Genomic DNA, 72089 nt, shown 5'->3' on the forward strand with positions numbered 1-72089 from the left:
TGAAGTAATTGACTAGAATCTAGACCACCTTCACCAGGACCCCCACCACACCCATTAGTTTTCCTTCCAAATATTTCTTGAACCTCCCTCACACTCTACATGAACTCTGGCTCTTTAACACTTCTTTTCTGTAATTGTCCAAACAGACATATGCACAGATCTCAGATCTGCTGGGACAGGAACCTTAGCCCATAGGGATCAAGCTCATGAGCCAGTAGTGCCTGCTCACGAGGAATTCCCAGTACTACTTTGCATGGTGAAGATCCCTTGCTAAGATGGAACTTGGCAAACAAGAAAGAGGCAAGTTACCAAAACCTCCAATCTGAAACAAAAAGATTGACTAGAACCCATGATCCACCCCTGCTTAAAACCCTAGAGGGGTCAGGCATGAGCTCCATTTTCTTCCTATTCTGCAAAGACCTCTGTGATGATTATGTACCCAATACAGCCGTCTCCTTGCTGCTTGGTCCTGTACTGACTCTGAACTGGAAGCTCCCAGCAGACATTACAATGTGTCATATCCCTCTATGGTTTGTTTATCCTTAGTTGTCTGCCTAGAATTCTCTCTTCCTCTCAATTGCCCATTGGAAACTTTGTAATAAATAGAATCACTGTGGGCATCGAAAAGCTCCAAGCCCCACCTTTCACAAGTCTCTGCCAGTTTAGGTGCCTACACTCTGAGCAATACCGAGCTGTGACTCATCATCACTGTTTTATAACTCCAGGGGTCCTTCTCCGCACTAAGGGCGTATATACACTGACAGCTTGAGTTTAATCTATCTTTGTATCTGTGGTCCCTGGCAGATGTACACACTCAGAACATATGTGCTGGATAGAGGCACAAATGATGGGTAAACACAAGTGAGAAAGCACTCTGCAGATGAACAAGGGAGTGCCTCTTTTTTTTTTTTTTTTTTTTATTCTCACACTTCAGCTTGTCCTGGGCTAGACACTGCTAGGGCTCTCAAACTGCTGCTTTGTCTCAGGTCCCTAGAAAACCCTTTCTCCACCCATACAAAATGCCGTATGATCCTATGTGATGCCAAAGGCACCTGAATTGCTCCAGAGTCACAACAATGAGCATCCATTATCCCAATAGTAGCAAAGAACAGATGCAAAAGTTAATAGGGTTTTCTGGATGACAGAGTGCTAGGTAAATGAATCCATGCTTCATTATATAGAGAGAGATTTCAAAATGTGGAGAGATGAGGAGAGGTCTGAACTAAGCTGTGGCAGTCAGAATCTGGGGAGCTGCCATCAGGGCCATCCTCCCTGAACACAGGAATCAGAACTCACTGCTTAGCAGTGACACTCATTCCAAATTGAGAAACCAAGAGATGGCCATACAAATACTCAATTAGCATTCCAGAACACACTCAGGGTGTTTCAAAGAGCCCGGCACTGTCACACCATTACAAGGGGAGAAATCTTGTCCCAGCCAGCTTCTTTCATTATCTAGTGCTGTGTAATACCTTGCATGAGGTGCTGGCAAATGCTCGACCTTCCTGTGCACCAGAGTCTGTTTTCTGCCTAGAATTACCCAGTGCTCCTCTGCTTTCTGTTTTAAAACTCTCATTCTAGAAATATTTGCCCTTTTTCATGTATGAGAGGTAGTTTTTATTATACAATTTATTTATATTTTAGTAAAAAAGTTGGTTTGATTGCTACGTCTGCACACAGCTGTATTGGACTTAAAAAGGGTTAGGACATGTCTGCAGGTTCTATGCAAATCTATGAATGAAATACTAGCCCAGCAATGCAGCCTTACCACAAGCCCACAGAGTATCCACTGTTACAGACAAAGAGAACCCACCTGCATATTTCTCACTCACTATGGCTATTTAGATTTGGATAATAGGTATCCAGGCAGTCGATTCACAAACAAAGTCACATAGCAATACTATTGAACAGTATATCTAGCTCCTTTAAATACATTTGAACCTTTTGGAATTAAGTTTAAAATTGGAAGAAAAACTGTGTGTGTGTGTGTGTGTGTGTGTGTGTGTGTGTGTGTGTGTTTTCATAAGTTTTCAAATACCAAGAACCATGATCATGCACGTTCACAGTAGCCAGTGTGAACAATGTCCTTCAGGTGGCTTTAATTTGCTTTGTAAATACAAATGTAATTGGCATTTAAGGGACTATTCTAAATCACCAACACCCTCCTCTGCCTGAGCATGAGTAATCTAATTTCTACAGAGCACATTTGGTTTTGACAGACAAATCTCTGAAGACTGTCTTGTGTGTCAGCATCGGTGAAAATGAGTTCTGAAGTAGAGTCACACCCCCACGCATGCGTGGAATCCCAATAAACCACATCTCATACATCCATTTGCCTGTGTCTTGCTGCTAATGGCTAATATATTCTTTTGCTTCTGGCTAAAAAAAAAAATGGTGAGAAACCGCTGGTGCATATTGATAGCATGAGTCCTCAAGGAACCATAATTGGGAGAAGAGTCACACAGCTCGTGAACATGCCAGGGGACCTCAAACTGCTGTCGCCCTTCAATCTGCAGCCAACTGGAAACAATGGATCCCCAAACTGTCAAGGGATTGAAACATTCTCTCATTTTAGGAGTGGAAAATTAAAATTTAACTCCTTGACAAAAAGAGAATTTGCCTGCTAGTGCCACTAAGTATTTTAGCTGAGCACTAAATAGTATCTGATTAAAACAATTCACTAGGGGAATGTGTGAGCCTCTCTCTCTGTCTATTCCTATTGTGTTGTACATAATTTGTGATACATGGCTATCTTTCTATATTTAAATATCTAACTGAGTGTGAAAAAGTGAAGTCCTATGGTGAGACTACAATGTTTACTGGGTGGGATGAGCCTATTTGGGGAGGCACAAGTCACCAGTAAGCCAACTCCCTGGCAAAAGCGTGGTGAATTCTCAGACTCATCTCATTCCCAGCTGATGAACTGTTTGAAGGGAGGAATATATTCCTGGGAACTTCAGCAACTATTTACTTTCATCATTGATTTGCCCTTTCTTACTAAGCCATGGTTGCACATTTAATAGTGTGCTATGCATGCTATAATAAAAGACCAATTGCTTTACTCATACAATACAAATTATGATGATAAAATGTTTTGACTTGAGTTCATTGATTTAGATTTCCTGCTACTTAGAAGAGTTTGTGTTGGTGACAGCTTTATTTATATGTACAAGGATGATTTTTGTGGACAGTTCTAGCATCTGGACAATCTGGGAATGAATGTTCATCTATATGAAATGCATCCTGGTACCTATTTTCTCTGATCTCCCCATACCTTCTAGTGTAAGATGCCCAATCACCTTTGGAAATGCTGAATGAATTGAGTTAGGCAAAGAACATGACTCAGTGTATCGGCTGCCTTAGAATAGCCTGCATCCACATGATGGCATTACAGTATGCTAGGCACTGACATTCAATTCTGTAAAGAGATCTCACACTCTGTTCCACACCCTCAAATGCCAAACAGCATGCCTGCCAACTGTCAAGTGCTTGCCAAAGGAAGAGAAGCATCCAAGGCCTTTGCTAGTTTTGATAGGGGTCAAATGTGTCTGTTAGTCATGCCGCATGTCTGTTTCTGAGGGACACACACATCAGCAACACCTATGCATTTTATAACCCTGTAAGAACAGAATGTGGAGAAAGAGAGCATGCTGGAGAAACAGTGTGCACACCAAAAATACTGTGCCTCAGCAAGAAGGGAGCATATGAAAGGCCCATCCAGGACACAGAAGGACCAGGGTCTCAGGGTGGCTATGCTGCCATCTGTTACAATCTGCCTAGTTCACTCAGAGCTTGGTGCTCCCCTCCTTCTGTCCTCTCCTGCACTCTTCAGACACAACCCTGGAACAAGGAGCTATCACAGCATCAAAAACAGTGAATTGTGGCTGTGACTCTGTCAAGGTGAGTGTAGTACTTGCCCTGCAGGGTCTGCTCTCAGGATACCTCTACATATCCATCTCAGAGGCCAACCTCATAATCTTTCACAAATCTTTGTCCTCAACTCCACCGTTATGTATACAAAGTGTCTGTGTATCTCCATGGTGAACATGCATTAGCTTTAATTAGCCAGCTGTACAAAGGGCAGCTAGATAACTAATAACTTGTACGAATACAATTGACTTTTCTACAAAACTTCCCTTTACTGATCATTTCCCACGTGGAAATCTCTTCGTCTTCTAATTCAAGGCTGAAGAGATGCGATTCTGGTTAGCTTTTCTGTTGCTGGGGTAAAACTATAAACAAAACCAACTTAAGGGGGAAAGAGTTTCTTTCCTCTGACAACTCCCAAATCACAGCTCATCACTGAAGGAAGTCAGGGAAGGAATACTAAGCAGGAGCTGTAGTCTTGATTACTTTACAGAACTTCATAGCAAGACCAATATTGCTGAAGACCTTAGATACCTGAGACATAGAATATGGAGAAACCAAACTGATACTGGTCTCGAAGTTTTTTCCATACTGGCTAGCTTTCACAGAACCCAAAGATACTTTGTAACCTACTGGAAGAGGAAAAAAAAAACCCTCAATCATGACCAACCTGTCAAGACATGCTTACTGATGCAGTGGTGGCGTGGAAGTCACAGGCATAACCAATCACTTTATGGTCATATTTATGGCCTGCTCCACAAGATACAGCTCATATCTACTACCTTATCAGAGCAAATAACCTGTGGCTAGATATGTCATAGGTCAGAGTGAAGAATTTACCACGATTGTGCTGCTAAATAGTCATAATACTAAACCATGGCCTAATAACTTGTGGTTATATTAATAAATTACTGCATCTATCAATCCTCCTCAATGAAGCTTTCCCTTGAAATAGGCATTGATTAGCACAGAAGCTAACACATAATCAAGGTACAGATAGTGAGAAATTGTAGGGTTCTCAGCTCTATATGAGGGTTCTCAAATGAAACATCCTTCTCCTAAGGCTTAGGGGTCATTGTCGAAGAGAGTAGAGAAAGATTTGAAGAGCCAGGATCTGGGGATGATGCCAAGGAAACTGTCTGGACAGTTACACAAAACTCATATAGAGGTTGTGACAGCATGCACAAGACCTATCTAAGATTAAGCCAGACAATATCCAAGCATGAAGAAGGGAAGCCCTTATGTTTCTAACAAACTGTTGTAAATTGGTAGCTACTCTGAGTTGGAGAGACATTTTAATAAGGATGTCATCCCTGGTAGGTCTACAATGTCCAGTGAATTGCCATACAGTCAAGATTACATGGGCAGCCAAAATAAATTTTGTGGATTAAAAAGTACCCAAAATTGGGTGGGTTTGGATCGGGGTCTGAAGAAAAGATGAATCTGATCAAAATACATAGTATGTCATTTGCAAGAAATTCTCTTCTTAAGTTAGATTAACTTGAATATGAGAGTGGTCCCTGCTTTAGTTCCTGCTTCCAGGTTCATTTATTGAACTCCTAACTCTGGCTTCCTTAGATGATTGACTAGCCTGTGAGCAGAAATAAACATGTTCATCTCCTAAGATGCTTGTGGTAATGGTGTTTATTACAGCAAGAGGAAGAATTGGACACCTACCATTGTAGACCATGTCTATGAAATTCTAAGACACAATAAAGTAAACCCCTTACCCTTCTCACTCAGTTGCTTCTTGTCATGTATATGAACACAGTGATGAGGAATATATATATGGAAAAATTTCCCGTGCTCATGGATTGGCAGGATTAATATAGTTAAAATGACCATTTTGCCAAAAGCAATATACAGATTCAATGCAATTCCCATCAAAATCCCAACTCAGTTCTTCATAGAGTTAGAAAGAGCAATTCTCAAATTCATCTGGAATAACAAAAAACCCAGGATAGCTAAAACTATTCTCAACAACAAAAGAAATTCTGGGGAAATCAGTATCCCTGACCTCAAGCAATACTACAGAGCAATAGTGTTAAAAAACTGCATGGTATTGGTACAGTGACACACAGGCGGATCAATGGAATAGGATTGAAGATCCAGAAATGAACCCACACACCTATGGCCACTTGATCCTCAACAAAGTGGCTGAAAACATCCAGTGGCAAAAAGATAGCCTTTGCAACAAATGGTACTGGTTCAACTGGAGGTCAGCATGCAGAAGAATGTGAACTGATCCTTCCTTATCTCCTTGTACTAAGCTCAATTCCAAATGGATCAAGGACCTCCACATAAAGCCAGACATTCTGAAGCTAATAGAAAAGAAACTGGGGAAGACCATTGAGGACATTGGTACAAGGGAAAGTTCCTGAACAGAGCACCAATAGCTTATGCTCTAAGAATAGCTTATGCTCTAAGAATAGCTTATGCTCTAAGAATTGACAAATGGGACCTCATAAAATTACAAATTTTCTGTAAGGCAAAGGACACCATCAAAAGGACAAATCGGCAACCAACAAATTGGGAAAAGATCTTTACCAACCCTACATCTGACAAAGAGCTAATATCCAATATATACAAAGAACTCAAGAAGACCCCAGAAAACCAAATAACCCTATTAACAAATGGGGTACAGAGCTAAACAAAAAATTTTCACTCGAAGTACTTTGGATGGCTGAGAAGCATCTTAAAAAAATCCTCAACATCATTACTCATTAGGGAAATGCAAATCAAAACAACCCTGAGATTTTACCTTACACCAGTCAGAATGGCTAAGATTAAAAACTCAGGAGACAGCAGGTGTTGGGCAGGATGTGGAGAAAGAGGAACACTCCTCTACTGTTGGTGGGGTTACAAATTGGTACAACCACTCTGGAAATCAGTCTGGTGGTTCCTCAGAAAACTGGGCACATCACTTCAGGAGGATCCTGCTATACCACTCCTGGGCATTTACCCAGAGGATTCCCCAGCATGTAATAAGGATATGTGCTCCACTATGTTCATAGCAGCCCTATTTATAATAGCCAGAAGCTGGAAAGAACCCAAGTATCCCTCAATGGAGGACTGGATACAAATAATGTGGTATATATACACAATGGAGTACTATTCAGCCATTAGAAACAATGAATTCATGAAAGTCTTAGACAAATGGCTGGAGCTGGAGAACATCATACTAAGTGAGGTAACCCAGTCTCAAAAGATCAATCACGGTCTGCACTCACTAATAAGTGGATATTAGCCTAGAAAATTGGAATACCCAAAACATAATCCACTCATCAAATGATGTCCAAGAAGAACAGAGAAGTGGCCCGTGGTTATGGAAAGTCTCAATGTAGCAGTATAGGGCAATACCACAACAGGTAAGTGGGAAGAGGTGGATGGGGGAATAGGAGGAGGGAATAGGGCTTATGGGACTTTCGGAGAGTGGGAAGCCAGAAAGGGGGAAAATATTTGAAATGAAAATAAAAAATATATCAAATAAAAAAAAAGAAACAGGAAAAAAATAAACAATGAATTTATGAAATTCTTTGACAAATGGATGGAGCTAGAGAACATCATACCAAGTGAGGTAACCCAGTCTCAAAAGATCAATCATGGTATGAACTCATTGATAAGTGGATATTAGCCTAGAAACTTGGAATACCCAAAACATAATCCACATATCAAATGATGTCCAAGGAGAACTGAGGAGTAGCCCCTGGTTCTGGAAAGACTCAGTGCAGCAGTGTAAGGCAATACCAGAACAGGGAAGTGGGAAGGGGTGGATGGGGGAACAGGGGGAGGGAAGAGGGATTATGGGACTTTCGGGGAGTGGGGAGCAAGAAAAGGGGAAATCATTTGAAATGTAAAGTAAAATATATCAAATAAATAAATAAATAAATATCAATGTGAAAATACTTAATAAAATTCTTGCAAATTGAATTCAAGAACACATCAAAACCACCATTAACAATGATCAAGTAGTCTTCAACCCAGGGATGCAAGGTTGGTTTAATATACAAAAATCCATAAACTAAATCCACAATATAAACAAACTCAAAGAAAAAAATATCACATGATCATGTCCTTAGATGCAAAAAAAACATTTGACAAAATACAACAGCCCTTCATATTAGGCTGTTCAGGATCAGGAATTCAAGGCCCATATCTAAACATAATAAAAGCAATTTACTGCAAATCAACAGCCAATATCAAATTAAATGGAGACATACTTGAAGCAATCCCACTGAAGTCAAGAACAAATCAAGGATGCCCACTCTCCCCATATCTATTCAATATAGTACTCAAAGTGTTTTATATATATATAAATATATATATTTATATATATATAAAACACTTTGAGTTTTATATATACTCATATATATACTCATATATATTATATATACACTCATATATATACTCCTATATATTATATATATTATATATATTATATATATACTCATATCTATTCAATATGGTACTCTAAACAATAAGACAACAAAAAGAGATCAAGGGGAGAAAAATTGACAAAGAAATAAAGGTATCACTATTTACAGATGATAAGATAGTATATACAAGCGACCCCAAAAATTCTACCAGAGAACTTCTCCAGCTGAAAAACAACTTCAGCAAAGTAGCCGGATATAAAATTAACTCAAATAAATCAGTAGCTTTCCTTTATATAAGTGATAAACAGGCTGAGAAAGATATTAGGTAAACAACTACCTTCACAATAGCCACAAATAATATAAAATAAGTTGGGGTAACTTTAACCAAACAAGTGAAAAACCTCTATGACAATAACTTTAAGACTCTCAAGAAAGAAATAGAAGAAAATCTCAGAAAATGGAGAGATTTCCCCATGCTCATGGATTGGTGGAATTAACATAGTAAAGATGGCCATCCTACCAAAGGCAATCTACAGGTTCAACAAAATCCACATAAAATTCCAACACAATTCTTCAAAGACATGGAAAGAACAGGTCTCAAATTCATCTGGAAAGGCAAAAACAAAAAACAAAACAAAAACAAAACAAAAAAAACCAGAATAGCAAAAACAATTCTTAATAATAAAAGAATGGCTGGGGGAATCACCATCCCTGACCACAAGTTTTACTCCAGAGCAATAGTGATAAAAACTGCATGGTATTGGTACAAAGACAGACAAGTTGACCAATGGAATAGAATTGAAGATCCAGAAATAAAACCATACATTCACAGACACTTGATCTTTGACAAAGAACCCAAAAATATACAATGGAAAAAAGAAAGCATCTTCAATAAATGGTGCTGGTCTAATTGGCTGTCTGTATGTAGAAAAATGAAAATAGACCTTTATTTGTCACCTTGTACAAAGCTCAGGTCCAAGTGGATCAAGGACCTCAATATAAAACCACATACACTGAAACTAATAGAAGAGAAAGTGAAAAAGAGTCTTGAACTCATTAGTACAGGGGGAAATTTCCTAAACAGAACTCCAATGGCTCAGGTTCTAAGATCAAGAATTGATAAATCAGACCTCATGAAACTGGAAAGCTTCTGTAAGTCAAAGGACATAGTCAATAAGACAAATTGGCAACCTACGATTGGAAAAGAAATCTTCACTAACCCCACATCTGATAGAGGGCTAATATACAAAATTTATAAAGAACTCAAGAAGCTAATTACCAAAAAAACCAAACAACCCAATCAAAAACTGAGGTATAGAACTAAACTGTGATTTCACAACTGAGAAATTTCAAATAGCTGAGAAGCACCTAAAGAAATGTTCAAAGGACTTGGTGATCAGAAAAATGCAAATCAAAATGACCCTGAGATTCCACCTTAACACCAATTAGAATGGCTAAGATCAAAACCTCAGGTGACAACACATGTTGGAGAGGATGTGGAGAAAGAGGAACACTCCTCCATTGCTGGTGTGATTGCAAACTGGTGCAACCACTCTGGAAATCAATCTGGAGGTTCCTCAGAAAATTGGAAATAGATCTACCTGAATACCCAGAAATACCACTCTTGGGAATATACTCAAAAGATGCCCCACCATGCCATAGGGGCACGTGCTCTACTATGTTCATAGGGGCCATATATGCCATGGCCAGAAGCCTGAAACAACCTAGATGTCCCATGACAGAAGAATAGATACAGAAAATGTGGTTCATTTACACAATGGAATACTACTCAGCTTTTAAGAACAAGGACATCCTTAGCTTTGAAGGCAAAAGGATGGAACTAGAAAATATCATCCTGAGTGAGGTCACTCAGATCCAAAAGGACAAGCATGGTATATACTCATTAATAAATGGATAATAGCCACAGAACTCAAAAAGGTCAACAAACTGAAGTGCCCAAGTGAGGACACCTCAGTCCCACTTGGGAGGGAAAAGAAATCAATCACAAGTGGGTATAGAGAGAGGGACCTGGGAGGGAAATTGGAAGAGGGGTGAGTGAGGGGAGAGGGTGGGGAACCTGATTGGGTGAGGGTAAAGTACTGAAGCCCTGAGGGCCAGCAAAGAAGGAAAACAGGCAACCTCAGGAGATAAGAAGTTGGGGGGACCCTACAGAATGAACCAGAGACCTGGGAGGTGAGAGACTCTCAGAACTCAAAGGGAGGGGCCTTAGATGAAATGCCCAACAGTAGGGAGAGGGATCTTAAAGAGCCCACCTCCAACAGGAAGACAGGGCATCAAATGAGGGAGGGGGGACCATCCAACAGTCACAACCCTGACCCATAATTGTTCCATAATTGTTCCTGTTTGAAAGAATTACAGGGATGGAAATGGAGAGGAGCCTATGGAAAAGAAGGTCCAGTGACAGGCATAAAGTGGGATCCAGCTCAAGGGGAAGTCCCAAGGCCTGACACTACTACTGAGGCTATGGAGTGCTCTCAAAAAGGAACCGGTTGGGTCCGGGAGACCCAAAAACAGCTGAAAGTGTCAGATGCAGATATTTGCACGCAACCAGTGAACAGAAGCAGCTGACCCCTGTTGTTGAAATAGGGAAGGCTGAACAAAGCTGAGGAGAAGGGCGACCCTGTAGGTGGACCAGCAGTCTCAATTAATCTGGACCCCCGAGATCTCTCAAACACTGGACCACCAAACAGGCAGCATATACCAGCTGACACGAGGTCCCCATCACACATATAGTAGAGGACTTCCAGGTCTGTGTTCATTCAGAGGTGATGTACCTAACCCTCAGGAGACTGGAGGCCCCAGAAAGTTTAGAGGAGAGGTTGGGTGGTGGGTGGGGTGGGTCACCATCCAAGTGGTGACAGCGGGATGTGGAGGAGGTATGGGATGTGGAACAGTCGGAAGGTGGAGAGGGGATAAAATATGGAACGTAAAAAAATAATAAATTTTAAAAAAGTAAACCCTAGAATCACCTATAATAGGATGACTCAAATTCCATGACTTTAATAGAGTTGAGTGGTGAGTCAAAATTTTGCCATTCAAAGTCACGCAGTGATTTTGTTTGTCCTGCCATCTTTAAAAAAATCACCACTGGCTAATTCAGAAACGAAAGTTAGATAATAAAGTAGATAGCATATATATACATATATATGTGTGTGTGTGTGTGTGTGTGTGTGTATGTATATATGTATATATGAGTGTATGTGTATATATACATATATAGTCAGGGGTTGGCTCTCTCACATGGGATGGGTCTCAGTTTCGGTCAGTCACCGGGTGGCTGTTTCCTCCATCTCTGCTCCCTTTTAACCCCTGCTCATCTGTAGGAGGGACAAATTTGGGGCCAAAGGTTTTGTAGGAGGGATGATGTCCCTCTCCCTCTCGTGGAAGTCTCACCTGGCCCCAGGAGGAGGCCACTTCAGTCTCCACATCCCTTGCTGGTAGGAGTCTCAGCTAGGTTCACCTCATAGATTCCCAGGAGCCTCCCAAGTCATATCTTTGATATTCACTGGTGTTCATGCGCATCACACTCATTAATTTTATCAGGTCTATTGTGCTTATTTTATTTATGGATTGATTATCTCCCAACTCTCCTGCTGTAAGGTCTGTCAGTGAGCCCTCTAGTAATGAAAGCTGCTGTGATCTTCATTGCATTTCTAGTTTTACAAATGAGACTCTCTCTGTGTTATGTGTATCTAGAAGTAGGAATATTGGGACCTGAGGAACATGGCCCTTCACTTGACTCTGTTACACAACATGATGCTACATGTCTGAAGTTTGAATGCACACAGATCAATATTGTATATTAATTTCAGATATATTTTTATGCAATACAAAATAAAAGGAATGAGAAAAATAACCCATCAATTGTAGTTAGCTTTTCCAAGAATAGTTTTGAGAATGGAATACATGAAATTTCAGTTTATGGGAGATACAGGTTGTCACGGGAATACGCCAATATGCTGGTACCAATTTGTTTTAGGGTTTCTATTCCTGCACAAATATCATGACCAAGAAACAAGTTGGGGAGGAAAGGGTTTATTTAGCTTACATTTCCACATTGCTGTTCATCACCAAAGGAAGTCAGGACTGGAACTCAAGCAGGTCAGGAAACAGGAGCTGATGCAGAAGCCATGGAGGGATGCTGCTTACTGGCTTGGTTCCCCTGGCTTGCTCAGCTTGCTTTCTTATAGAACCCAAGACTACCAGCCCAAAGACGGCACCACCCACAAGGAGCCCTCCCCCTTGATCACTAACTGAGAAAATGCCTTACAGCTGGATCTCATGGAGGCATTTTCTCAACTGAAGCTGCTTTCTCTGTGTTAACTCCAGCTTGTGTCAAGTTGACACAAAACCACCCAGTGCGTAGGTATTTTCAAACTTTTATCTTTAGCACTTTGTATAACTGAACTATTTCCTAGAAAGGGATAAAATAAATATTGAAAAACTCAGACATGCTTCAAAGAATTCAAAATCAAAATGGGGTCAGCATTTAGGTAGTTAAGCAGCAACATCTACATGGTTAGCAAATGTGAAAATATAATAATTTGTAGAGCTGTAAACTGATACAATTGAGATTATATACCTCTCACTAGATAGCACCCTGAGAGGAAGAAGTCACTTTCAAGCAAATAGCCCTCATGCTGTTTGCAGCCATCTGTGTCACCAATGCCTTCTTTGAACATCAAAACAAAGGCCATTAGGATCTAGTACAATAGGAAGAAAAAAAGCGATTACATTCTGCATTTATCTCAAGGTAAAGGATCAGTCCGGAGAAGGCTAGGGCAGGGTGTGCCCCTTAGTTCACAGAACACTGATGGCACTGATGGCGCTGTATATGGACACCAGCATCTGATCCTCTACCCTTGGGAACCACTGGAGACTAAATAAAAACCTTATGACAAAGCCTAAACATAGGCTGAGCAAGGACAATACCCACGCTAACATGGACAGGAAATCTCCATGAGGCCTCAACCCTGCGCAAGGAACTAAAGGCAACTAAGGACTGCAGAGAGTGGGAGAAATGGCTCTTCTAGTGGAAGAGCACAACAACTGGTTATTCAATACCACATGAGCCCTCAAAACACATATACAAATAACAGTATACGGATAGAGCATGGTATATTTATGTATTTAGGAATATGTATGAATATACATATACATCTACATAGGTAACAGCAACTAATGAAAAGCAGTCCATCCATAAATTTGAAAGAGAGCAATGAGGAGACTATGAGAGGGTCTGGGAAGAGGAAATGGAGAGAGGGAATTATAAAATCATGTTATAATCTCAAAATAAAGGAAATCATCTTTTTCAAATAAGTAAACTGCCTTAGTCAGGGTTTCTATTCCTGCACAAACATCAGGACCACAAATCAAGTTGGGGAGGAAAAGGTTTATTCCACTTACACTTCCAAGCTGCTGTTCATCACTAAAGAAAGTCAGGACTGGAACTCAAGCAGGTCAGGAAGCAGGAGCTGATGCAGAGGCCATGGAGGGATGCTTCTTACTGGCTTGCTTCCCCTGACTTGCCCAGCCTGCTCTCTTATAGAACCCAAGACTACCAGCCCAGGGATGGTACCATCCACAAGGGGTCCTCCCCCCTTGATCACTAATTGAGAAAATGCCCTACAGTTGGATCTCAGGATCTCACGTCCTGAACTGAAGCTCCTTTCTCTGTGATAACTCCAGCCTGTGTCAAGTTAGCACCAAAAACCAGCCAGTACATAACCCGAGCTGGTGACACAGCTTACTGATAGAAAGCTTACTTAGCATTAGCAGGGCACAGAACTTCATTCCCAGTGCTGAAGAATAAATGTAACCCATTATATGCTAAGCAGTTAGAGTGCTTTATAACATCCATATGTAGAAGAACTAACCAAGAACTTCCCTGTCTTCTACATGCCCCAACGATGTAGCCGTGTTGGCACTGGCGACAGTCCGCTCACCCCAGAGACAGGTGGAATACTTCTTGCTACATCTCCACAGTCAACTCAGGAAGGAGTCAAGCAGTCACTGTCTTCCAAAGAATCGTTTTATATGAAATTTGTTTAAAACAGTGGTTCTCAACTTCCTGGCACTGTGACACTTTACTACAGATCCTCATGTTACAGTGACTCTTAACCATAAAATTATTTCATTGCTACTTAGAACTATAACTTTACTACTGTTATAATTTATAATGTAAATATATGACATGTAGGATATCTGATATGTGACCACCCCCAAAGAGTCTGACAGGTTCTTCTCAGAGGACTGGACTGATGCCAAGGCAGGAGACGAAAAGATTTCGGTGGCAAGCCCTAAGTTGGATCAGCTACACATCTTTCTAATAAATATGCAGGACTGGATCCAAAGCAGACACATGTTCTAAGCCCACTCCTGCCCTATCAGGAGCAACAAAATTATCAATAAAGCCTGAGCCTGGATTCTGAACTGCTGACATTTTTAATCTTGGAGGGAGGCTGGGTACTTAAAACTGTCCTCTGAGGAAAAGTGTTAGAGCCTGCAAGAGAGTAAGAGAATCTTCAGCTCATAAGCTGTGTAGACCCTCCTTCAACAAATCTGGGAAGCAGAGAACGCAGACATCAGAGAGCCATGAACAGGCAGATACATAGATGAAGAACGATTCACAGCACCCCAAAATTCAAGTGTGTGACATCTTATCATACTCTGGACCTGGCACAAGATCATTAAGTTCACACTGGTTTCTATTATTTCATGTCCCCGCTCTCATCCTAGCTGTCCCTCTGCAAGAGATCAGCCTGATGAAGTCTCTCAAAGAGGGTGTCACCCTCTTTGGTCTATCCATCCTTTGTCAGGCACTAGAACAAAAGGAAAGGAACAGTTATAGATCCCACAAAATAAGACCTAAATCTTCCAAGACACATGTCACTCCAGCTGTGGGTATGAGGAGCACCCCTGCAAACAGACAGGAGCAACCACACAGCATACCCAGGTGACATGCTACATTCCTTGGACCCAGAATGCACTGAACATGAAACTAAACTATAGTGCATGACCATTCCTTCATGCCCCCTTGGCTGCTTCTAAGCATGGAAGCCTCAAGTGTAGTTCAAATGATTCGGTCTAACCAGACATAAAAACCAACTTTTCCAGACCCCATATTTAACTCTGAGTAAAGTAAATGGTATATTTACTTCATTTCTGGCTCTAAACCCAGAATACTTAGTGACCCTGTGTTCTACATGGCCATTTTTGGTGCAAGTCAATAACGAGAAGAAATGTTGAGTTTCTTTAAGAGAAACTATAGAGATTACCAAATGCTAAAGAACTAAAGGAACTCAGAGTATTATGAACGCTGTTCATTTTTTCTCAGTTTATACTGATTTTCATGAGAATCCTGTTTTAAGGAAATCTTAATGCACTAATTGTAGATCAATGCTACAAAAATCAAACAGTCATGATCAAAGAGGGACACAAAGGGAGAGGGGTGTTAGGTACCGCAACTTGAGCTAAAGGGAATCTATGGGGTGATGCTTTCATGCATCTCTGATTTAATTTCTGTCCTCATGAAAAAAGGTAAACTATATATTGTTCCAGGGCAACAGGAACACAAAAGTGTGGATCACAACATACTTAGTTGTTTTTGCATACATTAAGGGTATGATTGCAATTTGATGATGGCATTAATCCTCATTCTCTGAAGCAGTGTGAAGAGACAGCAGGGAAGGATTAACATGGAGGTATGCTGAGGTGCAGAGTCTTCACTCCAGGGCCTATTTAAAATGTAACAGGTGAGGAGAGAGGTAAAGCTTGGTAAATGCTATAGGAGGCGCTACAGCATCTCTGTGGGGTATCTCAGTGGATTTTAGAGCCACCCACATCTCCCCATAGAAAACTTGTGCTGAAAAGAGACATAATCAAAACAAATAGAAAAGGTGATAAACAATAGTGGGAATGTCATTCACTAGACTTGAGTGAGGTGTAGAAATTTAGGGAGGTGTCCATTTAGCATGCTTACTACATGTAGGGAACTTCATTAAAAATCAAGACGAAGGACCACACAGCCATAGGAAAACTCTATGCACCTGACAACTCTGATATGTGTGCCCATCCCAAAAGCCAGTAGAAATTGTTGAGATTTCTTACTGTTGACTCTAATTTTCTACACATTTGAAAAATAACATTTCCATAAGTCAACCCAGAAAAGCTATAACTTATTTATTGTAAAGATTTTTTAGGACAGTCTCTGAAGAAACACATCACAAGTTATTCTGTGTTATCTACCCTCTACATCCCTGAAAACAAAATATTTCTCAAAATTCAACAAAACATCTATAACCTATAAATACCTCATTTATATTCAAAATCATTTCACTACTGTTGTTCATTTTGTTGGCTTGACACTAAGGAGTGTCACCCGGGTAGAGGAAACTTCAGCTGAGGAATTTCTTCCATTAGACTGTGTCTGCAATGTGGGTGTTTCTATAGGGCATTTTCTTAATTGGTAATTGATAAAGCAGGGGTGGTCTGGGGCAGCTACTACACTGTGGGCTGTACCATCCCTGGGTAGGTGGTCCTGGGATATTTAAGAAAAAGCAGCTAAGCAAGCTAGAGGATGCACATGAGTAAACAGTGTTCTCTGTGGTTCCTGCCTCCATTCCTGCCTCCAGATTCCTGCCTTGAGTTCCTGTCTTGGTATCCCTCTGTGCTAGACTTCAACCTATAAGCTGAAATAAACCATTCTGTCCCCGAAAGTCATTCTGGTCAGCGCTTTATCACAGCAACAGAAACCAAACTAGGACACAGGTATCCCTTATAAACTTTGGTTGGACATAGTAAATTCCTGAGAAACTTTGTTTCCAGCTTCCACTTTCTACCACTGTGGGGAGTGTTTCGTTGCCACTTGACAAAGCAATAAATGTCCTCCTCCCCCAGGTTCACCCTAACCCCACTTAATTTGGACAGGATTTCCTGCCATCCAAGAGACATTTGATGTGCCCCCTTGTCAAGATAACCAGCTTGGTTTTCCATTTAACTAGAAGTCACCAGAGAAAATCCTGCCTGTGTCTAAGCGTGCCAGTGACTTAACATTAACCCGTCCCACGGGTCAGTTATTCCAGGGTTCCGAAGGGGCGCTACCTGCGGGTCAAGAAGGGGGGGAGAAGGAGGGAGGCCAAGCACCAAGAAAGACAGAGTCACTCTGGGTTTTGTCAAAGCCTCGTTTAATGTTCTGGGGTACACAGGTTTTAAGGCTTTCAGGAGGGGCGTACCCCAAGGCAAGGACAAAGGAAGGAAGGGCAATCCTAGCAGTTTAGCAGGAAGAGATAAGGGTCCTCAGGTGGAGACTACAGGTGTTTGCACAGGCTGGAGCCTGTAGCAGTTATCTCAGGACTTCCTTCCACCTCAATTACCGGAGTCAGCAAGTGATGATGCAGGCAGGATCATTCTGCAGTTATCTCGAGACAATGGCTAAACCAATGCCCACGGGAGAGGCTCCAGTTAATTGTTCTTGTATTTTAGCAGCTACCACCTTAGGGCCATGAGTAAGCAATAGTCCGAATAGCTCAGGATGGCTTCCCACATCACATGATGTACCCTACTCCCCAGTTCCACTAGTCATATCAGCCTACTTAGCAGCCTCCTCTAACATCCTAACTGCTCCGTAAAAATTTTCAGAGTACATTCCCAGTGAAGTACTGACACCTAGAACTTACATGAAAGCACAGAACTCAACAAAAAATGGAGAAGAACAACCCATCCCAAAGTGTTCCCATAAAACCCTTTGGTGAATACCATGTGACAGCCCCATGATGCTATCTAAACCAGGCTGTCTTCAAAGTTTATGCCTCTAAGTAGTAGCAACATATGCATTTAATAAAGGGAAATGTTCAACTAATAGCACTCTGCTCTTGCCCAGGCCCAAGCCATGACCTTCTATCATGTCCCTTGCAAGTCGTATGTCACTGCAGCATCAAGTGTAATACTTAAGGTCCAAAGTCTGCTTAAATATCACCCAATCAAACATGTGTTAAAATTAAGGTGTGATAAATCCCAAGGCAAAATTCGTCTCTAGCTATAACCCTGTACAATGAATCTACATGTAAGGATAGGGGAAAAAAAAACATAGACTAGACACTGTCATACCCAAAGGGATGAACAATAAAGGGTGAAAGGTGACAGACACTAAACCAACCAAAAGTATGTCAAGACAAATCTATGATATTCATAGATGCACTGCAATGCCTATCACTCCCATGTTTGGAAAGGAGCCTGCTTGTCTGAAGCTCTGCTGAGGTGGGTCAGAATCCCACTACTTGATTGTCTTGCAGACAGAACCTATGCATTCTGGGTCTGTTTTTGTGACAGCACTGCTGATCTCAAAAAATAATCTCAAATATTTTTACAGGGTATCAGATGTCAAAAACAAAATGTCTCGGTGTTCCTATTTATTCCATTTCTGTCTTTCTGTCCCTCTGTTGTAACAAGCAATAGTTTCTTTTAATGGCACAACGCCGCCTCTGCTCTTTGCTGATTAAGTTCACATATGCCCTTGGGACAGCTTTATGAATAGGAATGCTCAGTGATGCCCTTAGAGTGATCCTCAAAATAAACTTTGTCATTGCAACATGTTGAGGCTGAGAGTTTTTCAAATCTTCAAGTTTCAGTTGAGGTGGCTCAGCCTCCCATTTTCAATTATGTTTTAGTGTAAACATCCACAGGGGACTAAGCAAACCTCCCTTCAGTGTTTTGTTCAGACAGCTTTTTAGCTGATGAGTCAGAGGGTGAAGCACTTACTGTCCAAGTGTGAGGCCTTGAGTCTGGATCACAGAACCCACATAAAAAGCAGGCATATGTTTTCCATGGCTGTGACCAGCACTCTTGCAGAGAGGTGGGAGGGGGAGACAAGAGCATCTTCAAAAGTTCATGGGACAGCTGGCCTATAGTATGTGGTTGTGTACCGCAAAAGAGAGAACCTGTTTAAAACAGGGTAAAAGGTGATGCATTTCATCTTGGGTTATCCCTTGACTGCCACACAGTAAACATATAACACTCACACTGACCCATTTTTATAATATCTCCTTCCCTTCAGTCTCTCGCCTCCTTCTGAGACTTGCCCAGTGATCTTACCATCCATAAATCTATACACATTTTATTTATAACTAACTCTATAGTTTTCAAGAAGGTAATACTTTCTTGAAACCATCCCTAATTTTCTCTGAGACTTTGCCAAAATCACCTTTTTAACACCTCCATGGCATTTCAATGCTTTCCTTGCGTGCACCTCAAAATGCTTGTAGTCTCTACCCAATTCCCAGCTCTTTCTCTGCCTTCATGTATTGAGCATTGGTTGCAGCTTCATCCGACTCAGTACCATTTGCTTCCATCACATTTTATTCTTAAAATAGACAGATACTCTGGGCTGACATTTCCTCACTTTGCATATAATGCATCGATTCCAACTACCATCTGTGAACTTGCTACCTGATCTGTCACCATCATATTCCAATGTAGGATTATTCTAATCAAGACGATCACTTCCTAGCAAAAGAAATGCAGTGATAGGCTCATGCTTACAGATTCCACAGACCTCTCTATGTTTCACACCACCCCCAAGTCACTTGCTTGATGCAGTGTTAGAATGGCCATTGAAGACTCAATTACAGTAGCATATGGGCATCAGTAACTAGCACACCTAGGGCCATGTTCTCAGAAGTTTTATGAGCCAGCACTTAGAATAACTGTTTTTTCCCAGAGCTGAGTCCAAAATAGCAGTATGGAAATAGGAATATTCTGATCAATTTTACCTTAAAACTGCTAGCAAAAACTCTGTTTCCTCTACAGTTGAGAGGTCTTAACTCCAAAGGAGGAATGCAGTCCATGGTCGAATGAACTGAAGGTTAACATAAAGGACTTTCAGGGAATGGGGAGCCAAGAAAGGGGAAATCATTTGAAATATAAATTAAAATATATGTCGAATAAAAAAAAGTTGGGCCATGTTTGACTCTTCATGCTTCTGACTGGTCAAGAAAAGCAGATAATTATTGCACAAGGTCAAGTGATCAACCCTGACTGCCAAAGGGAAACTGGACTGCTCACCCACAGTGGAAGTACAAAGAATGTATCTGAAATGTAGAAGATCTCCTAGCAATTCTAATGTTAGTAGTATATCCTGTAAATAAATACCATAGACAGCAGAGCTATACAATGCAGTCAAGATTATTAATGGCCTGGATAAGTCAGTTCTGAAGGTTTAGGTCATTTTATCAAGCAAACAACTGTGACTAGTTGGCATGCTTACTATAGACAACTGCAAAGAGATGGGTAGTGATAACTATGACTATGTGTCTCAGCAAGGGTTGTACTGCTGTGAACAGACACCATGACCAAAGCAACTGTTATAAGGACCACATTTAATTGGGACTGGCTTACAGATTCAGAGGTCTAGTCCAGTATTAGCAAGGCAAAAACATGGCAGCATCCAGGCAGATGTGGGACTGGAGGAGCTGAGTGCTCTCCTTCATGTTCTGAATACAGCTGCCTTCCAAGCAGCAAGAATAAGGATCTTAAAGCCCACACCCAGAATAACACACCTACTCCAACAAGGCCATGCCTCCTAATAGTGCTACTCCCTGGGCCAGGCATATAAAAACCACCACACTATGTCACTAGCTATATGACTAGTCACAAAATAACTTGTAACCTGTCTTTTACTTTGTGGGTTCTTCTTTCTCCTGCCCTTTATCAACCCCCCACCTGCATTCAGGCCCTATCACTTGACAAAAGAGAAAGAGGATAGGATAGCATAGGAGAGAGAGAGAGACAGAGACAGAGACAGAGACAGACAGAGAAGGAGAGAGAGAGAGAAACCCTGAATCTAATTTCTTTCCTTACGTTTCTTCTCTGAGCATGTCTACTAACAAACCACAAACAACCCCCCCACACACACACACACTTAACAACAACAGCCAACCCTGCCTATTAGGGCTCTAGATTTATATGCCATCTAAAAAGTTACCAGAATTTCAAATGTTATACAAAACATAGGAATTATCTGCAACTGGCAAAATCAAGCTTCTGCTAGAGCATGAGGCAAAACATAGTCAGCTGCTGAGACAGTACAAAGCAGCCCACAGCACAACATCTGGGATTAAAATAAAAAACACATTGTTACATTTCTGGGTTTTTTTTTCTTTCAAGAAACCAAAATTCCAGAACTGTCACTACAATAGCTGTCAAGAGTGTTACTCCGCATGTGATTATGTACACATTTGTGTAATAGACACACACACACACACACACACACACACACACACACGCCAAAATATGTATTTTCTTTTTCTTTTTTTAAACTTTTTTATTCGATATAATTTATTTACATTTCAAATGATTTCCCCTTTTCTAGCCCCCCCACTCCCCGAAAGTCCTGTAAGCCCCCTTCTCTTCCCCTGTCCTCCCACCCACCCCTTCCCACTTCCCCGTTCTGGTTTTGCCGAATACTGCTTCACTGAGTCTTTCCAGAACCAGGGGCCACTCCTCCTTTCTTCCTGTACCTCATTTGATGTGTGGATTATGTTTTGGGTATTCCAGTTTTCTAGGTTAATATCCACTTATTAGTGAGTGCATACCATGATTCACCTTTTGAGTCTGGGTTACCTCACTTAGTATGATATTCTCTAGCTCCATCCATTTGCCTAAGAATTTCATGAATTCATTGTTTCTAATGGCTGAATAGTACTCCATTGTGTAGATATACCACATTTTTTGCATCCACTCTTCTGTTGAGGGATACCTGGGTTCTTTCCAACTTCTGGCAATTATAAATAGGGCTGCTATGAACATAGTAGAACATGTATCCTTATTACATGCTGGGGAATCTTTTAGGTATATGCCTAGGAGTGGTATAGCAGGATCTTCTGGAAGTGAGGTGCCCAGTTTTCAGAGGAACTGCCAGACTGATTTCCAGAGTGGTTGTACCAATTTGCAACCCCACCAGCAGTGGAGGATGCTTCTCCGCCATCCGAAGTTCTTCAGGTGAGAATTCTTTGTTTAACTCTGTACCCCATTTTTTAATAGGGTTGTTTGGTTTTCTGGAGTCTAACTTCTTGAGTTCTTTATATATATTGGATATTAGCCCTCTATCTGATGTAGGATTGGTGAAGATCTTTTCCCAATTTGTTGGTTGCCGATTTGTCCTCTAGATGGTGTCCTTTGCCTTACAGAAACTTTGTAATTTTATGAGGTCCCATTTGTCAATTCTTGCTCTTAGAGCATACGCTATTGGTGTTCTGTTCAGAAACTTTCTCCCTGTACCGATGTCCTCAAGGGTCTTCCCCAGTTTCTTTTCTATTAGCTTCAGAGTGTCTGGCTTTATGTGGAGGTCCTTGATCCATTTGGATTTGAGCTTAGTACAAGGAGACAAGGATGGATCAATTCGCATTCTTCTGCATGCTGACCTCCAGTTGAACCAGCACCATTTATTGAAAAGGCTATCTTGTTTTCATTGGATGTTTTCAGCCTCTTTGTCGAGGATCAAGTGGTCATAGGTGTGTGGGTTCATTTCTGGATCTTCAATCCTGTTCCATTGATCCTCCTGCCTGTCACTGTACCAATACCATGCAGTTTTTAACACTATTGCTCTGTAGTATTGCTTGAGGTCAGGGATACTGATTCCCCCAGATTTTCTTTTTTTGCTGAGAATAGTTTTAGCTATCCTGGGTTTTTTGTTGTTCCAGATGAATTTGATAATTGCTCTTTCTAACTCTGTGAAGAATTGAGTTGGGATATTGGTGGGTATTGCATTGAATCTGTATATTGCTTTTGGCAAAATGGCCATTTTAACTATATTGATTCAGCCGATCCATGATCATGAGAGGTTTTCCCTTTTTTGAGGTCTTCTTCCATTTCCTTCTTCAGAGTCTTGAAGTTCTTGTCATACAGATCTTTCACATGTTTGGTAAGAGTCACCCCAAGATACTTTATACTGTTTGTGGCTAGTGTGAAGGGGGTCATTTCCCTAATTTCTTTCTCAGCCTGCTTATCCTTTGAGTATAGGAAGGCCACTGATTTGCTTGAGTTGATTTTATAACCTGCCACTTTGCTGAAGTTGTTTATCAGCTGTAGAAGCTCTCTAGTGGAGTTTTTTGGGTCACTTAGGTAGACTATCATGTCGTCTGCAAATAATGATAGTTTGACTTCTTCCTTTCCAATTTGTATCCCTTTGACCTCCTTATGTTGTCGAATTGCCCGAGCTAGTACCTCAAGTACAATATTGAAAAGATAAGGAGAAAGGAGGCAGCCTTGTCTGGTCCCTGATTTCAGTGGGATTGCTTCAAGTTTCTCTCCATTTAGTTTGATGCTGGCTACCGGTTTGCTGTATATTGCTTTTACTATGTTTAGGCATGGGCCTTGAATTCCTGTTCTCTCCAAGACTTTAAGCATGAAAGGATGCTGAATTTTGTCAAATGCTTTTTCAGCATCCAATGAAATGACCATGTGGTTTTGTTCTTTGAGTTTGTTTATGTAGTGGATTGCACTGATGGATTTCCGTATATTGAACCAACCCTGCATTCCCGGGATAAAGCCTACTTGATCATGGTGGATGATCGTTTTGATGTGTTCTTGGATTCGGTTGGCAAGAATTTTATTGAGTATTTTTGCATCGATGTTCATAAGAGAAATTGGTCTGAAGTTCTCTTTCTTTGTTGGATCTTTGTGTGGCTTTGGTATCAGCATAATTGTGGCTTCATAGAAGGAATTGGGTAGTGTTCCTTCTGTTTCTATTTTGTGGAATAGTTTGAAGAGTATTGGTGTTAACTCTTCTTTGAAGGTCTGATAGAATTCTGCACTGAAACCATCTGGTCCTGTGCTTTTTTTGGTTGGAAGGTAGTGTTTGTCTTTGACCCTTAGGTGTGTTTCCTGTAAGCAGCAAAATGTAGGGTCCTGTTTACGTATCCAGTCAGTTAGTCTATGTCTTTTTATTGGGGCATTGAGTCCATTGATGTTAAATGATATTAAGGAATAGTGATTGTTACTTCCTGTCATTTTTGACATTATTTTTTAAATTTGATTGCTTAACTTCTTTTGGGTTTGATGAAAGGTTACTATCTTGCTTTTTCCAGGGTGAAGTTTCCCTCCTTGTAGTGGTGTTTTCCTCCTATTATCCTTTGTAGGGCTGGCTTTGTGAATAGATATTGGGTAAACTTGGTTTTGTCATGAAATATCGTAGTTTCTCCATCTACAGTGATTGAGAGTTTTGCTGGATATAGTAGTTTTGGTTGGCATTTGTGTTCTCTTAGAGTCTGCATGAGATCTGCCCAGGACCTTCTAGCATTCATAGTCTCAGGTGAAAAGTCTGCTGTGATTCTGATAGGTCTTCCTTTATATGTTACTTGGCCTTTTTCTCTTACTGCCTTTAATATTCTTTCTTGGTTTAGAACATTTGGTGTTTTGATTATTATGTGACAGGAAGTATTTCTGTTCTGGTCCAGTCTGTTTGGAGTTCTGTAGGCTTCTTGTATATTCATGGGCATCTCTCTCTTTACGTTAGGGAAGTTTTCTTCCATAATTTTATTGAAGATGTTTGCTGGCCCTTTAAGTTGTAAGTCTTCACTCTCATCTATGCCTATAATCCTTAGGTTTGGTCCTCTCATTGTGTCCTGGATTTCCTGGATATTTTGGGTTACAAGCTTTTTGCATTTTGCATTTTCTTTAACTATTGAGTCCATGGTTTCTATGGAATCTTCAGCATCTGAGATTCTTTCTTCTATCTCTTGTATTCTGTTGTTGATATTTGCATCTCTGTCCCCTGATTTCTTCCCAAGGCTTTCTATCTCCAAAGTTGTCTCCCTTTGAGTTTTCTTAGTTGTTTCTACTTCTGATTTTAGATCCTGGATAGTTTTGCTTAGCTCCTTCACTTGCTTGTTTGTGCTTTCCTGTAATTCTTTAAGAGATTTTTGTGTTTCCTCTTTCATGACCTCAGCCTGTTGACCAAAGTTCTCCTGTATTTCTTTAAGTGTTTTTTGTGTTTCCTCATTGTTGGCTTTTGTATTCTCCTGGATTTCTTTCAATGATTTTTGTGTTTCCCTTGCAAGGGCTTCTAACTTTTGATCCATTTTCTCCTGAATTTCTTTAAGTATGTCCTTCATGTGTTCCTGTACCAGCATCATGACCAGTGATTTTAGATCCAAATCTTGTTTTACTGGTGTGATGGGGTATCCAGGACATTTTGGTAGAGGAGAATTGGGTTCAGATGTTGCCATATTGCCTTGATTTCTGTTAGTGACGTTCCTGTGTTTGCCTTTTGCCATCTAGTTCTCACTGGTGTTAGTTTGTCTTGTCAGTGCTAGACTCACCAGTGCAAGCTGCCCCTTCCCAGTTGTCCTGTGGTGCACAGCTTACCTCCTGCACTGCCTGTAAACAGGGTGCTGCTGCCCAGGCTGTTCAGATCCCGAAGCAGGCACCCGAAGGCTCCCGCTGGGGCCCGCTTGATTCACCGGAGCACACCGACTTCTCCCAGCTGGCCGCCTGGAAGCCCCTCTAGCCTCTTGCAGGACATGGAGATGTGGTGCCGCCGCCCAGGCTGATCTGGATCCGGAAGCAGAGAGAGTTGAGCTGAGGGCTCCTGCCTGAGGCCTTGCCCCAGATTGTGTCTGTGGACCAGGTGGAGCCCGTGTGCTCCCCCAGGGAGCACTGATGATGTATGCTGCCGGGACCTCCCCTGTGTTCTGATCACTCCGCTGGGCAGCCGATCCCCCAGCCAGGCTGGCGCACACAAAGTTAGCCTGGCCCCCCAGGCCCTGAGTCCAGGCAAAAGCCTGGGAGGCCAAGGTCGGAGCAAAGTTCCCCTAGGGCTATGACTGTTAATTGGGTCCGCCAGGTGACCAGGATGGCGGGTGTACGTGCTCACGCTCCCCAAAAGTGCTGGGAGAGTGTGCTGTGCTAACAACCTCCTGGGCGGGTTGACACAGAGATGGCCCACCAAGCCGCCCCTTTCTTGGGGTCAGTCCTGGGCCTTTTGGGGCCTCGACCCCCTGCTTTGTTAGCCTCAGGCTATGCTTGTTAGCCGTCTCTGCCCTCTGGAGCACTCTGGGTCCTGTAGGCAAAATGGCGGTGCGCGCTCGCGCCAGCCAGGACAAAAAACCTCCTGGCTGGGTTGGTGCCCCAATGCCCCCCCCCCCAACAGCCCAGGGCCTGGGTGCAGGCCAATGCCTGTTGGGCTCAGCCCCCCTCGGTGTTGGCCTCGGATTATGTTTGTGTACCTCAGTCTGTCCGATCTCTCTGGAGCCCCAAACCAAGATTGAGGTGAGCCTCTCCTGACTGGCGGAGGCCGAGTTCTGAAGTGGCTTCCGTGCAGGGAAAGGCGCCGCAAATCTGCAGCTGCTTGTAGCCCGGCTGGTCAGCGAAGGTCAGTGGTCGTGGGCGCAGGGCCTAACTTGACCCTGTGTCGCCTTGGTTCCACTGCTGATGGCCCTTCAGCTGTACCAGCCACTGCTGCACTGCTGCCCGTATTTTATTTTTCTTACCACCAGTATTTGCCTGACATGCAGAATTAAACTTATTGACTCACAATTGAGCTGGTACTAATTCTACATCACACTATTTCACTGCCCAGTGTGGGGGTACCTTAGACCTTATCCAATCCATTGGAAGTATAAATAAAATTTAAATTTTTTGTGAAAAATGATTGAATTTTTCTCTTTTTGGCTGTGTATGAACTAATATATGCATTTTTATAACACTAAAACTGGAATTCTAGAGCTAGTTTTTTTCATCCTCTAGTATATTGACTCAGAAAATAAATGGAAGAGTCTCTTCTGCAGCACCACCTAAAAGATAGCAGATTGTGTATCTTCTTGGCCCCAATTAATCACATAAAGCAGTTCTATTTGTCTCTCTGTCTCTGTTCTGTTCTCTCTTTCTCTTCTCCCCCATCACTCTCTATCCCCCTCTCTTTCTCTCTCTTTGTGTGCAAGCAAGCAACTTTCCTATCTCTCTCTTTGTAAAATCCTGTTTGAGCTATTCCTTGGATGTGACGGTTAGTTTTAATTATGAATTTGATACATTGCAGAATCACCTGGGAAGATAGTCTCAGCAAGGGATAATCTATATCAGGTTGGTCCATGTCTGTGGGGTATTTCTTGTTTATGTTAACTGAGGTGAAAAGAATGACCCACTGTGGGCAGTACCACTCTCTAAGCAGTGACTCCTGAAATGCAGAAATATAGAGAAACTGAGTTTAGCACAATCATGCATGCATTCATTCTCTCTCTGCTTCTGACTACAGATGCAATTAGCTGTTTTAATGTCTTTCCACTTTTAGTTCCCCATAATGATTAACAGTAACTTGGAATTGAGAGCTAAATTGACCTTTATTCCTTAACTTTCTTTTGTCAGTACATTCTATCAAAGGAATAAGAAACAGATCTAAGACATTGGGGAAACTTTGCTTACTACAGACAATACAATTATTACTTTCCACTAAGAAGATATTTCAGTAATCATGTTGTTAATAGAGCATTTTTAAATGTACTTATTCAGCACAGTTAACAAAATTGCAAATCCTTAACAAAACAGAATCTTCTTTGTCATCCTTTTTCTGAAAGGCAGATGGCCAGTGTCCTCATCTGTATGTACTGCAGCAACAGTACTGTGTGAAGAGCAAGGGTCCTACCAAATAAATGATTGACCAATGAGGGGTATAAGCTCCAACATCACATTCAGTATAAATGCTCAAGTGTATCAGATTCTGGCGCAGAAAGTGAATGGTGCCTAGAAGTGTTTGTGTTGATTACTGTGGTGGGCCACCAAGCCAGACTCAAGTCACATGATGATATATTGATGTATTTATAAATGTGATATATGTTTATCTCATGTATGAATGTGTTATGTATGAGTGTGTTATGTACGTGTTGGTATATGCATTCCCTATTTCCCAGGTGGAGGTCATAATATAACTTCAGGTGTTGATCCTTGACACAGGGAAACCTACTTGTATACTCCAGGCCCAAGGGCTTCTGTGATTCTTCTGTCTCCGTCTCCTATATCATTGTAGAAGCTCTGTAATTACAGATGTGTGCTACTGCATCCAGTTTTATATGAGTTCTGGGAACTTGAACTCAAGTCTTCACACTTGCACCCCAAGCACTCTATCCACTGAGCCATCCCCCCCCCCCCCAGCCAACTTAGTGATATTTTAAAACACAAGCAGCCAGTGAATGTGCACAAATTTGAGACTGGATTTTCTAAGAGGCATTACTGGTTTTCTACAATTGGTTTACTCTACGACACTGTCATATGACCAAATAAAAAAATTTATAGTAGAACAACATGAAGTAAATTATGATCTATAATGTAATTGCTAGGTAAATGGGATAAATCCAAGAAAGTGAGCATGGGTGTGGTAAAAAAATACAAACAAACAAGCAAACAAAAAACATGAGAAGGTCCAGTCAAGAAGCTAAGGCCAATACAAATATTTCAGATTCAAGTCAACTCTCAACAAGGTCATATTGTAGAGATTGTACTGTACTATAAAGATTGTATTGTAGAGGTTATACAGGCAACCTATAGCAAGCAAAGAGTCAGTCTGTCAAGAACTATCTGAGTATTAAGCTAAGAAGAGTTCCCAGGGATCTATGTGTTCACATGTAAATGGGTAGGGTTATCAGTAGCAGGAGTATAAGAGAGTCCTGTTCAAAACAACAAACCCAACCCTCATTCTTGAAAATACTTTGCAGGAAGGACACAATCAGCAAAAAACAAGGCCAGAGTTCAAAAAGTTAATGAATAATCATGAGCCTAAAAGCAAATTCTATACCCATAAACAGAAAAACATAGTTTCAACTACAAAGGAAGAACAGGAGCACAGCATCCATCTATCCATCCATCCATCCATCCATCCATCCATCCATCCATCCATCCAGTCATCAGCCTCAGGTAGTTGCTAGCAGAAGTCAGAGTTGGCAGGGAGATGCAAACTATCATGCTGTTCTGACTAGTCTTAGTCCACCTGACCTGAGTTAAGGTAGTCAGAGAGAATCCCTTTATCAGCTGAAAGTGGTCAGTCCCAAGTTTCTGCTGCATTTAGTCATTGGCCAGACTTTAGCCTAGAGAACATGATCTCATTCAAGGCCACAGATCCTGATAAGTTGCAGATGCCAAATAGCTCACTCCTTGCAGCTGGAGAGCGAGTTCCTAAAGAAAGTGGTAAGCAACCCCTGTTCCTAATATGATAAAGAAACATGTGATATTCAGAAAAGCTATCTAGTATGGAGGCAGTGTTTTACCCCTATATACACACAGAATATATCTACTGGCATAACACAGCTTTGAGGTCACAGGCTAAAGTTAGTTTAGAGGGAGAACAGGGCCAAGAACTGAGCTTCATACAGCAAAAGCAGGATGTTCAAGTAAAGAACCAGTCAAATGGGTTAGTCCATTTTCCTTAACTATGACAAAGAAATAAGAAATCAACTGAAAAAGATAGCAGTGGGACTGGAAATATGGTTCAGGAGGGAGTAGCCTCAGGTCTTGCTGCATAAGCATGAGGTCCTGAGTTCATATATGCAGCGCCCACACCCACATTAAAGCTATATCTGTAATCCCAGTGTTTGATGGAAAGGGTTGAAATAGGCAGATCCCAGGGGCTCCCTGGCCAGCCAGTCTAGTTCAAATGCTAAGCTAGCGCCAGTTTTAGGGAGAGGCTGTGTCTCAAAAAACCATGTGGAGAAAGTTTAGTTGTGACATAAGAGTGTCAATTATATACCAAATATGGGCAAGCTCATCTAAACATACATGTATACACATGCATATATGAGAGGGGGGGAGAGGGGGAGGGAAGGAGGGAGGGAGGGAGAGAGAGAGAGAGAGAGAGAGAGAGAGAGAGAGAGAGAGAGGTAACAAAGTATAAAGGAGGACAGGAGAAATAAGAAAAAGAAGAGGAGGAAGGGGACGAAGAAGAGGAGGAGAAATAGGAGGGAGAAGGAGAAGGAAGTGTAGGAAGAAGAAGAAAGGAAGAGAATGAAGGAAGAGGAAGAGGAGGAAGCAACTTTTTGGCTTATAACTGTTTGTGTTCCTTGGCTTAGGCCTGTGGTGATGCATAACACCCTGGCAGGGAATTCATAACATGGGAACATTACCTCATGGCTTTCAGAAACCTAGAGAGAGGAGTAGGAGACCTCAGGCTCCCAATATCCTGTGTTCCCTTCTACTTCTCCCCATCCCCTAAAGTTTCTATAACATGTAGCACCTCAAGCTGGGGATCACACCTTCAACTCTCGGGCCTTTAGAGAACATCCAGCATGTTCTATAGCATCTATAGCAGAGATGGAAGAAGCGTGATTTGTGACCTAGATGGTGGGGCAAGGCAAGAGATGTTTTGAACAGATGTGAGCACAGTGTAGCAAGTGATGCTTATGGTCAACTGAGATGAGAACTGAGCCCAGTCATGGGATGCAGCAACAGGAAATGACCTTAATAAAAGACATTCAAGTATGGCAAGCACAGCTGTAGAGAAGATGAGAGACTGGAAGTTGGAGACTGACCATAAGACAGCTGTCTGGAGGAATTCTGCCTCAACCTGTATCAGAGAAGAGTGAGTCAGTTAAATGAGGAAATGGGCTGAGAGAAACTGATCAGGTTTCCTTGCCTTCAAGGTGTGTTTTACAGGTAGAAGGTTGGGGATTTCCTGTTCGGTGAATAGATCCTGATTTTAGTTATCAAAACTGGCTTGTGAGTGTGACCCAAAGGGTAGCACTGTGCTTAAACCTCTGGAGAAAACCTCAGGACTCATGTCATGTATATTTAACAAGAACTATTAGAACCCATTTTCATAGCCACATCCAGGCTAGCCATGCAATCGGCCACACTCCAGGGGTAACTACACTGTTCTTACACTATATTTGGCCTCTTGGCTTCTCCATTCTGAGAATGACACCAGGAACCAAGGAACACTGTAACACTCCATACTGTACAATTCCAATCAGATCTGAGTGATACCACACACTAGTTTAAGCACCACTTGGCACTGTGAATATCTGGTAAATGAAAGACAGAGGAGGATTACACCTGGTGGTATGGAAAATGAAAGAAAAAACTCCCTTGATTAAAATTCAGCACCTTTAACCTTCCACTGAGCTGTTAAATACCAGCAGGTTTCAGCCCATTATGGAAATGAAGCCCCCTTCAAACAGAGTCATTTTAACTGGGTGTTAGAAAGAATATTATCCATTCAAGAAGCTGAGCATGGGTTGCCAAGAATAAAATATGAACAGTGGGGTGACTTCAGAGGGCTCTGGGACCCATGGAGAAGACTGCAGATGTTGGTCAGTGAGGCTGTATAGAAGCTAGTAGGGGTGTTATCATAACCCCAGAGGTTTCGCACATCTTTAATGAACAAAATGTATTATACCCGGGAGCCCCAAATCAATTACTTATCTATCCATTTCTCAAGTTGACTCTTCCAAATATTTCCCTGTTGCAGAAATACCTAAATCTGTTAAAAGCCTGGTTAACACCTGTGAACAGCTGGGAGGTGGGGGCGTTGCGGGGATGCATTGATACAAACCAATAAGAGAAGAAAAACATTATGTATTTCTTTTCTCCTCTAAGCCTGGTCCTCTCTATGGCTCCAAGTTCTAACCTTGAAAGATCATGTGCATTTCTCCCCCTCTTCCACTCTGCCCTCCATAAATCTAAGTATTCATATACATTATACTTCCTGAGTCAGAAAGGACAAAATCTGACACTTATGCCATCTCTCCTTTCTTGACTCCTGCACCACAAGCACTTGCAAACACAGACCTCAGACACCAGTAATTAGTACTCATATTCTTGGAAATTATCTTGCCTAGAGCACTCCTAATAGGAAATTACAATATCTGCAGTATCATCCATCCTTCCTTCCCATCCCTGCATAGGTCAGCAAAAACCCCTATACAGACATACATGCACATACTCACGGATACATGCAGACACACACTCACATACACAAAGACAGACAGACAGACGGACACATGCACTCTCACAAACACTTACACAAGTACTCATACACAGAAACACACACATATATGCACACATACCCTCCCTCTTACATACACACTCACCCCCACACACTCACACATACAGACACATATCTATGCACACACATTACACACACATACACCACACTCCCATACACGCTCACACACACTCTCCTACTCACACATTACACACACACATACATGCACACACTCTAACACATATTTATACAAACTCACACACATACATGCACACACAGAGATACACACTCTAACACATATTCACACATAAAAACACACATACTCAGGCACACACTTTTACACACATATGCACACGTAGTCACACATGCACACAGATGCATAGATACACGAATATACACACACAGAGAGACAGACACAAATCTACACTCCCACATTATACATACATACACACACTCAGCCACATACATGCACACATATAGATACACACTAACACACATACTTGCACATACACACAGATACACACAAACTCATATTCACATACATAAATACACTCAGAAACACAAACTCATTTTCACATACATAAATACACACACAAACACACAAACTCACATTCACATACATAAATATACACACACAAACACACAAACTCACATTCACATACATAAATACACACACACACACACACACACTGAGATACTTTACTTTGACTTCAGTTTATACCTTATGACTTTGACAGCATTCCATTCAAAACTAAATGCCACTCAGTCACTTTCCTATGTACCATCATCCTTCCTGCTGTTCCATAGTATCAAGCTGAAGGTCCTCAGAAGTAGCCTGCAGAGTCCTCCGTGTCAGTCGCCAGTAACTACAACTGCAGTACTGCAGGGAGTTGCTCCTTGTCTCTGTCCTCACATACTGTTCTCACCTCCACGCTGTTACCAGTGACTCACTTCCCCTTCTGTCTGCTTTCAACCCCTCTATGTAGGTCATCCTGATTGAAGTTTCCTCACCTCAGAGACAAAATGACACTGAAATCCTGAATGTCTGCTAACATCACACCCACCAGATTGTATCTTCATCTTACTCACACCTCTCCTTTAGTGCATGGCATCCATGGTAACTCCTTACATTTATCATTCAAGTTTCTGTGTCAGCACTTGACTTATTGTAGAAAACTGATATTAGTAATAACAGTAGGAGATTAAGGCTTACATCAACCCTACAAAATATGTACTTTTATACTTACTATTCTTATAAAAGGACAAATCGAGTTCCTAAGAATCTAATGATTGGCTTGGCATGGTGACATATGCATAAAATCCTGGTAGGTAAGAAGATGTTGAGTATGAGGCCAGAGAGGCTACACAGCAAGAACTGTATCAAAGTAAATAGTAAAGTTAGTATTTTGCACATAGTCAAAACAGTTATTAGAGCTATCACAGTTTGACTCCAGAAAACAAATATTAAAATGTTTCAAAGTAATTATAATAGGGTCGGTGTGGCTGGGAGAAATATACATGCTTGCAATCCTAGAATTTGTTTGATTGAGGGGGGAAAGATTTTGAGTTTGAGGCCAGCCTGTGATATATACTGGATTTTAGGTCAATATGGTCTACATGATACCCTGTAAAAAAATCATCCTAAGTCCTAAGTGAGGTAACCCAATTACAAAAGAATATACATGGAATGCAATCACTGATAAGTGGATATTAACTAGCCCAGAAGCTATGAATACACAAGACACAAGTAGCATATCAAATGACTCCCATGAAGAAGTAAGGAGAGGGCCCTGATCCTGGAAAGGTCTGATCCAGCATTGTAGGGGAGTACCAGGACAGAGGAAAAAGGAGGGAGGTGATTGGAGAATGGGTGTAGAGAAGGCTTATGGGACATACGGGGTAGGGGGAACTGGGAAAGGGGAAAGTGTTTGGAATGTAAACAAAGAATTTAGAAAATAAAAAAAATGAATAAGTTAAAAAAAGTAAAAAAAATCATCTATAAAAATTGATCATAGAAATGACAGAGCAAGAACTAAAATAAACTTCAGAGGCCCTCAGAAGACACTTTGCACCATACTTTCTGACTTCAACAAGTTCTTATGTAATGTCTCACTAAACCTGGGAAAGCCAAAGCACCACAGGCCTTCTGCACCCCTTTCCTGTGCTTGGAATCATAGCTTACTGTTGAAATTAGGACATAGTCTCTGAGCATCAATATTCCTTGCTTTCCTACTTGGGAAAGATGGATTTAGATGATCAATTCCTACATAACTTGATAACTTGACAATGGATGTTTACTGTAAGGGTCTGGAATGTCCCCAAAGGTTCATACTAATGCATAGTCCCCAACCTGATCCTACTTGGAAGTGGTAGAGCTTCTAGGGGTAAAACCCTAATGAGAGGTCCTTGCAAAAGGGATCATGGGACTCGTTCCCTTTGGCCTTATTTGTCTTGTTTGCCAACTTTCAAGTTAACAGTTTTGCTTTGCCAAATGCATCAGCCATGATGAGATGTCTCTCCATAGCAATAACATATGAACTTCTAGAGCTATAACCCCCAAATACATGTTTTCTCTTTATAAGTTGGTTATAGAAAGGGTTTAGCTGTAATTTGAATATGAAATGTTGCTCCTAGGTTCACCTATTTGAACCCATGGCCCTCAGTTGAAGATGCTGTTCTGGAAGGGAATGAGATTATGACTTGGAATAAGGATGACTCTGGAAATAGGTTGTGAAGCTTTATAACCTGGCCTCTATTTCCTCTTCTTTGTCAACCTCCTGGATGCTGATGCAATGTGATCAGCCCACTTCCTGATCTTGCTGCTGTGTCTTTCCCATCTGTTGCCATGTCTTCTTCTCCATAATGACCTATATCCCACTGGAAGCATCAGCCAAAGTAAACCTTTGCCCTTCACACTGTATGGGAGTATTTTTTAGAGACACAGAGATGAATGCAGTGTTGGACAGTGCATCCCTGAGTTTCTACAGTACTTTGGATCTCAGATGAGTACCAGTCTCAAAGGATCAGGTAATTTTGACCATGTTTCACAGAAGTCACTTTAGATGCCAAGGACTCTGGAGTTCACACAATAAGGATATAACTTCACTGTCTCTTCTGCTGTAAATTCTGTTTGTTAAACAATAAGACTGTGCTAAGTATTGCCACTAAACCAAAAGGGAGCTGATGGTAAAAGACAATATAGAAAAATCTCATGAGAACTTCTAAAATATACTTAGCTGGCATCTTAAGGTCCTTATACAGTACTCCAAAAATATTAGCTGACATAATGGATCAAATGACAAATTGTCCTACTTTCATTTCTGTTGTTGTGATAAATACTCTGATAAAAATTAATGTAAAGGAAGGTAAAGTGATTTATCCTGCATACAATTTCAGATTACAGTCCATTATTTCAGGAAAGTCGAGGCAAGAATTTAAAGTGTCACATCTACAACAGTGAAAATATAAATACCAGAATCTTTGCTTGCTTGCTGCTTAGTTAATTTTCTTCACTCTTAATCAGTTCAGGGTCCAGTCTGGGGAACAGTGTCACCTACAGTGACCTGGGTCAATTAGAAGATGACACCCTACCAACATGCCCTCAGGCCAACATCATCTAGATAATTCTTCATAAGACTCTCTTGTCAGGTGATTATAGACTAGGTCAAGTTGACAGTTTAATCTAACCAACAACACATAGTTATCCTGTTTATTATTAATACTTACAAGCATAGATGATTAACATTTACTTACTAAATCTAAACAGGCAAATGGGTATTCTCAGTGAAGAATTATTGAAAGGTAATGGGTGCTGGAGGCAGATACTCATGTTTCTTCAGTGTTGAATAAGTTTCCCAGGATTCAGGAAACACCATAAACATGTTCACACAAGCAACTCTAATTGATCTCAGTGGGTCATTTTAAAAATACATAAAAGTAGGAAGAGGACTTATTGAAAGAATTTAGAGGGACTGGGAAGGAAATACTTGAAGGTGCTATGAATAACTGATAAAAGTACATTATATACAAAGATTAAATTATCAAAGAATAAATACCTTTGAAATAACAATAAAGCAGAAAGCATATGAAGAATTTGCCACTAATGGGAGACTCTAGACTCCTGGATCAACTCTCCATGACCACCAGATGAATTGTGGAATGGTTACTAGTCCCTACAATCATCTGCAGATTACCTGTACTCATAATCAAACTCATTCATGTTTCAGCTTTTGTCATACTAATCTCATTTCAATTCAATGAGCACTCATAGTTCTAGTCTCCTAAGTTCTTAAAAAGTTTTGAGGTCCTTTGTGAATTCTATCATCTTAATAACTGAAGGCAAATTAGAGTTTCCATCCCTGTTTTTCTTCTGAATTACTTCATATTTTAAATTCAAATAGTTTAGAATTCTAATACGTAGAATCAGATAAAATGGGGGAAACATCACAGATAATAATGTGTTTTAGAAGATAAAATGTTTAAGAATAGCTCAAAAAATATACCAAGGAGCTGGGAAGATTGCTTATTGTGTAAAATACTTACTCTGCAATTGTGAGGACTTAAATTCACATCCCCAGACCCATATCAAAGGCTGTCTCCACTGAGGCTCTACCTCTAGCAGACCTCTATATTCTAACTTCCCAAATAGTGACAGCAATGGGAGATCAAGCATTCAAATACATGAGCTTGCAGGGGGGAAATTAAAGCACCACAAAAACAATAGAAATAATAAATATTCTCTTAGCAATTTAAACTTGGAATATCTGCATAAGTGTGAAACATCAAGTCTTCCACTGCTGACCCAATTCCCACCTGGCCTGTCACTGCAACAATAAAGAAGAGCCTTGTCCTAATTCCAGCATATAAACAGTCACTCACATTTATACCAATGCCAATGTGATTTTCTTGCGCAGGATGTATCTTATCCAGTGAAACTATCTGTTGTAATTATTTTAGCAACAAATTGCCCAATTTTAATACAGGATGTGCATGGCATTACATCACAGAGTACACATATGTCATTCAGCAGACATCATGCAAAAAAGACTTCTTTATTAAAACATAAATCAGAAGCTTTTTTGGAAGGAGTATGTTTGGAATACCTGAAAACCTTAAACTCAAGAACAAGAATTACAAAATTCAAGTCTCATGAAATGATGATGGCTTTATCTACCAGCAAAACTGGATGGCTGCCATATTAAAAATGACACGTTATATAAAGGAAATGGGGAAAACAATGGAAATACATCTCTTTTTTCTCTATATATCCTTGAAAACATGAAACTTCCAGCATCTACATAAAGTTTTTTTAAATGCTTGATTAATAATAATATGATATTCCAAGAAGCTTCATAAAGATAAAGAAAAATCATGGACTCAAAAGAATGCAAGTCAGTACTTTAATAGAAGGTTTAGAATGTTATAAAAATTTCAAGCATAAATCTCAGGAATGTAGAGAAGGCCCTGTGGGTAAAGTGATTGCACGAAAGCATGATGAATCTGAGTATAGATCCCCAATACCTATATGAAAGCAGGTATAGCAGTGCATGCTTATTACACAGCACTAGGGGAGGGGGGGACAAAGACAAATGCATGCTGGGGGATTGCTGACTTGAAAGAAAAAGTTCTAAGTTCTATGAGAAACTGTCTCCACCAGTGATGGGGAGGACTACAAATTCTATGGTGGTGTTTCTAAGACTTCCATTGTCAATGCAATTAATCTGATTCTCTTTACCTGAGCCTCAGGCAGACTCTTTAGACAAGGGCAAAACGTACCCACACTCATCACCTAAATACCTCAAAAGCAGTCTTTATGACACATACTGTAATTCTTCTCCCTTGAAACATCTTGGACCAGGTCAGCATAGTTCAAATCACTCTCTGCAACAATGTCTTCCACATTCCTAACTGGATGTCCCATTAAGCCCCATTTAAAGCATTCCACTGTGTTACAAATCTAAAGACCCAACATCTACATTATTTCAAACATGGTCAGGCCTATCACAACAATACCCAACTTCTGGTACCAATTTCTTTCTTAGTTAAGGTTTTACTGCTGTGAACAGATACCATGACCAAGGCAACTCTTATAAGGCCAACATTTAATTGGGGATAGCTTACAGTCCATAATCATCAAGGCAGTCCACAATCATCATGGTTCAGGAGGAGCTAAGTATTGGCTTTCAGACAGCTAAGATGAGGGTCTTATAGCCCACACCCACAGTGTTACCTACTCTAGTAGGGCTACACCTTCTAATTGTGCCACTCCCTTGTCCAAGCACATATAAATTATCACATTATTCCAAACCATGAGAACATTTGCCCAGCTTTGTTTATTGTGGCTTTACTCATATTCCAGAAACTCAAACATCTTAGATATTCCCTAATAATAAAATGGATAAAGAAAATGTGGCACATTTACACAATGGAATATTAATAAGCTGTTTAAAATAATAACATCCTTAAATTTGCAAGAAAATGAATATGACTAGAAAAAAAAATCATGCTGAGAGATGTCACCCAGAACCAGAAAGAAAAAATCTGATAAGTATTCATTTAAAATTTGAAATTGACCATTAACTAAATAGTAACCAAGCAACAATCTATAGATCAAGAGACACTAAGTAAAGAGAAGGGGTAAGGGTGGAATAGGATGCATGGGTTTTTGAATAGGTTTATAGTAAAAGCCATGAATTTCCTCCTATGAAATGGGCCTAAATAGAAAGGAAGTACTTGGTTGTCCCCTAATAGTGGGAAAGTAGCAAGCAGTTAGTGTCCCCTAATGTATTTATTGTACCAGTGGGCCTGTCCTGTCCAGAAGGTCTGTATTTTAGAATGTAGGAACCATATTTGAGTTAGACCTTTAATCTTTTGTCCCCCAGTTGCCTGTGTATCACCTAGTACTGTGAACACTCACCAAGAAAGAAGACATTTTCATTCAGTTCAAGCTTGATTTCTCTGTGTTCCATAGATTTAAAATGTGTTGAGTCTTTAGTAAGAAGTCTTCCTTACTAAATCAAAAGCAGCAGAGGTGCTTCTTATACGGTGCTTTATTTTATTTTGAGACCTATGGCTTCTAGGGTCAGTGTTATATAATCACAGAGTTCCTTCATTCAAGCTTTCTGAGTTTTTCTTTAATGCAAATCATTTTTAACAGTTTTTAAAGAAGTGCATTTTCATTTTTTCATGTATAGTTTTGGTTAGCCTTCCCTCACCTCTCTCTCATACTTTCCCCAGTTGCTTTTTAACCAGTTGTATTTGTGACCCCACTTTCATAGCCCATATACCTTACTCAATACCCTCCCTAAGGCTTCCATTACCTCTCCAGCTCCCTAACAACTATTACTAAATGTGTCCAATATCCTTAATCCCTATGGAAATTTAAATTTAAAACACTTTTGAGATTCTCTTTCATCCCACTCAGAACGACTGCGATCAAGAAAACAAATGACAGCTAATGCTGGCAAGGCCGTGGAGAAAGATAAACTGGTGCAAACACTGTGGAAATCAGTGTGGAGGTAAGACTGGACTAACCATATCACCCAGGTAAAGCACTCCTGAAAGACTGTATCCTAAGACAAAGATCCCTGTACATCCGTGCCATTGCCTATTTAGTCAAAATAGCTAGGAAATGGTCAGCCTAGATATCCATCAGTGGCTGAATGGATTTTGAAAATGTGGTACATGTGTACAACAGGATTCTACCCCACTATAAAGAAAAGAGAAATTATGAAATTTGCATTAAAATGAATGGAATTGGAAAATATTATACTGAGCAAGGGAGGCCAGGCCCAGAAAGACAAACACCATATGTTTGTTCTCATGTGTAGATGCTAGCTTTGAATTTTTAGATTTATGTGTTTGAGTAAGAGTGTGAGTCTGTAAAGGCCAGGAAGCAAGAAAGGAACAGATGTACTTTCAAAGAGCATATTCCCTCAGCTACCCCTCTTCTCCCTGACCTCACTGCCCCCCTTCGCTTCGTGTTTCCTCTCAACCTTGCTCTCGTCTGCGAGAATCCACACAACTGTTCTCTACAGAGCTATTTTAAATAGCAACGTGTGTTGTGTGTCTTCTAATTACACTATGTCCTCCAACACTTGGCGTACCCAGTTGTAATGGTACTCACTCTCTTCTATGTTTAATATTATCTTGCATTTTAATTTGTATTTTCTAAGAATTAATGGCTCTGAGAAGCTTTAGAGCTGTTTTCTTTCCCTTCCTATATCTGCTTTGGTGAAGCGTCTGCCTGAATGTTTCATTAATGTTTTCGGTTTTCCTATTGGATTTTTAAGATTCTTTAGCTATTCTGGATACTAGTCTTTTAGGAGATTGGTACTTTTCAAATATCTTCCCCAGTCTGTGACTCATCTTCTCACCATCTCAGCAGAGACACTTAAAGATAAGAACCTTATCATTGTGGTTTATTTTATCTTTTAATGATGTCAAATATATCTTTTTTTTCCAGATCATGTTTTTGTGATCTTTTAAAAGAAAATGTTGTCTACTTCAAAGCCCCTAAATATTCACTCCTTTATTTTAGAAATGTTATTGTTTGCCTTTTTTACGGAGCAGAGTGAATTTAGTACAGGAAGCATTTTCAAATAACACGGGAAAAAAAACTAGATCTGCAAGATGTTCAAGCTGTGTCGGGCAACTGCTCTACCACTCCAGAGTTCACTTTCATATGTGATGGTGATATTCCATTTGAGGCCATGATGGTTAAACTTCATTGTTAGTTTGACTAGATTGGAAAAACACCTTAGTGTTTCACAGAAGTTTAATTCAGCAGGGAAGACCTATTCTGAAGATGGTGGGTAATATCATGCCAATACAGCAAGAGGAGGAAATCATCTAAGCTCCAACATTTCATCTCTCTCTTCTTCCTGATTTTGGATGCAATATGAGCATACCCCTCATACTTTCTTGACATGATTTCCTTCCCCACCATTATAGACTGTACCACCCCAAATCATGAGCCAAATAAACATATCTTTCCATGCTGATTGTCATTTACTTTACCACAGCAATGGGAAAACATAAACAATACATCAGTATTCTGTATTTTTCTGCTACTGTGAAAGAAGTTCCTTTGAAGTTTCCATTTTCATTAATTTGGTGCTTGCTTTTAGAAATACAATTTTATTTCATACCAATGAACTGTATGTCCTCATACAATTCATTTATTACTATGAGTAGGTTTTTGGAGATTCCAAAGTTTTACATAGACAACTGTTTGGCTTGCATATTAAACATCCTCAGCTAGTAACACTCGTTGGGAATGTTCTTGAAATTTTAGGAGGTGGAGCCTAATCGAAGGAAGTAGGTCACTGGGCATCAAGAATTCTCAACAGAGAAAAATCAAATGCCTGAGAAATGCTTAACGAAATGTACAACATCCTTAGCCATCAGGGAAATGCAAATTGAAACTACTTTGAGGTTTCTTCTTAACAGTCAGAATGGCAAGATCAACAACCTAAGTGACTGACAGCACATGCTGATAAAGATGTGGAACAAGGAGAGCACTCCTTTATTGCTGGAGGAATTTCAAATGTGTACTGCCACTATTGAAATCAGTCTGGTGGTTCCTCGGGAAACTGGGACTAAATCTTCTTCAAGATGTAGCTGTACCACTCTTGAGCATATACCCAAAGGACTCCACTTCCTACTACAGAGACATTTGTTCAACCATGTCCATTGATGCTTTATTTATAATAGTTGGAAATTAGAAGCAATCTAGATAACTGTCAATGGACAAATGCATAAACTGTGGTACATTTACACAATGAGATATTAAACAACTCTTACAAGAATGAAATCATGAAATTCACAGTTTAATGGATGGAAATTTAAAAACAAAAACAAAAAACAAAACAAAAACACCCTGGCTGAAATAACCCAGTCCCCAAGACTCGTATATGGATTTTAGCTCTTAAGTCTACAATAATCAGGTTACAATCCATATAACCACAAAAGTTAGGTGTACAGTAAGAGAATGGGGAGGGTGAGGGGGTGTTGGATCTCCCTCGGAAGAGGAGATAAAAATAGATCATTACAGATGGATGGGGGTAAGAGGACTGGAATCAGAGTATCTAATGTGAGGTTTTGCCTGACTATTAGATAAGAGCTTCCAATGCAATAAGGAATGAAAATTTCTTGACAGCAATATTTCCATCTTGCTTTTACCTTAGTGTGGGGGCACTTAGCCTTTCACCCTTAATATTATGTTCATTGGACGTTTTTTATAAGAAGCCTTTGACAAATTAAGGAACTTCTTGTCTTTTTCTAGTATGACCAAAAATAGAGTTGGATTTTCTTCAAACATGTTCTTACATGTATTTACATAGGTAAGATTTTACTTTTGTTGTTGTTGCTTATGTAAAGAAATACATCAATTGATACTGAACTCTTCAGATAAACATCACTTTATCCTATGTATTGTACTCTTTGTGAATTATTGGATTTTTTTTAAAAATTGCTTATAATTTCCCCATGCATTTCAATGATATATATTAGGTTTTCTTTTGTGGTGATATGTATGTTTGATGTGGGTAGACGTCATAGCCTCAAAATTTCACTGCCCCTTTAATTTTATTTTATAGTGCTACTGTAATATATCTTTTTCTTAAATAAATTAACTGCATTTGCTTAGCCACCTGAGAGTAGATGGTTCTGTTTAAAATTGCAAGTTGTATCTATTTAGCAGATATAGAATTATTCTGGAGTGACAAGTATTAGTTTAGAATTTTCAAAACATTCATCTGAAGACTGAACATTCAGCGTGGTGATGATAGTTTATAGTGTTGTGTTTTACAATTGAAATCTGCTCCTTTAGCTCCTTGGGTTCTTTCTCTAGCTCCTCCATTGGGAACTTTGTGCTCCGTCCAATGATTGGCTGAGAGCACCCAACCCTGTATTTGTCAGATACTGGCAGAGCCTCTCAGAAGACAACTATATCAGGCTCCTGTCAGTAAGCACTTGTTGGCATCCACAAGAGTCTGGGTTTGGTGACTGTATATGGGATGGATCTCCAGGTGGGACAGTCTCTGCACAGCCTTTCCTTCAGTCTCTGATCCACACTTTGTTTCTGGATCTCCTCCCATGGGTATTTTGATCCCCTTTCTAAGAAGGACCAAACTATCCATACTTTGGTCTTCCTTCTTCTTTGGCTTCATTTGGTCTGTGAATTCTATCTTGGGTATTCCAAGCTTCTGGGCTAATATCCACTTATCAGTGAGTGCATACCACGTATGTTCTTTTGTGATTGGGTTACCTCACTCTGGATGATATTTTCTTGTTCTATTCATTTGCCTAAGAATTTCATGAATTCATTGTTGTTAATAGCTGAGTAGTACTCCATTGTGTAAGTATACCACATTTTCTGTATCTGTATTGAGGGATATCTGGGTTCTTTCCAACTTCTGGCTATTATAAATAAGGCTGCTATGAACATAGTGGAGCATGTACCCTTATTACATGTTGGAGAATCTTCTGGGTATATGCCCAGGAGTGGTATATAGCTGGGTCCTCCAGTAGTACTATGAACCAACCAGTACCCCCAGAGCTCCCAGGGACTAAACTAACAACCAAAGAGAACACGTGGAGGGACCCATGGCTCCAGCTGCATATGTAGCAGAGGATGTCCTTGTTGGACATCAAAGGGAGGAGAGGGATTTGGCCCTGAGAAGGCTGAGTGCCCCAGTGTAGGGGAATGCCAAGACTGGGAAATGGGAGTGGGAGTGTTGGTCAGCAGGGGAAGGAGAGTATGGAGTAGGGCCTTTCAGAGGGGAAACCAGGAAAGGGGATAGCATTTGAAATGTAAAGAAAGAAAATATCAAAAAGAAGTTTTAAAAAAGAAAAAATATGCTTAGAGGACTGTTCTAAATGTTCTTACCACACACAGGAGACTACATAGAAGGTGGTGGATATCTCTATTAGTTTATTGCAGTAGCTATCCCAACATCTAGCTGTATAAAGTGATAGATGATAGATGTATAATAGATAGCTGATGATAGATAGATAGATACATACATATATACAGAGATACATAAATACATAGATACATAGATAGATACTCAGTCACTGTGCATGTTTGCTGCTGAGTAATTCTTTTTTTTTTTTTTTTTGATTTCCTGTGTCTGAAAATATGCCTTAGGTTTGAAGAATAGTTTGCCTAAAAAGAATTCTAACTTGACAAGTTTTTTTTTTTTTTTAAATCGGGAGCTGCAAAAATATTCTCTCGGCATCTTCTCACGTGCACTGAGTCTAATATCAGCCTCATCCATGCTCCTTGTACACAACATGACTCTTGTTTCTCGTGTGGGCATTATGATGTGCTTCTTGTCACTGGTTGTGAACTAGCTAATAAGTGTACATCTTGTTTCCCTCATTTCTTATGGTAAGAATTTGTTGCTACTTAATAGTTTTATTATCAAATTTAGAGCACATTTGGTATCGTCATCTTCTGTCCCCTCATGACATACCACAACATCATATCCCATTACATATCTTTAGGCACATTAAAGTGGTTCTGCTCTTACTTTTTCCTTCTTTTCTTTATAGCTTCTTGATGTTTCCTCACAGGTGCCTTCCACTGTTCTGTGCTTGTTTGCTGCTCCTTCCTTCTGTACATTTTTGGGTCATTGGGTCATTAATTACCTCTGTATGAATCTCAGGATTTGTACACATTCTGGATTTAGGGGTATAAATAAATACATACATACATCATAATATATACATATATATATACATATATATGTATATATATATATATACACACACAATATCTGTATCTACTTATTTTAAACACATGGAAAAGGTGTTTTGGAATTCTGTGATGATTTTAAAGGTACATCAGGTCTAAGTCTCATTTGATTGGTTAATTGTTTTCCATGTAGTTCTCTTTCATATTAATTTGAATATCTAATGATATTTTCATGATACACTTAAATTTTTCTTTTGCTGACAGATACTTATTTATTCCCATAAATATTCTTAGGTGTTTCGTGAATTATTACTTAGAAATAATGTATCCTTTCCATATTTATGTTTATGGTACAGTACATGAGTCCTGCACATTTCTCTGTTTAGAGTGAATTAATGTGCATTATTGAATCTAGAGTCTCTTAGGTTTTCTTTTGATTTGTGAATTTTGCAGTGTGAATAATGGAGACAGACAACATCTTAAGCCCTTAATACACACCAGCACTACTAATTAATCCTTTCAAATGTCTTTGCTCGCCCAGAAAAATCCCCTCACACACTGGTGCTGATTTCTAGTTTCTTTTCTTTTTTTTTCTTTTTAACCTGTATATGTTTACTTTTTTTTCTTTTTTTTTATTCGATAAATTTTTTATTTACATTTCAAATGATTTCCCCTTTTCTAGACCCCTACTCCCCGAAAGTCCCATCAGCCCCCTTCCCTCCCCGTTTTCCCACCCAACCCTTCCTACTTCCCTGTTCTGGTTTTGCCCTATACTGCTTCACTGAGTCTTTCCAGAACAAGGGGCCACTCCTCCGTTCTTCTTGTACCCTCATTTGATGTGTGGATTATGTTTTTGGTATTCCAGGTTTCTAGGTTAATATCCACTTATTAGTGAGTGCATACCATGATTCATCTTTTGAGTCTGGGTTACCTCACTTAGTATGATGTTCTCCAGCTCCATCCATTTGCCTAAGAATTTCATGAATTCATTGTTTCTAATGGCTGAATAGTACTCCATTGTGTATATATACCACATTTTTTGCATCCACTCTTCTGTTGAGGGATACCTTGGTTCTTTCCAGCTTCTGGTTGTTCTTGTGCATCTCTGCTACTCAATATGACAGGCAAGGAGCCATCCAGCTTTTCCTTCCCAAGATTCCCCTTCCTGCTGCCACAGCTGAACCATTCTTACAACACTAGTGTGGGAATGTCATGCAGGTTTTCTGCATGTTCTGTCCCCCGTACCTCAGTGGCAACTGTCCTTCATTGTCTTCAGAAGAGTTTTCCAAATATAGCACAGGTTTTGCTTTTCATCTTTCAAGAAGGTACAATCCTCTTATTACTCCATCTTGGGTTGAATGAGATTCCTCCCACCCCTTTTTAATCTATTTAATTCAGTTATAAATAGGAGTTTCTATCTAAGAGTTCAAATCCTTAGAACCCATATATAAAAACAGGGAAGTGGCACATGACTGCTGTAACCCTAGCTCTAGAGATGCAGTACAGGGGGATCTTTGAAGTTTACAAGTCAGACAGTCTAGTGGATCAGTGACCTCTCAGGCTTAACTGCACAGAAAAATGTTCTGTTGTATAAAGTCTTGTAGCCTTGAAATCCTATTGAGCACTGTCTTAGTTAGGCTTTTACTGCTGTGAACAGACATCATGATCAAGGTAGGTCTTATAAAGGACACCATTTAATCGGGGCTGGTTTACAGGTTCAGAGATTCATTCCAGTATTATCAAGGTGGGAATATGGCAGCCTCCAGGCAAGCATGGTACAGGGGAAGGTGAGAGTTCTACATCTTCATCTGAAGCTACTAGCAGAATACTGGATCCCAAACAGCTAGGACAAAGATATTAAAGCCCACACCCACAAGGTCACACCTACTCCAACAAGAGCCACCCACACCTCCCAACAGTGCCATTCCCTGGGCCAAGCATATATAAACTATCACAACAACCCTTTTGAAATCATTGTACCTCAATTCACTAGCTCATGCACACACACACACACACACACACACACACACACACACACACCCTCCCTTCCTCCTTTACACTGAAGACCCCTCACACTAGATGGTTTTATATCCTAGAAGTTATTTTCTGTATTCTTTGGTATCTGTGGCTTATGATGAGTTGATCTGTTCAAACTATATCATTGCATCCCATCTTGTGTATCTGAGAAAAACAAAACCCTGGAAGCTTTATGCTTAGCCCTCAGAAGCTAGGAGCTCCATAAACCATCCAGGTCACTGAGACCTCAGCCTGTAGGGTTTCTTCTGAGCTACTCTGTATCCACTACTTCTATTGCTTCCCTAATGAAAGCTGCTACAAAATGGCAAGTGCACCCAACCATTAGATTGTAAACAAGAGACTACTTTCCTCTTTAACAAGAAGTAACTGGAGATGAGAGCCCTTTTGTCTGTTTGTATAAAAACTGAAATTTGCACATTAATGGGCAATAAAATGTCACTGTTTGAGCTTGCTGTAAACTAACTGTACAATAAATATGGAATTCAATTTATATCAGCAAAGTGGTATTAGCAGCTAAGAGCCTGGAGGGCCTAGAAGAAAGCCCAGGGGTAGGAGCTGAGCGTGAGCGTGAGTTCAGGAATACCCAGGAGTGCCATTCCTACCTGATTTGTCATTGTCTGAAAAACTAGAAAACTTACAAGTCATTAGGGAAATTTGTCTGGTTGTTTTTAAAGTGGACAATGTCTATGACTACAGGGCAGATCTTTTCAGTAATGCAAGGAGACTTCATGACCCCTGGGGACAAATGAGCTTCTGTTGGACCCCCCAACATCAACACCTCTAAAACCTCACAATTTGAGCAAACAAGGCTTCTCTGATCAGTTAGAGCTGTAGTGTTTGGATGTGTTGTTAACTGTTGGTATATTCTGCTCAATAGATCTCATGAAGCCTGGTAAAGGATTGGGGGGAGCAAATTCTATTTACAGTGAACTTAGACTAAATTTCGGTCAATGAATCTTGTTTTCCTGTGGATTTCTATCATCACCTTAGGGAGGAAGTTGCCAGAAAGAGAAGCTCAACTTTGCATATTAAGAAACATGTAGGGAGGATCCAAAAAGTGGACAATGGCAATTTACAGACAATGCAAAAATTACTGTATAAAGGTGAGTGAGGTGTTTTAGGTAAGATCACCTGCTTTTGTATCACTCGATGATAAACCCAATTATGCACATTGTCATGTTCAGTAGTACATACACTGTAGGAAAATCACAAGATACTGCACAGGTCAACAAACATCTCAGATTCATTGTACACTTAATTCTGAGCCAGTCTCTGGTCATTGTAGGTTCAGGAGCCTTTTACTGTCGCCATATTTAGTTTACCACACAACTAGTTACACAACCCCATGTGGAGTCATGACCACAGTTTATGAAGCTGCTCCAGATATAGACTTACTGCCAGGCAAGTTGTGTGGTTTGACACAGTCAAGAGGCTATTATGGCAAGACTATGCTCGATATGCGTGCCTCTGTGTATGCAGTGAATATACCTGTGTGAAAACATGCGGAGGCTAGATCTTGCCATCTGGATGTCTTCTGTAGTCCCTTCTCTGCCTTTTCTTCTGAGACAAGGTCACTCAGAGACCCTGAACTCATCCATTTGCTTAGATTGCCTGTCGACCCCCACACTGGCATCAATTGTAGCGATGCCTTGATTTACACATGAGTTCCAGTGATCCAAATTGATGTTCCCCTGCTTAGACAGTAAGCACTTTACCAAATGAGCCTATGCCTCAACTCCAAGACCAAATTAACAGAATACAGTGATTATCCATAGAATCCTAGGTCTTAATCCCTGGTGAATGTCCAAAAATGCCTTTCAGTCAAGGAGCCAAATCTGAACCACTGGGGTTATATTGGGGTTGCTCTTAAGCACTTAATATACACATACTGAGTTCTGCACCCCAAGACCAGGGTGCAGTCTGGACATGGGCATTGTATTGTCCAATGTGCTACAATGAATGTTCCCCAAAAATCTGACTGAGTAATAAAAAGCTAATGTCTGTGACTGAGCAGGGGAGATGGGAAGGTAGAACTTTGGAGAGAGTGCGGGGATATCAGGTAGAGACTACAAGGAGAAAGGAAGGGGAGGGCAAAAAAGAAGGTGGTCTTGAAGCATGATAGACCATGTGGTTAGACTACTATGAGCATGTAGCCAGGAGAAGCTAGCCTTGAAGATACACATGGAACAGAGCAAGACTCAGATGACACGTGAGGGGACATTTGTCTGGTTATTAATAGCCTACTCAAGGTGAAACAGTTCAGAACCTGCCCAGCATATTGCTAGCAACTTCTTAGTAAAATCTGATGTCTCTGTGTCATTTACTTGGGAGCTAAGTAGGATAGAGTGAGGCAGAAAGCCCCCATAAAATTACTACTATAGGGTTGGAATGACTTGTAGTCTGTCAATAAACGTACAGACTCTATTTTTAAAATAGAACAATTTTTTTTTCAAAAAAACAAATTTCCAAGGAATAACAGACTTCACATAGATCAGAGCCCTGACGATATTGTCATATGTCCCTTAAATGTCCCAAAAGTTATTTAATGTAAAATGTGATATGATAGCTTTGTAAGCAGGTAAAGACAAATTGTAGTAAAGTGCTTGAACATCAAATTTGAAATAAAAGTGGAATATTAGAAAAAGATCACAATTCCTGCTGCTTTTCCTTTTAGCTTTGCCCCCTTTGCTCATGTCCCACTTGCTGCTGCTGCTGCTGCTGCTGCTGATAATGATGATGATAATAATGTCAGCTTTGACCTTCATACCACAGTGACATCAGAGGAACACCACCCAGAGACCAAGACCAGCTACAGATCTGTAAGGAATCCATGTTTGCTAATTTACCTATTTCCTGTCCAGGGATATATTACATGTCATTCATAGTCTAAAAATAAGGTGAGTTTCAAATAATAAAACACAGTAACTAACAACAGAAGAGACTCTTGCTATATAAATATCCAAAAAGAAGTGTTAAAGGGGGAAAAATGTCCAGTGCACAGCGTGGCTCTTACTCAGGGAAGGATATCTTCCTCTGGCCATTCAAACCTGCAGCAGAGCATATTCCAGGCACCTAAGCCCCTCCTTGCCTTCTCTTAAGCATTAGGAATTCTGAAATGGTTCTTCCTACTTCACAGGGGGTTTATCACAGAAAACTAATTGTTGATCTTCAGATGCCTGCAGGCCAGCAATCTGTGCTACAAGTTTATCCCTCCTAGAGAAAAAAAAAATCAGAAAAGGAGGGAGAGGAAGGAAGAGACAAGGAGATGGACGCGATGTGAGCATCTGTAACAAGCTAATTGGACCCTTGTGGGCCACCTAGCAGACACGAAATTAAAACAAACAGAGCTTCGTCTTGCTCGCTTTCAGGACGGTTGCCATGCTGGGCCTATCAGCTCTTCCCCTCCCCCCACCTTGACCTTCATTTTTAAAGGACCTAATTATGGGTCTTTCTGAAAGATCACAAGCCAGTGTCCCTCTCAAAAGAATAAGGTATTTTGCCTCGGAACCAGAGGCACTGTTAGAAGTTGGTAATTAGTATGACTTGTTAATGGAGTTTGGCTGTGATTAAGCAGTGATTGAGTGTGAGTTTGGTACCTGTCAGTGGGGAAGCCTGGGAGGGTGAGAGATGTTTAATGAGACACCTGTTGTTGGGGCCCACTGGGGTTTGTTGCAGCTGATTGGCACTTGGATGTGGTGTGTAATAAGATGGGGGTGGGGTGGGCCTTGCAGGTGGCTGGCAACACAGCAAAACCCATCCGTTCCCTTGCGTTCATATCTGGCTACATTTCCAAAGCTCCTTGGCTACAGTCTCCTGTATGGTTAATGTCAAGCCTTTTCTCCCAGTGAGTACTTCAATAATCCTGTAGGAAAAAGGACTTGAGGTTTCCCTGACCCATTTTCCTTACTTAAGCCCTGGGCTAGGCTGTGGGCTTATCCAGCCTACCTTTTCCACAGAGTACAGTTAGGGAAATTGAGTCAAGATGGGTGATGTTATGTAGCTACTATGTCCTCATAGCTACTCCCAGGGCCAGATTCACTGTACTCATAGGAAGCACTTCTGAAACTTCAGACGGGATCCTGAAGTGTATTACAGGGCTGATTTCCAAAGAGGCCCTGGAGCAGGGTGCACCGAAAGCTTCCCACCAGCTCTAAACAGTAGTCAGTTGCAGGCCAGAAATGGGGCATAAGTTAAGTTGAATATGTAGGACATATTCTTGTATTCAAGTCACGTAGAATCTCTAAAAGAAACATAATAATTGTGACTGGCCAGATAGTATTATGATCAATACTATCTTGTACATTTTAAGAAAAAGAAAGAAGCAAAATGCATAGAGTACATTACCTAAAAGCAGAGCCTGAAACTAAAGACGTTCTGGAACACACACACAGACATGAACAGACACACACACACAAACATACACACACACACACACACACACACACACTGAAACTGGAAATTTGTCAGAAGCGCACCCTGCATACTTACATACTGCCAGAATGCTTTCAGAGGGAAACATCAGAGTTTGACCACAAGACCAAATAGATAGATAGATGCTCTATCGTATTTCTGGGAACCCAGTAGCAAGTGTGCATTTCCTCTCCTCTGACCATATTTCAGCCTGCTGATATCTGATCCAAACCCACATGACCAACAGTACCCTTCTCAGGTCAGGGGTCAGGATGCTAAGGCAAACTGTTCTTTCAGGCTGGATGTTGAGTCACCACACACACACACACACATTCACACACACACATGAACATCACAAGACCACCGCAGCCCCCTGAGCCAGAACTACAGCAGCCAAGAGGCCTGTACCTGGCCTTTAGTGCACTCCTTCAGAGTCCAGACCACATTGTTTCTAGGAGAGCAAGCATTTCCAACACTGAAAAGAACAAGACCATCTCTAGGCTAAACCTCCTAAAGAACAAAATACTTGAAGAACAGGACAATTTCAGATGTTTTCTGTACCTGATACTGATAATAAAACTATTTGAATAATTTATAGTAGTATAGAAGCACATGACTATTCTATTTTATTTTTTTTCTATTTTATTTTTATTAAAAAATATTAGCAACTATGTCTGAGCCGTCTACAGCTCACTGATGTTTTCTGTTCAGAGTTTCCACAAGCCTTCCTTGTTTCTTACCTTTCTTAGATGGAGAAGTCTGCATTGAAGAAAATGTGATTCTAAGATAATCATTTATCAAGTATGGTCTCCTTGGGTGAAATATCATCATGTCCAATTTACTTTTCCTTTTAATTGTTATTTTTTTACATTTCTTGATTGATTGATTGATTGATTGCCTGACTGATTGGTTGATTGATTGATTGACTGATTGATTGACAGGTATGTGCATGCCATGACAGACCTGTAGAGGTCAGAGAATGATTTGGAGAAATTGGTTCTTCCATTTTGTGGATCCCAAGGGGAGGGATAGAACTCCCCAGGCCATTAGGTGTTATAAGCATCGGGCTTTACTGCTGAACCATCTCATTGGCCATCAATTTATTTTTACAGAAAAATAAAATAGTTGGATGATGTGGGCAATGCTCTTTTTGAATGTTAAAAAGCAATCGGCATACTTTAATGACAATGAAAGACAAGTTTCAAAGTGTGAGTTCTTTAAATAGTTTCAGTGTATTCGCTTTGTTAATACTGTGATCCTGACATCCACCATAGCATGGGCTCTCTGGGGGTGGGGGTGGGGGTCCTTCACATCACCTGGCATTTCCAATGGAAACTATGTTCTCAACTACTGGAAGGATATCAGAATTTTAGATCAGTCTCTCCATAGGGATTTGGTGTATTTTTTAGGGAAGATGAGAACAAGGGGTGACCATATGACAGAAGCTTTTTGGAGAGTCAGATAAGACTTACCAGGACTTTGATTTTAACTGTTAAAAATTTCAAGTCCCAAAGGTGCTACATCTGAAGGGTCTTCATGAGAAAGGGATGTGCAAGTGCCTTCCAGAGGAGCAAAAGGCAGAAGCAACAGCAGACACTCTGGGGGAAATTCCATTTCTGCCAAGTGTTAGGCGTGCAGCTGGAGAACAGTGGCTTCTCTTTGGGGTTCTCAGTTTCTCGGCGCATGTTCTGCTCTGCTTTCATTGCTCTGATAAAGACCATGATCAAAGGCAACTTAGGGAGGAAAGGGTTTATTTGGCTCACAAGTTTATGGTCACAGGCCATCACTGAGGGAACTCAGGGAAACAAGTCAAGCAGGAATCTGGAAGCAGTGACCATGGAGGAAAGCTATTTACTGGTTTATCCAACCAGGGGTCACCTGTCTAGGAGTGAAACTATCCACAGCAGACAGGGCCCTCCCACATTAATGATTAATCAAGAAAATGCTTACAGGCCTTGATGGTTTCCCACAAGAACATGATGTAGCCAACGGCACATTAGGACATTGATTTATTTCTTTAGAGAGACATATTTTTTATCATGCATGGAGAAGTCTGCTTCTTCTACTCCCAGCATTCCTTAGTTTATCTAAAGTTCTTCCCTGAGGTGTGCTCTGCCCTGAGGAAAACTTTCTCCCACTCTCAGCATTCCTTACTTGTCTATTCTGTGTGTAGGGCTAAGTCCTCCTAGGTTCCCCATTCCCACCCCAGCCATCCACCTTATCCTACCTATTGCTGTTTTCCTTGTTCAACTCATGTTTAGGCAGTTATGTTGGTGAGATTTTATGGATGTAACTTCTGACATTCTTAGGAGATACAATGTCACAGCAATCTCCCTGTTCTCTGTCTCTTACCATCATTCTATTGCCATCTTCCAAAATGATCCCTAAGCCTAAGCTGTATGGTAGATATTTCCACTAGAACTAGGCTCTGTGACTCTGCATTTTGATTGGTTGTGGTCTTCTGTAACGGTCTCCAAAGACTGTTCTCTGTTGCTCCCTTGATGAGGGAGCTTATAGATATGACTGTACAAACAGGAGATGAACAAGCCCAACAATAGACACGCTAAAGTGGATTGAAAAACCCACAAAGCCTCAACCCTATACAAAGAACTTCAGCTAAACTAAGGAATGCTGAAAGTGGAAGAAGCAGACTTCCCTATGTATGATAAAAATAATGTCTCTTGAAAGAAACAAATCAATGTCCTAAAGTGCCTTTGACTACATCACGTTCTTGTGGGAAACCATCAGAAATAAAGTAATTGGGGATAAAATGAACTTGAACCTAGGGCCCATGGCTTGTCCCTTTGCCCCCTGTGGTGGGCATGATACTTCACAATAACTCCTGGACAGAGTAGGGCTTAAAAAGTACTGGCCATGGAACTGCCCAAAGAAAGGCAGTTTCTGTGGTTGTCATAGGTTTCCTTATATATCTGTACTGGCTGGTTTTGTGTGTCAACTTGACACAGGTTGGAGTTATCACAGAGAAAGGAGCTTCAGTTGGGGAAGTGCCCCCATGTGATCCATCTGTGGGGTATTTTCTCAATTAGTGATCAAGGGGGCGGAGGGCCCCTTGTGGGTGGTACCATCTCTGGGCTGGTATTCTTGGGTTCTATAAGAGAGCAGGCTGAGCAAGCCAGGGGAAGCAAGCCAGTAAGGAACATCCCTCCATGGCTTCTGCATCAGCTCCTGCTTCCTGACCTGCTTGAGTTCCAGTCCTGACTTCCTTTTGTGATGAACAACAATGCAGAACTTAAGCTGAATAAACCCTTTCCTGCCCAATTTGCTTCTTGGTTATGATGTTTGTGCAGGAATAGAAACCCTGACTAAGACAACATCCCATATGGAAGAGGCGGTGACCTGTTTCTAACAAACACCAAAAGAGTAGCATCTCAAGGTCCTGGAACAATTCCCGGCAAAGCATCCTGTAAGGGAGGGCCAGCATGCCTACTGTTCTCTGAGCTTTACACGGAGAGGCTATACAAATTTACCTTTCCTAAGTCCCCAGTGAGAAGGACTTTCAAGATCATAGGATGCCTTTTCTAGTGTTTATTCCATTTCAGTTCCAATGCAAAATGGAACCACAGTCCTAAAGTTCCACATCCCTGATCATCAAGGTTAGAGGGTGCTGATACATAAGATCTAAATGAATAGAAAGATCCCTCCTCCCAACTTGATAAGGTCAGTCTGTCCATCACTACAGAGGCAGAGTTCATGAAAGAAAGAGCCAACCTAGTAAAGAGCTCTTAGAGACACCCTGGAGAGAGTCCAAGGGAATGCAGGCAAACCAAGGGAAGTCACACAGATGGGCCCCAAACCAAAGACAATGCCATGCACACAGCCTAGTGACCTTTTGACCTGGCAAGGCCATTTGTCTGCATGTGTCTAAGTTATAGTTATAGCTGGCCATATTAAACCACATGCTATCACATGCTTCCCATTCCAGAGTTTGGCTTGAGCTATTCTTAGCTGGTCATTTTTCTTCCTAAAGTTCCATGACTAAAATATCCTTATAGGTGTTATTCTCAGTATGCATGGGACTGACAGTGACTTACAGTTTGTATTATTAAGTTCTCAGTGTTTGGAATTGGATGACTAGAACCAGGAACTCTCAAGTTGTAGCCTTAACTAGACTCATCAAGGTGTCTATCAAGGTCTATGCACCATTATGTAATAGGACAGCGTGAGTATTAAGCATCCTATATAGATCACGCAAGAAGACTGGGCATAGGTCTCTTAATTTTCACAGATAAGGAATGCTCAGGAGAATTAATGGCTGTACCAGTCCACTAGGTGCTATAACAAAGTATCACAGGCTGGGTGGGTTAAACAGCAGGAATTCATCTCTCACAGTTAGGAGATTTGGTGTCCAAGATGAAGTGCTGGTGTTAAGCATCTGAAGCCTCTCTCCTTGACTTGAAGATGGCCACCTTATCACCCACATATGCTCTATTCTCCATACATGAAACTCTAGTGTCTCTGTCTATCCAAATTTACTTCTTCTACAGGGGCACTATTCAAATAGTATTAGAAACGACCTTAATGGCCTCATTCGACTTCAAATATCGTTTAAAAGATCTTGCCTCCATATACAATCTTATTCTTAAGTAACTGGGCTTGCAGCTGCAATATGTAAACTTGGGGACACAATTTAGCCTTTACTAGAGGGCATCTACCCTGATTTGTCTGGGACAAATAAGTTCACTGTCTCTATGTCATTCTATTCAAAGTTTCTCTCAAAACCTGACATGGTTCAATAGCTCATTTCTGTGCTTACTGTGAGAGATGCAGTATTATTAAACTATCTTACCGTCAGGGGCAATTTGAATCCTTGTCTACTCACCAAATCCTTCTGCCTGGGGATATCTACACTGCACAGTTACACTGCAAGTATGGTGACTTTGTGGCCAATGCAAGGCAGAATGCAAGACTAGGCACAACTCTGTGTGGTTTCCCATCGGTTTCAGAATGAGGGGTGGCCAGTTTGATTGAACGAGGGCAAAGTGAACTTCATCTTCTCATCACCTCTTATTCTAGGTTTTACTGATCATATTTTGTCATCATTATTTGGTTCTCAAATCACAAACAGATGTAAGCACCTTGGTGGAGGAAGGCACCCAGGATGCCAATCATGGCGAGCACTCCGGTGTGAGTGAGCACTGGGCCCCCGTCATTATTTGTTCTCACTCCCTCTGGAAGGCACATCAGGATACAGCTTCCTTCACCTGTCAGGGTTTCCCATGTCAAAACACAGTGAGGTTCCTGTCGTTCTGGAGACCACATGTCGGGCCTCACTGGGACTGCTGCTGTATCATCTGACAGATCACAGCCCATAGATTGCTGGGCTCTGCCTCTGCCAGAAGCTACCTCAGACACTTCTCAGTTCATTAGGTGAAGAGGTAGAGATGGTACCCAGAATATCAACTGATGGATTTTTTTTTTTTTTTGGTCTGGGATAGGAGGGAGGACAAGCTGAAGGAAATCTAAAAATCCCATGGGTGGGCCAAACTTTTGATGGCTTGACTTAGTCTGCCCCCGTTTATCATAATAAAATGAAAATATTATAATGGCTTCCATAAGCAAATGCTTACCATGTGCTGGGCTCTGTGCCAGAACCATAAAGCCATTTTAATCAAACCATGCAAACTCATGGTTTGCCTCACATGCAGTGAGCAGCAGAGTTGAGTCACTCCTGCTTATCCCTCTGCAGCAATGGCTGTCACTGTGCCTACTCCAATCTGTTCTGCAGCCATCGTTAGAGGAAGCTTCCTAGCATACATATTAATGTGAGGAACATGAATATTAATGTGATGCCTGTGGTAAATTGAATATGCAAGTATGACTCACTCTTGTCTATAGTAAAGTATTACAGGGTGCTTCCCAGTGATTTCTTCTTTTCGTTAGTTAGATAGTGCATCACCATGGCACAGTCTAGTCATCAATTCTCAGTCTTCCTGTCTCAACCTCCTAAGTTCTGGGATTACATGTTTATGCCACCATGACCCCAAGCTGGAAAATTCTTCACACAAAATGTTAATATGTACTTTTCCCTGACCACTCTCCAAATGGGAGCTGTGTCCACCTGTCTTGGGAGGGCCAGGTTGTCAGGCTCTTCGTGTAGAACTTCTCTAAGACTATAAGGTATCTATAGTCATGTCTGAATTTCACAAGAATATTGAAAATAGTTGTATTCTCCCCTACAAAACTCTCAAATTCTCTTTTTGAAGAGTTCCTGGATGCTGGTCACCTTCAAACGCCTCTAAAACATGCTGGGCTTCTGGCTACTTCAAGTTTCCTTTGGGATTGCCATATCTTCTTAACCATTTGTCCCTTCTTATCCAGCAAAAACCTCACAAATCATGAGAACTCATCTCTGTATACCCTGTCTCTGGATCTAACTTGAGAGCTGCATCACTGTAACCATCCTCCTCTATCTGATTCTGGTCCTTCATGAAACCTACCCCTGGTCCTCAGTTACCATGCATCACCTTCTGGGGTACAGGCTACTGAAGCTGCACCGCCAGCATCTGACTCACACTCTACTTCTGGGTTAACAGCAAAAAGTGCACTCCATGGCATTTCTTTTGAAATTCAAAAAGTTCTGTGTCCTCTACTTATCTCGCAGGCAGGATTTCAAGCTAAACACTGGTTTTTATTCCCATTTTAATGCCTCCTTTATCATTTTGACCTTGCTATTGTCTCAGAGCCCACATAGTACCCATCAAATCAAGACTATTGATCATTCTCTATTGGGCACAGCCCAAACACAGCTGAAGGTTTTATAGTTGAAGTCTTTGTCCTCTGCCTGAAATGTCCTCATCTAATGGCAGGCCTCTCGAGGCCAAGTTCAAGTGTGGATCTCCTCATTAGACACTCCCTGTTCACATGCCTGATGAAATATCTCCTAATGATAATAGTGAAGTGGTATGGCCTAATATCATGGCAAATAACCTACTGACCCACAATGTATTTAGCATAACTGCCTCTTCTCTGGGCCTCTTAAAAAATTCACAATCTCATGCAAGATATAGTGTGCTTGGCTGCATACCCCTGTCTAGTTACCTTATTCCTATCTAGTTATCATAGTCTCCTGCCACTCCCAACAATCTAGCAGCAAATCTGATCCCTTCTTTTCTGCCCTTTTGTGTATGAGTCACTGGACTTCTTTAGAGTTGTTTGCCTGAACACAAGTGGGGAATCTTTACACGAGCAAGGATAGTTTACCAATTGCTCCACCACTCAGAAATATGACTCCTTTTCCTGGATGCTGAGCAATCATCAATTAGAGCTCTTCACAGAGGGAGGGATTCCCACAATCCATGCCCTATGCATAGTGTAGTATTAGCATAGCCAGTTTTATACAGGCTTTGTATAGGTAAAGAGGGCTATTGGTGCACTAGCCATATCCTGTGTGGAAGGCAGTCTGTCACAACACTCCTTCCATCATCTAACTCTTATATCCTTTCTCCCATGATGTTTCCTGATGATCAGGAGTGATGCAGATGTCCCATTGAGGACTGGAAATTCAGTCGCTTGTTTTAAGCAGTTTGACTATGAGTCCCTGCCTTCTCCACTTCCAACTGCAAAGTCACTTCTCTGATTAAGAATGAAAGTGGAAGTAATCTAAGGACTTAAGCATGCATTTTCAGATATTTGCTCAGTAAAATGTCCCTTGGGGGTTATGACCTCCCTGGCTATGGGGTTTTGACCAGGTTTACAAAGCCGAACATAATTCTTGTCCAGTGAAACTGGTCTCAAATACAGTCAGAACATGGATGGATTATTTATCCTTAAGAGCCATGCCACTGTTCTACCTAGGCTTCTGTTATCTGAAAGTTAGCATTGTATACAAGATCCACCCCACAATTATCCTTGAGGACAATTCCCTCCCACAGCCTCCCATAGCACCAGCATGGAGAAAACTTCCAGAGAAACTCCAGCCTAATTTCTCTATGCCCTGTAACCAAAGCACATAACATTTTCAATAATAGAGTTTTACCTTCTGCTTCCAGTGAGCAATGGGGATAGCCATAGGCTATATTGCTTGTGTGATTCCTTATAAAATCCTACTAAAAACTAATATGGAGGTATCAGACTCAGAGCATGGGGACTGTAGTTTGATGACCTAGAGCTTCTGGGAACAGAGCCCCTCTCATGCTTGCAGGCTCCGCAGAGGTCCCCACACAATGGATTCATCAGACATTCAACAGCATCTGATGACTAATTGTGGTACTGGTCCTCAGATCCAGTGAAAGAAAGCCCGATGCATTCCAGGAACATAGTGAACTACCTGGATCTGGCTGCATGTATTCCACTGCAAATAAACAGTTAGTTCTATTTGGTAATGCTAAGTGTCCAGCTGCTAGAACACTGGACCTCTCGGCACAATGCTGAGGAGATTCTAGGAGTCATTTCTTACCTACTTATCTCAGGCTCTGCTGATTTATGCAGCTAGGCATTTATAACAGGACAGAATACCTCCCCAGACAGTTATCAAGCAACTCTGCTAGGTCATTCAGAATAGTGATCATTACATACCCTGCTTGGGAAATTGCAGAAGCTCTATTTTTTCAAATGAATATAAAGTCAAAAAGGAATTTTGGCAAATCAGATTTACCAAAGTAGGCCACCCTGACTCGAGCTGTCAATAAGGTGTGAGGGAAGATACTAGGAGATTAACACCCTTTCAGGGTGACCCAGATGTTCTCTTGAAGGTGATAACATGCAATCAGACCCAGGATGGGAACAAAGCGGTAGATGGGGGGATGGTGGGGAGATTCTAAACTGAGACATTCCTACCTATTTTTTAAAAAAAAAAACATATATTTTTAAAAAATCTCAGTTGCATTACTTTTGACCTATAGCAGCTTCAATAAGGGAAAACTTCCGCTGAGTACTTTCCCTCTGCCCCTTGCTGACGCTGATTTTCAGGAGTCTGCTGGAGTCAGGAATGCCCTGTAGTCAATGGGAGAATGTTTGTATACATAATTACTGCCATTGCTTTTAATAGCATTCAATCAGTATACATTACTTACTTGATATGTTTATTATTTTAATACATGGTATAGAAATTCATGCATATATATTTGAGATTTATAGACACATCTTTTATCACTGCAGTAAATATTTTCATGCATATATGTGTTATATAATTGGTAGACGTTAATCAAATACATTGGGTCATTACTGAGATAAACACGTATCATATGTGGAGAAAGTGTGGTGACGACATCACCTTCCCTAGTCTTATAATGACCAAGTTCCTCTAAGGTCACAGGAGAAGTGAACTAGAATCCAATGCTCAAGGGCCTGTCTTCACATGAGTCAGATAAGCAATGCATTGAATGGGAAGGACTGGCATTTCCAGCCTCTGACTACATTTTCTCGTTATAAGAAGACCTCCTGACTATAATAGAATGCCAGGCCACACTCACAGTATAAGGAAGGCAGAGTCTAGTGTGGGACACGGAACTTCCAAATGCTCTTTGTCATCTCTGTTAAAACACTTCAGTTTGAAAACTTCACCTACGTAAGTGGAGGCACCTGTTAAATTAGAGTTGCCCTGATTGTGCACATTCCTTTGGGGGAACTGGCAACACATACAACACACACACACACACACACACACACACACACACACACACGAGTGCACGCAAGCACAAAAAGTTTTGCAGTATTCATCGGGTGGTTTGTGGACTAAAAGACAATCTCTGTGGTCTAAAATTACTTTTCCAAATGGACAATGTAGAAGCTTAGCTTTTAATTGATTTAGTCACAAGTGACAAATTAAAAAGTAAATGAGAGAAAAATGGACTTTTATTATAGGAAGAAGAATGATTTCAAGGTGCTAGTATAGAGTAGGGATGATACTGGATTCCAGGCACACTAACTCCATGAACACATGTAGTTCAGGTCATCTCCCAGAGATCCAGTGTCCTCTGCAGGAAACTGGCAGGTTAGACCATGTTAATCTTAAGAATCCTTAAGCCATGGCCAGGCAGTGGTGGTGCACGCCTGTAATCCCAGAACTCTGGGAGACAGAGGCAGGCAGATTTATGAGTTCAAGGACAGCCTGGTCTACAGAGTGAGCTCCAGGACATCCAGGGTTATACAGAGAAACCCTGTCTCAAAAAAACCAAATCAAGGACCCTGCTATACCACTCCTGGGCATATACCCAGAGGATTCTTCAGCATACAATAAGGACACATGCTCCACTATGTTCATAACAGCCCTATTTATAGTAGCCAGAAGCTGGAAAGAACCCAGGTATCCCTCAACGGAGGAATGGATACAAAAAATGTGGTATTTACACAATGGAGTACTATTCAGCCATTAGAAACAATGAATTCATGAAATTCTTAGACAAATGAATGGAGCTGGAGAACATCATACTAAGTGAGGTAACACAGTCTCAAAGATCAACCATGGTATGCACTCACTGATAAGTGGATATTAGCCTAGAAACTTTGAATACCCAAGACATAATCCACATATTAAATGAGGTCCAAAAAGAATGGAGGAGTGGCCCCTGGTTCTGGAAAGACTCAGTGCAACAGTATAGGGGAATACCAGAACAAGAAAGTGGGAAGGGGTAGATGGAGGAACAGGGGGAGGGAAGAGGGCTTATGGGACTTGCAGGGAGTGGAGACCCAGAAAAGGGGAAATTATTTGAAATGTAAATAAAAAATATATCAATAAAGAAAAAAAAAGTTATCAAAAAAAAAGAAAAAGAAAAAACCAAATCCAAAAAAAAAAAAAAATCCTAAGCCATCTTAGTCTATCACTCTAGAAATAAGACAGTATAGGAATAGAGAAACTTGGGTTAACAGGAGTATTGTTTGTCCACATAGACACTTGTAAATAGAGAATTGAGATGGTAATTACAATTATGGAATTAACTGGTATAGTACAGCAGTGGCACAAAGTTATCCTCTAAGGTCCAAGACCACATTAGCCCCCAACTCTGGTTAGGTCTTCAGCATCAGTCATGATTTCCCTCCCCTTGAGCAGGCCTAAAGTCCCAATAGAAAGCTGTTGGTTACCACCAAGGTATGTGTGCCACTACTGTATCCTTAAGGCTATCACGCTATGCTGGTCACTCCAATGGTTCATGGGCATCACAGCTGGGTAGGAGTACTGGTCATTTCCCTTTGTCAGCAGCTTTTAGAATAACCATGAAAGCTAGTCCTCAGAGATTGAGATTTCAGGTCAGGTCCAGTCAGCGTTTGAATACTGGGTTTATAGTGCATGCTGTCTTCAGTAAGAGGGATTTATATTCAACCTCTGAGAGATGAACAAAAACAATAGCAGTAGCTTATTTCACTTGGCGTGTCTCTTAGATTCTTCTGACCAACAACTAGAAAGAGGAATTTTCATGACTATTATGGGGAGATGGCTATCAGTTGTAGTATTATCATCCCAAGTAGCAGAACTTGAAAAAATATATATGTATGTATATGTGTTATATATTTATATATAACATATAAAATAATTTGGTTATAACATAAAATAAGAGGCCATGAGTTTGAGAGGAAGAGAAAGTATTCATGGAAGATGTGGGATTATTCAGGTTGTGTGTGTGTATATATATATATATATATATATATATATATATATATATATACACATTATATATATATAAAATATGGTATATGATATATGATGCATGAATTGTGAATTGTGATATGTGATATATTATATATTGTATGTAATATAATATGCAATATAATCAAATTATGTATATGTGGGCATGTAGTATATGTGATTTAGGCAAATAAAAATTAACATTATTCTTTATGGTTTCTAGCACCCTTAGTAGTTTTTTGTCTTCCCCTTCCTTCTGTAATGATCTCCCTTACCCCTTTGTCAAGTTAAGCTCCACCCCTGTTTCTCCCATTCCCCACTTCATAGAACTTGTATCCTGCTATTCTGTAAGACCTGTAAAAGTGGGAGAATTAGGAGTCCTCAGAGATGACCCCTAATCATTTATCCACTAAGTGCTTACTCCTGAAATTATTTATGTAAAAGCAACACTAACAGATGAAGAAAGTTATATTTATACTCTATGCAATATATAATATGCAATAATATATGTAATAATATGCAATAATAATAACTAAAAAAGGGTCCATGAATTTGAGAGAAATGGGGGGATATTCATGGAAGGTATGGAAGGAAGGAGATGGAAGAAGGAAATAATTTAATCACATTTTAATTAAAAATGTAAATGTATAATTATTTTTAAGGATGTAATTTTTACACATATTAAGTGTATAGTAGAAAAATAGAAAATAATGTCAATCATTCTTTCCTAAAACCCTAGTGCCCTCAAATAACCAGTATGTACATTATAATATCTATTTTTTGGAATATGATCCATACAAACATATAAGCACATATTGCTATATTTACCCATATAAAAATTATATACTAACACAGGGTGTTGTCGAGCAATCTAAAATTTAGACACTATACCTCAGTTCTATAGTATAACACATAGTGGGTAAGGGCTGTTAATTTATAATCATGCACCAGTAGACCAGTAAATATAAGTGCATGTTACTCTCAGCTATAAATAGTCTGTTTCTAAGGTAGTTGTGTACAGTGCACAGGGTGTGTTAAAAATGCTGTCATGGTAAATCTTGACTTTGGACTTCCCTGGAGCTGAGACCAACTCTGAAACATGCTCTTGGGATGAATGGTCCATGAGGGCATTCCCAGAAAGGATCAACTGACAGTAAACCCAGAGTGGGAAGAACTTTCTAATGTGGCCCAGAGATGAACCCCAAGGCAAACATGCTGCTGCCTTTTCCCGCTAGTTCTTTGCTAGTGAGTGCATCTACTTAGTTGCTGCTACCACTTCTGCTGCCATCAAAACCCAATCCTTTTATCTTTCCAACACTTAACTGAATACCACCAACCCTCTAGGCCTCCAGGCACTCAGTACTGAAGTGGGGCTATTGCAGCATGAGAGACTATCTTGTTCTGAGCCCCTCCAGAAGAGGTGGGTGGTCACCATTGGACTGCCCAACTCACATCATGTGTCACTATCTAATTTTTTTTTTTACTACATATACTATATATAAATGCTATCGGCTCTGGTCCACTAGCGAACCCTGACAACTGTAGATTCACACTATAGCAGTCTTTATCATCATGCAATGATGATACATGACAGTAAACCAAACATTCAAAAGTTCAAAGCCCTGATAGGTACATGTTAAGAAGAGGTCATACAGATGCAGATGACTAGAGATGCAGTCTTTTATAGAACATCCTGGAATTCACTGGGGACTAAGGAGGACTCTAGTCTCATAGGCGAGGTACCTGCCTTGAACCACCACAGGTAAGGCAGTTTATTATAATGCTTTCCTTAGAAAGCACAATAAAGCTGCTGGGATATCACAGCCTACTCTGGGCAGCTGATAACAATCTCAGGCTCTCCATATGCTCCCCAGCTTCTAGAAATGGCAGGCTAGCATTTTCCTCCTGCTGGTGCTGGTGAGCTCCCTGCAACTGTCACTGTCCCTCTGTGCTCTCTGCTCCATCTCTCAAAGCCTTTGTTCCTCTCTTACCAAAGGCTGAGACATATTCTGGAGGCTCAAAAGATTAGTAACCTGTTTGGTAGCCTTCAGGCACTCTAAAGTGTCAGCAGCTGTCCTTGCTTTGGGGACTGGATGGGATCCTGGCAGCAGGAGGGGCAGAAGGCAGAGGCAGCAGGCAGAGGGAGGCGAGGCGTAGGAGTGCACAGGCACATTCAGCATAGGGAAGAGGTTCACAGAAAGAAAGCAAACTATGAGAAGGGGCTGGGCACCAAGAGAAAGAAATGCAAGCAAGTCTGGATAAATAATTGCAGATAGCTGAAGAGGAGATCTGTGTGCATTGTGGTGCATGCATGTGTGTGTGCTTCTGTGTGCTTTAACCCTTTAATATGCAGAGAGAAAGAAGAGTAAAGGAAGTCCAGGGCATCATGAGAAGCTGAACTATTCATCTTCTATTTTCTTTCCCTATCCCCCTCTTTCTCTCTACTTCTCCTGAGCCATAGATGAAGAAACCCAAGGGAAACAAGCTTCTTGCTGCCTTCTCCTAGCTGAGGTCTTTGCTAGTAAGTTCATCCTCATTGCTACTATTGCCACACCTGCTGCCATCTCTCCCTACCATCAAAATCCAGCCCTGTCTTTTCTCTTCTTCCTTTGTGCCCAGTCTAGACAACCCTGCCAAAAGCTAAGAGGCTAGGAGGATGGTTTTCAGGACAGAAAACAAGATGAGAAGGGGAATGATCCCAGCTTGGTCTGAAAATACAAACAATGCCTCATGGGTCTTCATGTTGGTCTTCAAATAGATGGTTGCAGACTGAAAGTCTGACTGAACTGTAAGTCCACCATCTTCTTCTGATGTCGTAGTCTTTTTGACTTTTCGGTGCCCACCATCTTTGGGTGGTGTTTGACACTTTTCATGCCTATCCTCCTCTGGTGCCCACCTCAATCACTGCATCTACTGATTAATTTTGGTCTCTCATTAATTCACTTTCTCTCTGATTTGCAGCCATGCACAACAGTCTGGTAAGCTCATTCATTCACAACGGTCAGGTAAAACCATTCATTCACTTCTTCAGGAGGAAGCAGACTTTCCTAACATCTTTTCAGTGCCTTCCTTCTCCCCCATTCCTGTGATGTCTTAAGGGTTATTTTAGCTTTTGTACTATTATAAGGGGTTAGGGTTAAGCTTGTACTATGAACAAAATAAGAACAATCTTAAAAATCCCCAAGCTAAGCTTTGCATCTGAAAGATGGCAGAGCACAGGGCTACAACTGTTTAGGAAGATTATTTTAGCATTGAGTAAATTGTTAAGAGACAGTTATCTTCATTTTTTTCATTGGGTGTATGTGTGTATAGCCATGTGTAGATATGTACATGTGAGTACCTGAGAAGGACATAAAAGGGAGGTAGTTGTGAGTTACCTTATAAGGGTGCTGGGGACTGAACTCTGATCCTCTAACAACTGGGAAATTTTCCGGTCCCCTTGAGGAAATTTATAAGTTCTAAGACCTGCATAATTCAGTAAGATTCTGCAAGTGACGTGAACATCCAAAACTGCTGGAGGGGGAGGATCCTGGGGCTTGGATTGAAACAGGAGAAAATAATTTAAAAGTAAGGATGTTCCCCCTTTAAATTCTGCAACACTAAAAAAACATAGAAGACTTATCAAAATGGTCCAGATTCAAGAGGAGACTGCTGTGGATCCCCCGTGTATATGAAGTTGAAAAATTAAAGCAAGCTAGCCTTGGGCCAAAATAAAAGCCTTGCTTCTATCAGGCACAGAGAAGAGATCTTTGAAACAAAAGTTGTTGTAGTCTGAGGTCATCTCATAAACTCTAAGAGTTCTGTCTTTCACAAACATAAAAGCTCCCTGAGATTTCCAGTATTCTATCTGGATATCTATGCATCTAGTTCCCTAACCAAGACCTGTATGTTTCCCTGGACATTTTGACTCTGTAAAGTAGTTGGGTTTAGACATTCTGAGTCTGTTACACTGAGATTCCAACCTCTAAGTAATTATCACTTTGCAAAGACTGAGTTAGAGTCACAGTGTCGTCTCTCTCACAGCCCTGTCTTGTCTTCAATAGACAGTGTGGGACATCACACATTTCATTATTCTTTTGCATTTCTTGCCCTAGAAACCACAAATTTTGTAGAGTAAGCATCATTCCTTTAAAGGAATAAAGAATGTTATGTATAATTTCCCAAAAATTTGAACACATTACTTAATAAATATAAAATGAAGTACCTAGAAATTCCCCTTCTCTGAGAAATCACCCTGCAACCATGCAAGTAGTTATGGTGTACTTCTTTTGCCATTAGAAATTAAGATCTGCATGAATGCCCCTCAAGAGAGGAACAGTGAAATACATGTGTGCCTTGCAACCTATGATCCATTGCATCCACAAGTAGATGTAACTGATACACAATGTAACAATAAAACATATGTAACAATAACAAATTAGAAAATAGGTTCCAAAACAACTATGATAATGTTATAATGTTACAATACATGTGAAAGGTCAACTAAGGAATGCTCCAGAAAAGCACACGCAGTACACTCACATTTTTTAAACAAATACACTGACACTTCACTGTATACTTTAATACATCTTTGTCTATGGGTTGGGATGTCTGAAGGATCATAGAGTACATTCTCATTGATCCTATGGGCAAATGTCTGTAGGAAGGGTTGGAGCAGATAGAGGAGCTTTATCGCCTTCTCTATTTCTCTGTATTTTTTGCATGGATGTGTTTATCTTTATAGTTAACCATTGGGGGGAAATAACTATTTCCTGAATGAATGAATGAAATTTCAATGAATGAAGTCTACATAGTTAGGTTTCTAGTTTTACATGCCTAGTCTAGTTATGAACACATGCTGGTAAAATCACTTATACCTTAAGGAAGAGAAGGACTCATTACAAGACAAGGTGGGTATTTGCTGAAATCCATCCAGGGGCAGGCAAATTACCCCATCCCATGAGTCTGCGGACTAAATTCCTCATTTATTTATGAACTTAGCTAGAGACATGACTAAACATCCCTCTAGCTTAGGTGAACCAAATGGTTCTCAAGGTTACTTTGTATTCTATGATGTGGGAGAAAAATAGAAAGTGTGTGTGTGTGTGTGTGTGTGTGTGTGTGTGTGTGCATGCGCACGCACTTGCACGTGTGTGTTAGAGAGAGAGAGGGGGGGAAGGGATGGGAGAGAGAGGGGGAGGGAGGGAGGGAGGAGAGAGAGAGAGAGAGAGAGAGAGAGAGAGAGAGAGAGAGAGAGAGAATTGAGTATAAGGGTCAGCAAATGGCCAAAGCATTAAAGACATTTGCAGCGCTGACATTGGAAGACAGGCTGTTAACAGAATCTGACAGCAAATAAAAGGAGCACTCACGAGGTTTACGGTCACTTTAGGCTCTGCTGTGTGATAGAAATTTTGGCTTTCATCTACATTCAACCTTATAGAACATCCCATCCGACAGGAGAACATTGTTTATAGCATGGCATTTCAAATATCCATACGATAGGCCGTTTGGAATCGATTAAATCTCTGCTCTCTGTCAGCAGGCCTTCTCCAACCCATATTGCATCCATATGCAACCGGGGACCATTTGATTGTCCAGTTGTTTTTCAATGGAGGGAAAAAGAAAAAGAGAAGCTCAATTTAGTACCAAAAAACTCTTCCCCTGTAATCTTTTTTTTTTTTTTGCAGTGAATTTTCTAGATTGAAAACCAAGTAAGATGCATAATCCTATGCCCATCATCCATGTTGCAAGTCATCCCGGATTAATGCCAGGATAGAATAAACCTGAATCTCAACATGAAATGAATCCCTGTGTCAAGACCCCATTAGTCTAGGTTCTTTCAGCTCCACTGCAGACCTAAGACCAGCAGAGATGCTTAGGTCGTCAGTGAGTAGAATTTCATTTCTATTTTCTACCTTCAATTTAAAAATAATGGTACAGCAATTTCTCAGAATGACAACATCCCATTAAATGTGAAAGAAAGAAAGAAAGAAAGAAAGAGAGAGAGAGAGAGAGAGAAGGAAGGAAGGAAGGAAAGAAGGAAGGAAGGAGAGAGAAGGAAGGAAGGAAGGAAGGAAGGAAGGAAGGAAGGAAAGGAAGGAAGGAAGGAAGGAAGGAGGAAGGAAGGAAGGAAGGAAGAAAGAAAGAAAGAAAGAAAGAAAGAAAGAAAGAAAGAAAGAAAGAAAGAAAGAAAGAAAGATAGAAAGATAGAAAGAAAGAAAGGTTTCTATTGTCTTCTTGACATTGGTTGGAGTTCTTATTGGTCCTGATACAGGATCCTAATTAGGTCTTCAAAGAGATGAGTTCATTTGTCAGCCATCTTCAAGACCTGTAACTAGAAAATGAACAGACATAGTGCTCCCCTTCACCTGCCTCTAGCACTTGGTCCTTTGTGTTTGGGTTTTGAGACAAGATGTAACTGAGTTTGACGTCAAACTTACTACTTAAAAGCTTAGTTTGCCCCTGAACCAGTCCTCCTACCTTACACTCTGGTGTACTGGGATTCTAAGCATGCGACATTGTGGCCAGATCCCACTCACGGATTTCTGATTCTCTTTACAACCTACAAAAGAAAGTGCTGTGTGCTGGGGGCTACATTGAGAACATGGAGATAACAAAGGGGTTGGGTGGTCAGTATGAGAAGGAGGGCTGGCCCCCGACTCAGAATCCATCGTCAGACGAGAGAGAATGGCGTGAGCTGAACCAAGTGAGACTGGCAGCAGGAGCTCTTGCATCCCACAGACTCTGCCCTCTTCCACTCTGATGCTATTTCCCAGACACTGTCCCTCTTCCCCTCAACTGACCAGGAGCTCTGCTTTCCCACTGGCAGAGCGCAAACTGAACAGCTAAGCTTCACCTCAGCATCACTTGGCAACCAAGCTTCCTCTTCCTGCTCTACGTGAATACGCCGACCGACCTTACACAGAGCCCGCTCATTTGAAGGCACTAAACGAGCTACCTAAAGTGCACGCACTGAGCATCAGCTCCAGGGGAGAATGCTGCAGGTGTACACAGCTCTCCGCATTCCCACCTGGAACAGGCCTTATCAACCAAATCTCCTGTTCTCCGAAACTCTTACATATTGAAATCCCTGACACTGAAGTCCAGGCAAGAATTGCCAGTAGAAAACAGAGAACTTGACAATTCCAAAGTGTTATCAGTATCTTATTCCCTAAATACAAGCATTCACACACACACACACACACACACACACACACACACGCACACGGACATAGATAGATAGATAGATAGATAGATAGATAGATAGATAGATAGATAGAGAGAGAGACTATATTCTGTAATATTTTATATATGTTATATATGAATATAAATATATAATTTTCATATAATATTATACATAAATACATATATATTTGTGTGTATGTGTATATCAAATTTTATCTCATTTTGTTTTATTCATTTTAAACTTTTGGAAACTCTTGATTTCCATATGCAGGAAATTTACACTCTTCTCATATAACAACCATGGTTCTATGATACATAAAGTACAGAACTGAATAAATCACATACACACACACACACACACACACACACACACTCACAGGGAACCTGTCCTATATGACCTTTGCTAAACAAGCCAATTGACCTGGCCTCTATGAATGTATCATCTCCTTATAATAAAGAACTATTTCCCCCAGCACTGCAGCTACATGAACACATCAACACTGAATCAGTGTCCTCTTAGTCTTAGTATTCAGCTCAATGTAATTCACTCTTGATGTTTTTGAAAACTTGCTACAAAGTCACAACTACTCTGTCTCTCATGTGTGATTTCAGCACATTTTTCAAAAAATTTCATCATCCTTCCAGTCCAAATTTCTGAACTTTCTCTCAAAAAAGAATTCTGAGTTTTGAAGTTTTGCTATTAATAACAAACTTACATGATACAATTTAAACAGTAGAACCATCAGTTTGGCTGCTTTCAGCCTGTAGAGCCCTGCTCAGGTTCAAACCCTTTGCCTCTCTGACATTATAATGTTGTATTTATTTTCTACAAACTAAATTTATTGCCAGAATGTCAAGGTTATGGGATTTGCACACACACACAAAAAATGGCTATCTCTGGACCCTATGGATCCAATAATAAAATCTAATTCCTGGTAACATTTATTAGGAAAACATAATATGATAAAATTTCAAGTTCGATAGTTGTAGTATGAGTTGAGCTCCAGTGTCTCTGAAACATTTTGAGCAAATGGAACTTAGTGATTACGATTTAAGATTGTGTTTCCCCTTCCTTCTTGCTTCCTTCCCCCTTTCTCTCCCTGCATCCCTGAAAATGTTTTTGGAAGAGAGACTTGGGAATTTACTCAGTGGATAAGAACATTTTTTTTTTTCAAGTAGGAGGATCTGAGTTTGAATCCACTGAACTCACAAAGAAGGGAACCATTGAGCAAGCTTGTAACCCCAGTATCATCGAGAAGAGACTAGCAGAACCACGGGGTGCACTGACCAACTGGAGGCTCAGTGAGGGTGACATCCATGTGTAAGGCAAACAGCCCTTGCGAAAGGCAAAGCACTCCTCTGACATCCATAAGCATATTCTCTCACAAACATGCTACACACACACACACACATTTTACAAGCACACAAGAAAATAGTTTTAGAACAGTGTAGAATTGGATTCTTATCACAAGAAATGCTACTAATTCTTAAGTACACATCATTTCTCCAAAGAGTCAGTGTTGTGGGTTGATAGACAAAGACCAACTCCCACCCCCAATGAAATCAAGAGCCAGCAGTGCTCAGAGTTTGTTACCAGAGCATTAACTCCAGCACCTGGATTTGGCAGAGATCAGAAACAGGCAGAGAAGAAGAATCACTTTCATGTCAGAGCAGAGGTAGACGTTTCGGGGGTACCCTGATTGCAGGCGGGTGACTTGGGGGAGCTGCAGGCAGTAAGCCTGCAGAGATGGAATTGTAAGGGCATATTTGATTTTCCCCATTAGTCCTCAACTGGAAAGCAGAGATAAACATACGGGAACCTCTCACTTATTGATCAAAGCTGGGTCATCCCAGCCACACTGCCAGGCTTCCTGGTCCATGCTGCAAGGGAGAGTTCTGCGTTTATGTATGATCTGACTCTCCTCCGTATCCACTCTCAGCTCATACTCCCTGGAAAGTCTCACTTAAATCTGG

This window comes from Apodemus sylvaticus, chromosome 1 (assembly GCF_947179515.1).
Source record: "Apodemus sylvaticus chromosome 1, mApoSyl1.1, whole genome shotgun sequence".
Lineage (NCBI taxonomy): Eukaryota > Metazoa > Chordata > Mammalia > Rodentia > Muridae > Apodemus > Apodemus sylvaticus.